Below are 72,089 nucleotides of genomic sequence, written 5' to 3' on the forward strand. Positions count from 1 at the left end.
TAACCTCAAAGAAAACTTTTATTGGAAGAAATAGACAATGAGAAAACAGTACACAGTGGTCTCTGGTTCACTGTATGTATTTTTCCCTGCTTCACAGGAATGGTGAAGTGTTCTTGCCTTGGTAATGCAGCGAGTTCCTTGGTTAGCCAATCTGGCAAATCCTAGATGTGCTCTCTGGAAACGTCTCCCTTGTCCATTGTCCTCTTAGCTCATCTGAGATAGATATTGGCATGTATGCCCTTTTTGGGATCTGTACTTCTTTGGAGCCCATTACTTTTTTGTGCAAATTTGAGGGGCCTGGAAATTACCTCGGGGATTGAGTAATCACAGGCTGTTTTCAGCCAGGCTTGGGTTTCTTGGACTGAACCAAATTCCTTAAAAACCTGAAGGCGTCCTGTCTATTTGCCTTCCACCAATTCCATGAGCTGATAATCAAAGCCAGAGTCTTTGTCTAGTCATCTCTGAGTCTGGGAATTCTGGTCTCTCAGCAAGCTTCGGTGCTCTGCCTTCCAAGATAACCAGGGCTGTGTACTTGGCCAAAATTCTGCCATCCATCGACTGTCTTGCAGTGCAAAAAGCAGCCAGCCCATGGGTGCCGCCCTACAGAGATACCTGCCACTTCATGGTGAACGAGCAAATTGCCGGCATCCTGCCTGTGAGTTTCCATAGAAGGCATGGGAAAAGTCAGTTGGTCAGAAGTGGCTGAAGCTGGGGCAGCAGGGCCAAGAGGTGGTGGGCTCATCGTGATGGCTGAGCACTTGAATAAGCCACAGTCCCCTGTTGTGGAGCAGCAACAAGGCCAACAGGCATGAGAGCTGTTTACACTCTGAATAAGGCTCCAGTTTCTGAATATCTTTCTGGGCTCCATAAAACCTAGTTGTGTGGCCAGGTTGGTGGGTTTCAGAAGTGAGAGCAGGGTGACCTCTCTATATAGGAAGTCCCGTATAAGAACCCTTTTTCCTGGCCTAGCCAATACCTCTCCAAGTGAGCATCCCAGTCATGCACCCCTGCTGTCTGTACACAGCATACCTGCTTCCTAGGGGGTACTTGTCAGGCACTCTAAGTCCCCTGCTTTTAGAAATGGACAGAATAAAATCCCCCTCTTAGATTCGTAAGTAGATTTTTCTGGCAGAATAACGAGCCCCTCTTGCCATTAATCTTAATAAGCTTTGGGGCTAACAAAATCCATTTTCCCAAGGTCGGAATTATTCTTAAGTGGACTTTGGGAAACATTTTAACCTTTTCGTCACTCAGGCTAAAGAATTAAAACACATTTCTGGAATTTTTTTCTGGGGTTACTAGGAAGCCAGAGCGAGGCGTGGCTGCCTTTGTGTATTTTTCTTTAGAAAAACCTTGAAGTCAGGGGACCCAGGCCCTTCTCAGCTCCGGTTTGTGTTTGTATTTCCACGTAGAGTGCACATTCCTGGTGGAAATTTCTAGGAAAAAGAAGAAAAAGTGGCATAATGATAGACTAAAGCAAGGAAAATGTTTTTATGAAGCAAACAAGCCAAAAATGAAAAAATGGGAACAACTCTGACCCTGGTATACCACCCTACTCATAACCCAGGCAGCGGGGTTACCAGCTTCGCATTACATTCTCAGACTGAATTCATCTAATGTAAAACAGTGCATGGGAACCGAACTCCCCGTTTTCTCTCAGGTATGGTGACATAGTAGGAGATGTCACTTTGAATACTCCCAAATGAGAAAGAAAGATGACAGATTTGGCTGCTGCATGGTTCAAAGATGCAGGAAATGGATACAATACGTGGTGTCATTTAGATTCAAAACAAGGGCACTTGAGTGTTCAGTGTTACTTGCAATAAATATATTAGATTTAAGCCTCAGTTTGAACCTAACCATAACTGGATTCTTAACTATCTAGTTTAAATGACTGGTAACATGAAGCATTTCATAATTTCTGGTCCATTAGTTGTGATCAGGTCCTAATTAACATTCCAGGACCTGGTTTTAGCCAACCTATGTGGAAAATTTGAAGTGGGAACACATATTTGGGGCCCTGCCTCTAGTATGGTGTGTATCATGTTGTGGTTTGTGCTACATTTTTTTTGCAGGGGTGCAGAATTGGACCAGTGGAGATTATCTATAGAGTTATGAGTTGCTTAATGTTGGGGATATGTTCTAAGAAATATATCGTTACGTAATTCTGTTGTGTGAACATCATAGAGGGTACTACCCAAACCTACACAGTGTAGCCCACTGCATACCTAGGCTATATGGTATAGTCTATGGCTCCAAGGCTACAAACCTGTACGGCATGTTACTGTACTGAATATTGTAAGCAATTCTAATGCAGTGGTAAGTATTTGTGTATCTAAACATACCTAAACATAGAAAAGGTACAGTAAAGTTATGGTATAAAAGATATAAAACGGTACACCTGTACAGGGCACTTACCATGAACGAAGCTTGCAGGACTGGAAGTTGCTCTGGGTGAGTCAGTGAGTGAGCGGTGAGTGAATGTGAAGGCCTAGGACTTTACTATACACTACTATGGACTTTATAAACACTGTACACTTAGGCTACACTCAATTTAGGAAAACGTATTTTCTTTCTTCAATAACAAATTAACCTTAGCTTACTGTAACTTTTTAACTTTATAAACTTTTTACTCTTTTAACTTTTTAACCCTTTTGTAATAACTGCTTAAAACACAAACACCGCTGGGCACATGGCTCACACCTGTAATCCTAGCAATTTGGGAGGCTGAGGCGGGTAGATCACCTGAGGTCAGGAGTTTGAGACCAGTCTGGCTATTATGGTGAAACCCCGTCTCTACTAAAAATACAAAAATTAGCTAGGCATGGTGGCTCACACCTGTAGTCCCAGCTACTCGGGAGGCTGAGGCATGAGAATCACTTGAACCCGGAGGCAGAGGTTGCAGTGAGCTGAGATATTACCACTGCACTCCAGCCTGGGCAACAGAGTGACCCCCTGTCTCAAACAAACAAACAAATAAACAAGCAAACAAACACAAACACATCACATTATACAGCTGTACAAAATATTTCCTTTCTTTATATCCATATTTTATAAGCTTTTTTCTATTCAATTTTTAAAATTTTTAACATTTTTCTTACTTTTAAAACTTTTTTGTTAAAAACCAAGACATAAATACACACCTTAGCCAAAAAAGGGTCAGGATCATCAGTATCATTGTCTTCCACCTCCACATCTTGTCCCACTGAAAAGTCTTCAGGGAGAGTAACACGCCTGGAGCTGTCATCTCCTGTGACAACAGTGCCTTCCTGTGGAATCCCTTCTGAAGGACCTGCCTCAGGCTCTCCTTGAGAAGGTATCACTCTTTTCAGGAATATGTCCATGGTGGTTTATTTTTCTCACCATAAATTTGTGCGAGTAATGCATTGTGCTACAGTGTTACAATAGCTACATTACTAGGCAATAAGAATTTTTAAGCTCAATTTTAATCTAAAGGACCATTGTCATTTATGGGGTCAATTGTTGACCAAAATGCCATTATGTGGCACATACTGTATTTTCTTTCTTTGGTATTAACTGAGCAGTATTTACTTCCTGGTCTAAAGATACTCTCTGTGTGTAATGTAAGGAAAATCCCTTCTTTATGGCGGTAAGATTCTCATCTATTGATCAGTTAAGGCTAAAAGCTAAACTCAACTTCTCCACTTCACTTCTTTATCTGAGTGAGAACTGAAACTCTCCGCTGCCCATATTATGCAGCCTTGTCTGGAAAATCCACACCATGTACCCCTTGCTCCTCTAATAGGAATCCAACCTGCTTCCTTGTAGCCCACTGTCCTTCTCAGGGAAAGCTTATAGATTTTTCTTAGACTCAAACTCATCAAGAGGTGATGTGCCTAAATAACTTGAAGGAGAAACATAAAAAAAAATAGCCGGGCATGGTGGCGGGCACCTGTAGTCCCAGAAAAAAAAAAATTCCAATACTCCATCCAGAAGGATCTGACAGACAGGGTCATCCCAGCTAGTGTTTCATGGAGCAACAGTGATTAGAGTGAGAAATGCTCAGTCTGGGAAGAGATGAGAATGGCCAGAGGCTGATATTGCCTCAGGACTTATAGCCCTGCCAGGCTGTAGGAAGTGATCTTAGTGTATAAACAAGAGCAAACATATACCAGAGACAGCTAGTTGCTTATCCCAATATGTCCAATAGTGCTTTTTTTGTGGTATAAAATGGAATAGAGTTGCCAGGATATAGCTCATCCCTGGATGTGGTTTGACAATCTACAAATACTTTTAGTCTCAGCAGGGTAGCTGTCCATGTTCTTATGTATGTATTTGCATGTTTGTGTGGCTCTTGCATTTGTCACTGGAAAAATTCCTTATGGATTAATGTGTCTCTGGTTCTGTACCCATGCTACTTTGGAAAAAAATAGAGATGAAGAGCCTTGCTTAGCTGGCGGAGACTTCTTCCTTCAAGGAATGGGGACAAATGTTCTTGATGCCTGGGTAGCTACTTACTGGCTCCAATAGGAAGAAGAGATGGAGGATATAGGCATAGGGCTGGAGGCAGGCATTTACATGGTTAAACAAGACTTTCTGAATGGAATTCGTATAATAAACAGATTTCCAACTTCCATGCCACCAAAAGTCTAGATGGGTGATATTTGGAAAGTAGGAGGTTTCTCCCCCATTTTTGTCAGTATCAGCTTTAGTCAGATATATATATCTTACTTTTATCAAAGTAGGTAACTGATATAGCTGCATTTAGACAAGTGCATCTAGAGAGACAAGAACTTCCACCTATTTCTACCTACTGTAATATTAATAATGATCATATATAATTATTGCTATCTTCCAGATAAAGTTTATTAGGACGTTATAATATGTTTTGCACACACATCCCAGAAATATAGTTCCTCTTTATTTGGCCCTCAGTATCCGTGCAATTTAAATTATCTGTAGACTGCTAACTTCTCATGTGACACACAGTAGATGAATGGGGAGAAGAGACCACAGAGCTTCAGGTAGAAGAAAAAAAGCATTTCTTTCCTTCCTTTCTTCACCGTCTGATGACTTATACGACTGTATAAACAAGAGCAAACATACACCAGAGACAGCTAGCTGCTTATCCCACTATCTATTCTCCCTTCCTCCTTCATAAAAGAGCCTGATAGTTAGCTAGTTCTGTAGTTTGAAGGTTTTTCCCTCAAACCTCATGTTGAAATTTGATCCCCAGTGTCAGAGGTGGGGCCTAATGGGAGGTGTTTGTCATGGGGGTGGACCCCTCATGAATAGATTAGTGCCCTCCCTGGAGATTGAGGGTGACGATTTCTCACTCTACTAGTTCCTGGGAGAACTGGTTGCTAAAAGAAGTCTGGTACCTTCCCCCACTCTCTACTTTCTCTCTCTCCATTTGATATCTTCACAGGCCAGCCCCCTTTCACCTTCTGCCATGAGTGGAAGGAGCCTGTGGCCCTCACCAGATGCAGATGCCCAAACCTGAACTTTTCCAGACATCATTACTATGTGCCAAATAAACCTCTCTTCTTTGTAAATTACCCCGTCTCAGGAGGTATTCCTTTATAGCAACACAAAAATGGACTAAGGAAGCTAGACATGTTGCCTTTAAGATAAAAGGCATATTTTCAAGCCTCTTGTGTTGCTAGGTATGGCCCTCCATTAGTTTCTAGCCAGCAAGATATAAGCAAAGTACTGTGTGGGACTTCTAGGAAGCATCCTTAAAAGTGAGATAATGTGCTTTTATTTTCATTTCTTTTTCCATCCTACTACCTAGAGCTCATATGGTATGGATGAAGTGCCAGCAAACATTTTGGAACATGAGGACAGTGGAGAGGGCAACTGGAAGAAGCCTGGGTCCTTGATGTAGGTTGGTTCTGGTTGACACATTTCCCATTTTCTCTTATAAGAGAGAAAAATAATCTTGTTTAAGCCACTGTGTCTGTATTACATGTAGCCAAATCAAATGTTAGCTGTTATACTGTGAACAAGGAAAGAGTGGGTGAATTGAGTTCTGGTTCTTGGCACCCAGTGTCTGACTACAGTAATGACATTTCCCTGGAGCAAATTTTTTTTCCCTGGGCAACATACCAGCTTTAGATGAGGCAGTCACTCACTCTTCAGACAAGGGTCAAAGCAGCAAACAGCAAGGTTTGTTGGGTTGATGTCTTAGTCTGTTTTGTGTTGCTATAAAGGAATATCTGAGGGTGAGTAATTTAATATAAAGAAAAGAAGTTCGTTTGGCTTATAGTTCTGCCAAAGCTACAAACTTCTTGTTGGGAATATTTACACCATGGGAATTGACAAATGCTAAAAATCAGTTGTTGTCATTGTTGTTTTTATCAGAGATCCTGCTTATCCACAGACCACTGGCTAACACTGGACTATTGTCCTAAAATTTTTTTCTTTTTCTTTTTCTTTTCTTTTTTTCTTTTTTTTAAAAAATTATACTTTAAGTTCTAGGGTACATGTGCACAATGTGCAGGTTTGTTACATATGTATACATGTGCCAATTTTTTTTCTTTCTCATTGAACTATCAGAGAACATTCTAGGGTATAATAATTACATACAGAATTTGAGGTTAATGGGTTACAAAATGCTTTTCCTGATATTATATCGTTTAATTATTGCAACAACCTGTGAAATAGGCAACACAGTTTTTGTCATCCCCCTTGTATAAGAGAGGAGCCAAGATTTAGATTTATACCAAGTGAATTAGGAGCAAAATTGAGATTAAAAGCCAGTGCTGTTGTTTCTTATTCCTGCTAATTTCACTGGAATTAACTCATTTTCCAGTTAATTTGGAAGAGGAAAAGGAGAAGGAGGAGGAGGAGGAGGAGGAAGAGGAGGAGGAGGAGGAGGAGGAAAAATCTATTCCAAAGGAAAAGACAAATCAAATTTTTTCGTCTTCAGTTTTTTTTTCTAAAATACGCCTATTTGAAAAATAGCATATAAAGAGTCAATGTAAGAGTTTAGAAAATGGTACAGTATTTTTCTTTGAATGCTAGTACCAGATGTAGTTATCTGTTAAGCTGTGGTGTGAGCAAGTGCGCTATCGAGGAAAGAGTATGAGTTTTGGAATCAAATGCCAGCTGCCAGACCTGGCATTCTCAAGTTACTGCTGTGTGAACTTAGGCGAATCACCTAACCTTTGCATGCATCAGTTGTTTTCACCTGCTACATGGGTCTAATAATGAACTCTTAGGGATACTGTGAGGATTAAATGAGATAACTATGTAAAGCAATCAGGACAATGCCTGGCACACAGTGAATGTTTATGAAAAGTCATAGCTCTCTTTACTTTTAGATTTTGAGTACTACCTATCATAAAGCAAATCATGGGCTGTGATTCATGCCTACTTTTTTCTCAGAATAAGCCAAAGTGTCTGTAATCTAAAACCATATATATTATAAGTGTTCTGAAGGGTCTTGTGGGTGTCCAAATCCAGAACTCATATTACAAGTTTGGGGGAGACTGAGAGTTTGGAGAATTTTGTGAGAAAGGACAGCAGTTTTTAATTTTGCTGTCTGTCTCTAGTACATTCCATGCTGGCTTTTGAGACCAAAACCAAATCTGGCAGCAGCAGGCAATCATAGAATTTTCATGTAATTCAATAATTTATCACAAAGAATATTCATTTATAAACAATGACTTGTTTTGGAATGATAGCAGCTGTCAGTTTGGAGGCCTTGTTTCTCCCCGCTGGGACAGGAGTCTGGCTTCCCCCTTTGTTAAATCATGCAGGGTCGCTGAGTTTGGAATCTGAGGCTGAGTGCACTTTACAATGTGTTTATGTTTTGGTATGTGCATTATTTCATTTTTACTTTGCGGTCATGAAACCCATGTTGCCAGATGCCAAAGGAGTCTCTGAATAGCCCCCTATATGTGGAGAGGAAATAGTCAAACTGAGAGCAATGATTGCACCTGAAAACCTTGAACCAGAAGATGTAGAAACGTAATCCTCTTCCATGACAGACACACAAATGCCCTGGTGCTTCTCTGTGTCATCACTTAGATTTGCTTCAGCAAAAAAGAATCCTGGATCCTTTGCTCTTTGGAAAATTTATTGCCAGTATGATTTGTACATCAGAAAGTTGTGATTATTTCTCTCTAGTGTCTTGGGAAATTCAGTGTTTTGAGTTCCAGAGAAGATCAAACTGCCTGCTGGGAATAAAGTATTCAGCATCCTATGAAACCATTTGATACCTTGCACCACTTTCACAACTTTCATGTCACTAGCAGCCAAAGGTCCCTGGTTTTTCTTACAGCTCCCCAAACTTTCATGAGCGCCTGGAAAGCTGTTTGTAAATCAAGAGAGGAACTTGCCCAAGTCCTGGAGGTCTTCCATGTCCAGCATCCATTTCCATTGCCTGATGTGGCATTTACACTCACACGTTGGTCTTTGGAAGTTCAATCAAGTACACTCTCAATGGCCACTTACTAACTGTAGTCAACTGAGGACCTATGACATGATCTACTGGGGGGTTGATTGGAGGTTGTATTGTGTCCCCCTGCCAAAAAACCAACAACATTTGTTGAAGTTCTGACTCAGGACCTATGGATATAACCTTATTTGAAAATAGGATCTGGATCTTTGAAGATGTAATCAAGCTAAGATGAGGTTATTAAGGTGGGCTGTAATCAATGTGACTTGTGTCCTCACAGGAAGAGAGAAATTTGGACAAAAACACACAAAGAGAATGTTATGTGATGACAGGGGCTGAGATTAGAGTGATGTAGCTGCAAGAAATGCCAAGGGTTGATGGCCACCGTGAGAAGCTAGAAAGAGGATGCATGTTTCAGAGAGAGCATGGCCCCCCAGACACCTTAATTTCAGACTTCCATTCTCCAGAACTGTAAGGCAATATTTTTCTGTTGTTTTAAGCCACCCCACTTCGAGTACCAAAATCTCTGTTAGTTTTCTAGGGCTGTAGTAACAAAGTGCCACAAACTTGGTGACTTAAGTTCTTCCTGGGTGGCTTTCATATGTCATGAGAATCAGAAAAGCCCAATGGAATTCTGCAAATCATGTCCTCCCATCCTTTTAATACAACTCCTCTGTCTGCTGTTCTTCCCCTAGCATCTTATAATGCTCTTCACAACTCTGTCTGCTGGCACTCTGAGTGTGACATCACCATTCCAGGCAGAGGTGCTCGGGCTCCTGGCTTCCTTGCCCTGTGTCTGATTTCATCACTCATTGGCCCTTTGCCACGGAGTAGCAATCACTTAACGAGATGAATAACTTCCCAGTGGGATGACTTCTCTATGAGATTCCTTCCAAGGGTCACGTTGCCTTAACACAGACATCATCTTAAGACTTTTCTTAGGAAGCACAAACAGTCTCTTAAACACCAGGATGGACTAGAGGGGAAGATAGTATCAGTAGCCCCCTTGAGGTCCTTTAAAGAACAGGGGTGGTACTGTGTTTTAATTTCCATTTTACAAATGAAGAGATAAGTCAAGAAAGAAAGAGCCACTTAACTAGATTATCTCTCTTAGTAGTAATTCTTCAATCCATTGCTGTTTTTCCAAAAATAGACTTTGTCTTAGGAGAAGGGATTTTCGCTTGCAGTAGAGAGACCATGTGTGGTTTCTAGTAAGCAGACCCCCTTAATAGAGGTCTTTGCTTTTGTTAAGGGACTAGATCTTATACACTGAGAAATATGTTGAAAATGAGTTGTAAATTTGTAATGATATTAAGTCAGATCCTCTCACCCATTTCTTTCCTCTAAGTTGAAGAGCCTTGAGTCACCTTCATTTAGTCTGCCTGTGACCTATGAATGGTCTGGCACAGTGAGGCATGTGGTAAATTTCCACTCCTGTTTCTTCTTTAAATATACACTTCTAGCTGTTTTCCCCACTCTTGAAGTTATATTCAACTTAATTATAAATTGTTAGATTAAAGTAAACAATACGGGGCATTTTAGAATGAGGAAAAGGAGAGGAGAGTTGGCGGTGGTGGGGAGAGAGAGAGAGAGAATGAATAAAGAGCATCTGGAAACCTGGAAGAAAGTGGTACATTTGAAACCTGATAAGCTGCTGCTGGTATTACCAGACCTCATGGTTTATAACAGCCATGCAACATTTATGGCTAAAGACATGTGCACTTCTTACACAGGCACAGCACACCCACACTCCAGGGCAAACCGGGGACATGGCACTTGGGACTTGAGCCTGTGGTTGGCTAAGCCCTATGCCTGCACTAAGCTCTGTGTGTGGGGACATGATTGTGTTGACATCACCAGTGGACCCATTTTAAGCAGCTGCCCAATCCATATCTGTAGGATATCTGGGAAGCATGACAGATTGAAATGAAAGCACAAGAAAGGACTGAGGAACTCCTGAAGCCCTCAGATGGATCACATCGTAGGGGGAAGCAGATGGACCAGGTGCTTTCTCAGTAATTATAACAGCTACTCAAGCCACCAATTATGGATGTTTCCTAAGCATTTCGCATTGTGCTAGGAATCTGACATGCATTATCTCATTTAATTCTTACAACAACCCTATGAGATGTGTTTTATTAATTCCTTTTGATAGATGAAGGAGCTTAGTCTTAGAGCTTAGCACACTGTCTGATGCATAGTTGGCCCTTAATAAATACATGTTGACAACATGATGAGGAGTAACAGTAATGCGCTTAGGTTTACATAGTTAGCAATTGATGGAGCCACATTTACATCCACTCTGCGTGGTATTTTCAATTATGCAAACCAATGTACTCTGAATGGAATTTTAGATTGAAATAACAGAACTGGAGCTTGATTTGCTCAAGCAAAAGTCAGAAATCCAAGAGTAGTAGCACTGAAATACTTTTTTTGGCAGAGTAAAGGATGGAGGGCTGGTGTTGACTATGGTAATAGATCAGGGCAGTCAGGGTAGGGCTGTGAACAAGGCAGAAAGGCTTTTTAGGTCATAGTTTGCAAGGACAGACTTGGGCTTGTATTGGGGTTCTTGGGTGTAGGTGAGGTAAGGGTGGAGAGGTTCTGGAATCTTACAGGATATGAGCATAAGGAATGAATTAGTTGAGTAAGGACAACTCTGGACCAGCCAATGCCAAGGGATCAGTGATAACAATCTTGATTTCTTTCTCTTTTGCTTGGAAGAAACTGCTATGTCTACATGCTAATGTATGGTTCTGCAGCCCCAGGTCCTGTTTTAGAATCACAAGGGCATTTAGGGCAACAGGAGTTTGATTCCAAAGAGGTTATATCACACTGGGCAATCTGAAGATGACCACTTCAGAGATCGGAAACAGTCTGTGTCATCATCAGCAAACATGGCCCTCCAAGAAGCAACTGTGGCTTGAGTCAATGGAAAAAATATTGTGAGCAGGAAAATGTGAGCCATGTGCCTGTGCCCTGCCCAGTTGCCTTCCCCATCTGAGGAATGGTCTGCCCTTTGAAATACTAGGAGTGAGGCATTTGCACGCAGGGGCTTGAATGGTTTGTGACATGGGAATGTAGAGTTGGCCAATTCTCCAGGAAGGGAGCTAAGTTTAGAGAAGCTTTCAGGCCTGGTTGTTACTTCATTGTGTAACTGCTGCCTCGTGGGAAGGGAATGAGCCCATAGGAGCAGAATGCCTTTCAGATGTGGTCCCCCTAGGTCAAACAAAGCTCTCTGGAGCCTCCACAACCCAAAAAGGCAATGGAATGGAGCTTCAAAATTAGTTATTTCTTATTCATGGGTTATACCAATGTATCATCTAAATTGATAAAGGGAATATACCCAATCTATTGGACAATGTTGATGGCCTATCCAGCATCCATTCTCTCCTTTCTTCACAGTGACATCTCAGTTTTGTTCATAGGATTTAGGGAAAGTTACCCCATCTCTAACTTCAGTGGTAAGACTCAATTAATTGAAAGCAGCTAAAGAATCTAATCCACTTGTTAGTGAATGCTTCAGGAATGGGCATATGACCCAATTCTGGTCTAAGAATGGGTTACTGGAGACTTCAGGCAAGTTCTTCCTTGTCCTTAGGAGAGTAGAACAGAAGTCAGCTTTTTCTTTCAAAGGATGTGAATAAGGACGGGTGATCCCCTACCTCTTGCTGTTGGCTGCCATCTTATGGCCAGAAGGGAAGTCAGATTCAGATAAAACAAATTAATGGAAGAGAGCAGAGACTTACAGAGAAATGGAGGCCTGAATTTACCATGAGAATAACCTGTCTACCTCTGAACTTCCAGCTATTTAGCCAATATAATTCCTTGATATTTTAGCTAGTTTGAGTTGGATTTCTGCTACCAGCAGTTGAAACCTTTTGAACTGATAAACTCTAGAACTGGTAATAACATGAGAGAGAGAAGAAAGTGGTAGTAGTTAAGGTGAAGTATTGGTATGACAGGGAAGACTGGGAAAGTGAAAGAAAAGGCAAAATTTACCCGAAATAGCTGGTTGGGACATTTGGGACTAATACTCAATCTTACCCTGTATTTTTGTTTATTAATGGTTGTAGGTAAAAGGAGGAATGGCAGGTGTCAAGGTTTCTTTTGCCCAGTGGATTATGGCAAAAGATTGTCAAAATCTAAAAGCACAGCCTCTGTCTCAATGTCAGGTGGGTAGTAAAGAACAGAGGTGATGAGTGCATGTTGGAAGAAGAAACAGATGAAATCGCCCTGCCCATTGGCCTGGAAAAATTGTGTGGTCTCCTTCCTCATCTGAATGCATTGTATACCCTCAGTCTGCAAGGCAGATTTACATAGCTATCCAGAGACTGGAAGGTTTTAAAATGCCACTGCAGGGAGCTATTATTTATATCCTTGGCAGTAAGTGTTTTTGATTCTAAGTAGGAGTTTGAGGAGCACCGAGGTTCTCAGCGATCCATAACAATTGTCACATTTGATCTTTTGGTCCACATTATGACCATAGCATGTATTTAGGAGATACTGGCTGGTGGCTAGTATGGGGATAGGGTTTAGGGAACCCACAGGTCATGCCTATAGTAAGTAGTCTCAGTACACAGATTGAACATGAAGTCATGACGTTGGCCTCATTAGCAATCCATCTAGTGCCATTTGCAGCATGGCTGATGCTTTTCCTAATCTTATCTCAGACACAGCTGTGCCAATGGTTCATAGAACCAGTAACTCACTTTCTACACTAAACAACCAACCAATTAATCAACTGTACACATGAACACACACACACACACACACACACACACACACACAGAGAGAGAGAGAGAGAAGCAGGAAGGGAGAGAGAAAGGATAATTTATTAATGCCAGCACTGTTTCCTAATTCTGCCTTACTACAAGATCACACTGCACAGGAATGCCACTTTGGCCAGTAAAACCCTTAAAGATCCTTTTCTGAGTGTAAGCTTGCTTTATATAATAACAAGGGCTAAAAATCAAATCCCTCTACATTAAAAAGTGAGAAAGAGCCTCACAATTCCAACTATGACATGTACTGAGACCTTGAATGTAGAGGTTCACAACTATTTCTGCTGTAACATAAGTGATAGATGATGCTCATATGCAGGACACATTCCCATTGCATCCCTATGCACTATCTTACAGGTCCTCAAAGTAACATGAACCCTGTCACTTCTAACTCAATAAAGCATATCAGAGAATGTGGTGGTTTAAAGTGGCATTATTATAGGGCTTACCTTGAAGCTACCACTAAGTTTTATTTAGAAGCCGAGGCGGGCGGATCACGAGGTCAGGAGATCGAGACCATCCTGGCTAACACCGTGAAACCCCGTCTCTACTAAAAAAAAAAATACAAAAAATTAGCCGGGTGTGGTGGCGGGCGCCTGTAGTCCCAGCTACTCGGGAGGCTGAGGCAGGAGAATGGCGTGAACCCGGGGGGCGGAGCTTGCAGTGAGCCGAGATCGTGCCACTGCACTCCAGCCTGGGGCACAGAGCAAGACTCCGTCTCAAAAAAAAAAAAAAAAAAAGAAGTGAATTATTCACAAACTTTAGTACTTTAACTGTTATTAACTACAGATCACTCGCAACATATCCCACAACACTCAAGTAGACTCAGACCTCTTGTACTTCCAGAATAAAATTTATTCTCCTTATTTAACCCAGTATCTGTTTACTAAGTTAGGAGATAGTGTTAAGCTTGATTTTGAGGAATCTTTTTTTCCACACTCAACTTGTGAGCCCGAATATTTCATGTCACTCCACAAATGTAACTTTGTGTCAAATTTTCTGTATAGCTCACCACTCAATAAAAATAATGAATAGGTTAATCTGAGTCTATAAAAATAAGATTTATTAAAGAAAACTGGATTGGAAGAAACAATTGATTTCATGATGGTGAATATTGTCAGAAGTAGCAGAATGCTGAATAACTAAGGTTTCAATGAACTTTTTAAAAAGCAAGTTGTGGGTTTGATAGAGTTTAGATGTAGATGGCCCTATCTAGCTCTTGTGGAACAGGTAGAAAAAACATTCATCATTTGACATGCCAACTCTTGTCTGGGCTGTGAGGGCAGCCTTAGGTGGCCCAGGTCTTTTTTTGTGACTTCTAGTTTGGGAGAAGCTCTGGGTGGATTGGCATGATGCCAGTATCCAACACAGCTGCAATAATAGCGATGGTTTCTCTCACTTGTCCATGCTGAGAGTGGGCTTGACCTAGTGGTCTCCTGTATACCCTCTTCCCAACTGAGAATAAAGCTGCCTGAAGTGAAGAATCCTGGGAGAACTCCCAGAACTTTAGTTCTTCCTCCTGTTTTTGAGAGGCCTTGCTTCTCATTTTTCTGCTCCTGGTTGACAGATGGATAAAACCCAGCACAGTGGAAGTCATAGGAGGAATTCAATTCAGTCTCACACTAAGTCAGCCAGTTGATCTGACTACAGAGAAGTGAAGCCTACCCCTAGTCTGAGTTAATGTCACAAAATGTGTTTAATCACCACCAGTCAATGCACACACACATACATTCATAAACAAACACACTCACACTCAATCAAGTCACACTCATAGCAATAACAGCTCAATCAAGTCAGCACTGTGGACGAGTGGAGACATTTTGCCAAGCCCATAGTGGACTGAAGCACCAAGGGATTTGGAATTTGGACCCTCCCACTGCACCCCTTCAATGCTAGGGAGTGGAGCATGTAATTTCTTGGCTAAACAAGACTTCTTAATATTCAGGGAAGAAGGGTTCAACATGGTATTATACAACCAATGCAGAGCCTGTGGGACATGATAGCCCTGACAAGTGGAGATTTGGTCAGTTACATGTAAATGAATCAGAAACAGATGGATAATATTTTTGTTAAAATACACATGGGTTTCAAAATTAAGAGGGTGAAGAAGGGTTGTGGAGACAGCTTTGGCAAAAATGTCTTGTGCTCTTCCGGGCCCTAAGGAACCGTTCAGTGAACCTAGAGTACAGCCAAGGTCAATGTTCTATCATTAATGGATAGCATACAGCCCATGACCACACACAGGCCAGGAAATAGGAAGAATCCTAACACATGTTGGCATTTATCAGCAAGATTTTCAGTTTGTGATAAGAAATAAAAAGGCTCATATTATGTCATGGAATGGCATGACATGCATTCCGTAAGCCAGCAGTTGACTTGGTCTTGGAATGTGAAAAAGATGAAGGTATTTTCTATATCTCACCCCCTTCCTCTATCACAATATTTTTACACAGTATTAAGAAGCAATGCGTCCAGATTCTAATTTGCTCTTCTTTTTATTTTTTTTTGCTACATTTCTTTACTAATTGAAAACGGACAACAAAAATACCCCCTACCACAAATATCTAGAAGAAAATGGAGACATTTGGACAGACTGAAAAAGTTTTATGAGCTCTAATAAGGCTAATCAAGGCTCTGGAAAGAATTTTGTTTCATGGTGGACTCAACAAAACAATGAACTGGGTCCTTCAAACAATGAGCTGATTGGCCACAGCAGAAGGCCTGGGGGCTGGGGCCCTGATGAACTGCTGGTCAATTTGGGTGTTGCAACCACTTTCCATGGTGACGCAATCACGGTGGAACTTAGGCACCATCTGTTGCTTGGCCTTCAGGCTGCTGTCAATCTCCCATCACTGCAAGTCCTAAATAAGCCTCCCCTGAAGTTCTCAAAGTGGAATTTATCCCTCAGTGAATTTGTTTTCTGAGCAGTTCACTCTACAGTGGAGGCATGTTCCCCACCTCATTTCTTTATGGCAGTGTTACACAGTCCAGGCTGAGGACTGCGGTGGGGGAGTGAAGAGTACACAGGGAGGGCTACTCTGTAGGGATAGCAAAGGAGAAAGTAGAGTTGATAGACAAAGGGGCAGTTCCCTCTGGGTTAGTGCCAACGTCAAATTCCTCTGTGCTGGGAAGAAGGGGAGTGCAATCCCTTTCCCTCACCTATCCTTCATCCCCTCAAGTGAGCTCCTAGGGAATAAGAAGGTTCTACCAGCCAGTAGGTTCTGAGGACTGGCTGAGCCTGGAGGCCTCCTTTCTCAAGACAAAGCTGCTCTGAAGTGGGTAGGCTTTACCTTTGCCTGGGCAGGTGCCACTGCTGTGGTGCCTCCACAGAGGCCTGGGAGGAGCTGAATTCCATCTTCAGTTCCCCGCACCTCCTTTCCTAACCTGCTTCCTCTTATTTTCCCCAAGTTGCTTCCATGAGTTTTTCCTTCCCCTGACAAGCTACGGATTTCCCCAGCTTCTCAGGGACAAATATTATAAACTCATCAGGCATGGGGACTCTATCTGATCTGGTTTTATAACCTTAGTTTCAGTACAGTGCCTAGCACATAGTAGGCCCACCACAAATGTTTGGAAACTTCTAAGACCTCGGATGTCCCAACACCTGAAGCTTGGTGCATCGGCTGTGATGGGGGCATGAAAGCCCATTGACCTTCTCCTTCCCTTCATCCTCCTGCAGGTGTGTGTTTTCATATGCTCTCACTCTTGTGTGTGGCAGAACCACACACACGCATTTTCTAAGTCAGTTCCTCCTTACACTCTCAACCCCACAAGTGTGTGAACTTGAAGCATCAAAATTTAGCTATGCCATGTCCCATTCCTTCTATTCTGGAAAAGCAAAAAACTTAAAATTCCTTCCTGCTAATGTGGCCTGAGTGTTAATGAATTATTTAGATAACATATTTCTGTTACAGATAATGCCCTAATTCAAGGAGTGACTCCAGTGGAGGGAACTCCAGGCACCACACTGGTATGTCCAGGCCAGCTTTCCGCAGCCTGCCTTTGGTAGGGAAGTGGTATGAAGCATCAGAAGGGCATGGTTTCAGATAGATCTGGGTTTGTTCCCAGGTTCTCCCACTTACTGGCTGTCAAATATAGGCAATTTACAGAACTTCCCAGAGCCCACTGGAAACCAATACTCATCCTTGGGGTTATCGCAAGGATGAAACAAAAATGATGTATGTAAACCTAGCACAGTGCCAGGCACACAGTAAACCCAAATTCCTTTCTTTCAGTTATTCATTTGCCTCAACAGTAAATCATTACTAAAAGCCTACCCTTGCCAGGCACTCTGATTGCACTGCAAAGATGCGGCATTTCCCGTTGGCATTAGAGGTCTGGGATTCTCCACTTCTCAGACAGCCCCTAACTTACCTGAGTAATCTCTTGTAACCAGATGCTGTTTGGCTTCTGAAGTTGGGTGAGTTCTCTGTACAGATACACATATTTCTGTGATGAGTCCCCGTCTGCACACCAGGGATCTCGGAGACTCTACCGATGAGGAGAGGGTTTAGGGGCTCACCTCTCCCCCTGCGATTGCTGGCTACGCATCTTCGCAGCTGTGGGTCCAGCTTCCCAGGGGAGGGAAGCAGAACACCCTGAGCTTCCTTTTCCCAAGAGAAAGAGCCTCACACTTGTCTCTCCCCTCAGCATCCTCAGGCACCAGCCCGGAATTGCCTTAGGAGCTTGGGAGCTGGAGAGGGCGGAGCAGAGGCCATGAAGCTGGTCTCAGAGCCTGTCCCCTGGAGTGTGGATCTCTGCTGACCGGCCCGCTGCCGCGCTAATAAATATCAAACCCTTCAACAGGAAAATAAATTATCCCCAACTGCTAGGCAAAACAGTCTTGATAAATTGTCGTTTTAGCCAACAGTGTTTAAAGTAAAATCAGTAAAGTGTGAGTAATGATGGCTGAGTCAAAAGTCCTGTACTAAACACAATGGTCCGAGGAGAGCGGGGGCAGCGTTCAGAGAAAAGTGAATGCAAGTTTAACTAAAACAACTCTTGTTCAGAGAGAAAAAAAAAAAACATTAAAAAAGGACTTGGGATTTATTATCCTATTAGCTTTTTTTCTGTAGGAATAGCTCTCAGGGTGTCCTGGGCATAAAGTCAAAATTTCCATTTACCAGAGATGTTTAGAAAACATGCTCTTAAAAGTGAACTACCAAGTTTTTGACTGGACAACGTAAATAAGGTTAAATTCTTTCAGTATAGTGAAGAATCCTGAAAGAGCTACAGTTCTTTTTTTTTTTTTTTTTTTTTTTTTTTTTTTTTTTTTTTTTTTTTTTTTTTTTTTTTGAGGCGGAGTCTCGCTCTGTCGCCCAGGCTGGAGTGCAGTGGCCGGATCTCAGCTCACTGCAAGCTCCGCCTCCCGGGTTCCCGCCATTCTCCGGCCTCAGCCTCCCGAGTAGCTGGGACTACAGGCGCCGCCACCACGCCCGGCTAATTTTTTGTATTTTTAGTAGAGACGGGGTTTCACTGTGTTAGCCAGGATGGTCTCGATCTCCTGACCTCGTGATCCGCCCGTCTCGGCCTCCCAAAGTGCTGGGATTACAGGCTTGAGCCACCGCGCCCGGCCAAAGAGCTACAGTTCTTAAAGGAGCTGTCTGGGAAGGATTTCTGGGTGAGGAAAATCTAGAGGATTTTTTTCTTAAAAAAAAAAAAAAAGATAAAAAGCACAATGATCAGGTACTTATGTGACCCTGTATTTCAATATTTATACATTATTTTATCTATGTACAGTCTAACCTCACTAATTCTGACTGAATTAGAAAAGAATCTGAATGATGAGAAGTTGAGGGTGATACATTAAATGAATGGGCTTTAATGTTTTAGAAGAATGATAAATAACCATAGATAACACATATTATTAAGAACTTAATGTGTTCTAGGACTTCTGCAGAACATTTTACATGACTTCAACATTAAGTAACTTTCCTAGGGTCACATAAGTGACAAGTGGTGTAGCCAGGATTCAAACTCAGTTCTGCTTGTTTCCAAATCTGCACTCTTAACCATTATACATTTGGCCTCTGTGATCAACATATACATTTCATTTTTTTTATAATCTAGCACATAGGACTACTAAAAATAATAAGCAAATATGCCAAATGGGTATCCTATGGTTCATATTTTAACATAACAGAAATTTTATTAGTAATGTAAATATTGTCATATTAATGGTTGATCAGCAAGGGTTGATCAGCAATGGCTAAAGTGCCTGTTGCTTAAACTGGTTTATTTTCAAGGACACAATGACCTTGCACTGTCAATTATGTCATAGATACTATTAAATTTAGTTAGTTAAGGATTTGAGGCAGCTTAGTACACATACACAGTAGAGAAAGGACACATCCCCTTCTGATCTGAAGTCAGTCCCTCCACCTGGACTCTTGAGTGCATCCCCTCCAACTTTCTCAAAGGGGACTGTCATCCATAGGTCACTAAGTGTCTTTTCTTCATCTTTGCCTTTTCTCTCGGTAGCGGTCAATGATTGCTTTTTGTTTGTCCAACATCCTTTCATTTTGGGAACATTTCTCCTCCACTCCATGTGAATAAGGTGGAGCTGCCAATCAAAAGACTCTGTCTTCTCTGCCACAGGAGTGGACACATGATACGGGCTGGCCAGTAAGTGCATCCTATATCTACGGACACCATGATGATCCCCAGGTGGCCATAGATTCCACACATGACTGGAGTCTTTTTAACAAAGATTTGCATAAATGTTTGTAGTGAGAGAGAAGAGAGGTCTCTTTCTTTCAGATATTGTGACTTCAAAGCCTGTAAATCTACAGCTGATTATAGCTATCTGTAAATATACGTGGATAGATTCTAATAATAAGGCCAATGCAGAGGGAATCAGGCTGAGAAATTGGAGAGGGGGAGCCCTGAAAATATTTTTTGAACAATGCCTTAGATTGAATGAACTCTTCTTTTCTGATGACCATAGGTGATAATTTAATGAACTGTTATTCTAGATTATTATCCCAGCATACTAATTAAATTTTCACAGCCTTCATCCCAATGAGATCAGTTTTCCAATCCTAAAGTCCCTCCATTTCTGTGGGGGCCTGTGTAAGTCACTCTTTGCTACCAATTTCTATAGTAGTTCAGGTTCTTAGTTATAAAAGTTTTAGCAGAACTTGATTTACTGTTCAGGTTTTTAGTTGCTAAATTTAGCAGAAGGCATTTATGGAAAGGCTTTTGGATAGTCCACAAAATTGATCAAAAGTTAAAACGCTAAACTAGACAATGGGCAAGGATCAAGAGAAACGTGGCCACAAAGAGCAACCAACGCCTTCTTCCAGGAAGAGTCTAACTGGGGAGTACTCACCAGCATTGTGGTTGGGCATTTGTTGCCTCTGTCAATCCTCTGTAGTTGGACGAATATCTTCTAATTATCCCTGCTTTATTATGTCAACTCTTGTCAGAATCAAAGTCCTGGAGGGCAGCATCCTGTTGTTTCAGCCTAAGTGACACACTGACTCCCATTCCTATTGAGTAATTTTGTGTTTATTTTCATGAGGGATGTTGGTATATAATTTTCTTTCATTGCAATGTTTTTATTGCTGGCCTCATAAAAGGAGTTGGAGAATATTCTTTCCTTTTCTATTCTCTGAAAGAATTAATGTAACTGATATTACTAGTTCCAAATGTGTGGTAGAATTTACCAGTTAAGCTATTTGGGCTTGAACATATCATTCTGGAAAGGCTTTTAAATAACAAATCCAATTATTTAAATGATAGAAGACTCTTCAGATTTTTTATTTCTTTTTGTGTCAGTTTTGGTAATCAGTGTCATTCAAGAAATCTGTCTGTTTTGCCCAATTTTTGAGTTAATTGGCATAAAGTTCACAATATTTCTTTATTATCCTTAAATATCTGGATGATATCTATGAGTCCCTCTTTTTCCGGTCTATCTGTCTAGAGGCTTATCAATTATTAGTCTTTTCAAAGAGGCAGCTTTTGGTTACATTAATATTTCTTTATTGTTTTTCTGTTTTCTGTTTCATTAATTTCTGTTCTTATCTTTATTTAGCTTATTTTAGATTTCACTGGCTTTTCTTCTACTTTCATAAGGTAGAAGTTTACATCATTAATTTGAGATTTTTCTTTTCTAAGATAAGCACTAAATATTATAAATTTCCCTTCCAAGGACTGTTTTACTTTATCCTGCAAATTTTGATGTGTTTTCATTTTGACTCATTTCAAAATAATTTATCTTGTGCTTTCTTCTTTAACCCATCAATTATTTAGTAGTGTGTTATTAAGATCCAAGTATTTGGGGATTTTTCATATACCTTTCTGTTATTGATTTCTTTTTTTATTTCTCTGTGGTCAGAGAATATGCATTTTATAATTTCAAGTATTTTAACTTCATTGATGTTTGCTTTGTAGTATAGAATATGATCTATTTAAGTTAATATTTGCTGCACACTCAAAAATGTGTTTTAGGCTGTTATTGGATGAAATGTTCTATAAATATCAATTAGGTTGAGTTGTTTGATAACAATGTTTACATCTTATACATCCTTACTGATTTTCTGTCTACCTGTTTTATCAATTACTGGGAGAAAATTGTTTAAATTTCCAGCTACAATTAAGGACTTGTCTACTTCTACTTTCAATTCTATTAGATTTTAGTTAATAAATTTTGAAGTTCTGTAATTAGGTATACTTATTTAATGTTACCATATAGTCTTGTTTTTATCATTATAAAATATCCATCTTTTCCGTTGTAAGTTTTTTTGTCTTAAAGTCTACTTTGTCTGATATCAATATAGTCACTCTAGCTTTGTGTTTGCATGATATCTTTTCCTCCAGTTTTTTTTAAAAACAATAAAACTATTTGCAGATGACATGGTTTTGAATGTAGTTGACAACAATAACAGCAGCAGCAACAACAAAAGCCCCCAATAGAACTAATAAAACTAATAACCAAATACAGAAAGATTGCTGGTTTAAGAAACAAAATTCAATTGTGTTTTTATATGTGAGAAATGAACAATCTGAGAATGAATTTAAGAATATGATTTCATTCATTGTATAATCAAAGATAATAAAATACTTAGAAATAACTTTAATAAAAGAAGTACATGACTTGTAATTGAAAACTACAAAATATTGCTGAGAAAACAATGAAGATTTAAATAAATGGAGAGACATTTCATGTTCATGAATTAGAAGCCTTGATACTGCAAAGATAGCATTTTTCCTCAAATTGATTTACATATTTAGCACAACCCTTATTAAAATCTTAGCAGATTCCTTTGAAGAAGCTGACAAAGTGATCCAAAAATTTACATGAGAATGCAAGGGACCCAGATTAGCTAAACAATTTTGGAAAGAACAGAGGTAGAGGACTTATGCTACCCAACTCCAAAACCAGCTAGAAAGCCACAGCAAAGTACAACATTGGCCCAAGCAAAAACATGTAAGTCAATGGAACGGAACAGTCCAAAAATAAACTCTTAACTTTATGATCAATTGATTTCTTTCAACAAAGTTTCCAAAGTCCTCCTTTAAATGGTGTAATAGATAGTGTTTTCAACAATGTTGGATATCCACATGCAAGAAACAAGCAAAAAAACCACATACCTTTACCTCACACCATACAGAAAAATTAACCCCAAATAGACCACACATCTTTTCACTTTTGACCTGTGTTTTAAAATTTAAAATGTTCTTGCTTTTTAATCCAATCTAACAGTCTATAGTTTTTTAATGGGTCAATTAGACTTAATTTGTTTAAGATAATCATTGATTGCTTAGGTTTAAATCTACCACCCTGCTTTTTCTTTTCTGTTTATCCTTTTGTTCTTTGTTGTCTTCCCCCTCTTTTCCTACCTCCTTTAGATTAAGCTTGTTTTAAGCTTTTATGTTATATCTAATATTTGCTTGTTAGCTACACTTTGAGTATGTGATTGTTTTCTTTAGTAGTATAGTAACAGTCAATTAAGAAGATGAAAAACAAGAAAAATTGTTTTATATATACCCATATATTAATATTTTGTTAGTATTCAATTACTCATTTCTTTGTATAGTTCTACATTTCTTTCTGGTATTATTTTCCTTTTGTTTTTGCCTGAAGAATTTCCTTTGATATTTTTTGTAGTTTAGATCTGATAGTGATTAATTCTCTTTGCTGTTTCTTGTCTGAGAAATTTTTAGTTTGTCTTCACTTTTGAAAGATATTTTCACTGAATAAAGAATTCTAGGCTGACTATTTTTTCTTTCTGGACCCTAAAGATGTTAATCATTTTTAGAGTCCATATTAACATCTAAAGATGTTAATCATTTTAATAGTTTTCTATTTTGCATAGTTTCTGATAAGAAGTTGTCTGTCATTCTTATCTTTGTGTCTTCTTTTCTACTATCTGCTTTTAAGATATTCTCCTTAATTTACTTTTAATAATTTGATTATAATGTGCTTTGGTGTGGTTTCTTTGTTTCTTTTGCTTGGATTTTTCTTCAACTTCTTAGATCTGTGAGACTATAATTTTAATCAAGTTTGGAATAGTTTTAGCTGTTCTTTTAAAATATTTCTGTTTCCTTCCCCTTTGGGGCTTCAATTATGTGTGTCTTAGATAACTTGATAACATCCCCAAGGATATTGGTGTTCTGTTTACTTTTTCATTGTTTATTTCTCTCTTTACATTTAAAAAATAATTTCTATTACTATGTATTCAAGCACATTGAATTTTCCTTCTGTAGTGTTTTTTATCCAATGTATTTTTAGTTCCAGATATTTTAATTTTTATCTCTAGAAACTCTTTTTTATATATTCCATTATTTTTTATTATGGTCATTTAACAATGTATTCTGTTTTGAGGCCCTCATCGGTTAATTCCATCATGTCTTTAATTTCTTTGTATGTTTCTATGATTGAGATTTTTTTCCTGGTTACAGATTATATTTTCCTGCTTCATTTAATTTTCCCTCACACAAAGACAGACCATGTGAGTCAAAGACTCAAGTGGACCTGCTTTTATATCTTCGGAATGCTCTCTCTTTGAAAAATCTCTCAATTCTCCAGCATTCTGTCCTACAAATTCTAACTGCCTTGGCCTCCCAAAAGTCAATCTTTGTCTGGCCAGCTTAGCAAAAACATTGAGCTCTGTTCAGACTACCCATTTCGGTACTGTGTCCTGGAGACTGCCTCTGGACTGTAAGTTGGTATAATTGTAAGGCATACTTTTTTTTTTTTTTTTCCCAGAATTACTGCACTGGCTGTGGTCCTATGTATGAAAATTGTTTTTCATATATTTTGTCCAGTTGTATGCTCACTTAAGATAGAAGAAATCTATTCTTTGTTGCTGCATCTTGTCTGGACATACAAGTGACCACATAAGTTCATATTATATTACAGTATATTATATTATATTATATTGAATTTCTTCCTAAAATATTAATTTTCCAAGGAAGAATTACTGGGTCAATGGTTGTAAATTTTTTTAAAACTCTTCCTATATGTATGTGTATGTAGCTATAGATATGTAGATATCTAGTTTATCTATCCAGATTATCTATTTGTCCTTGTCTGAGTTTTGGTAGATTGTGTTTTAAGAAATTGACCAATTTCAACTAAGTTATCAAATTTGGGGGCATACAGTTATTCATAATATTCCTTTACTGTCTTTTCAGTGTCCATAAGATCAGTAATGAGGATCTTTTCTATTTCTTATATTATTAATTAATGTTTTCTCTTTTTCTCTTAGACTGGTTAGAGATTTATCAATTTTATTGATTCTTTCAAAGAATCAGCTTTTGGTTTCATTGATTTTCTCTACTGATCTCCTATTTTAAATTCCATTGCTTTCCGCTGTGATTTGTATTTCTTTTCATCTGTTTACTTTGGATTTGGTTTGCTTTTCCTGTTCTAGTTTCATAAGATGGACATTTAGATTATTGATTTTAGATCTTTATTCTTTTATAATATATGCATTCAGTGCTACAAATTTCACTTTAAACATTGCTTTTTTTTTTTTGCATCCACCAAATTTTTATGATTAGCATTTTTATTTTTATTTGGTTCCGAATATTCTCAAATTCCTCTTAGGACTTGCTGTTTGGCCCCTGTGTTATAGAGAAGTGTGTTGTTTCATCTTCAATTATTTTGGTATCTTCCAGCTATCTTTCTGTTATTGATTTCTCATTTAATTCTATTATAGTCAGAAAGCATACTTTCCATCTCTTTTCGTCTTGGATACCCTCTGTTACTTTCAGGCAAAACTAGCCATGTGAGGTATTGCTCAATCCCTCTGCCCTAAACATGGCTACTATCACAGGAGACATTCATTCTTTTTACTACTAACTAGCTTCTGGGATTGGGGGAAAATATGCAGAGGTCATTTAGCCTTGCTATAGTCATGCCTGTATCCCAATGAATTCAATACTCATTTGCCCCACGCTTCTTCCTAATCTCAGCTTTCTCCTCGGATGTGAACTATCATGCTCCTCTCATCATTTGATATAATCCTCTTCTGAGAATTCTTGCACATATTCTGAGTGATCTTTTCTCTGTATAGTAAATCCCATCTGTTTCTCAAGGATATTGCACTGATAGTTTTCTCTCTTATATTTGAGCACTCAGAATATGTTATTAATTGTTGTGTAATAGAGCAGCTCAACACTTAGTAGCTTAGAGCCTTAACACTTACTTAGTTCATGGGTCAGCAGTTTGGGCTGGCTTAGCTGGGTGACTGGGCCAATTATGGCTGACTAAACTCACTCAAACATTTGCTGGCAGCTGCTTGGTTAGCTGGGGGTTGTCTGGTCTGAGATGGTTCAGCTGCAATGGCTTGTCTCTGCCCTACGTGATGTCCTACCATCCAGCAGGCCAAGTTGTACTTGCTTACATGGCAACAGTAACAGAGGTTCCAGGAGAAAAAGTAGAAGTATGCATTTAAGGCATCATGAGGCCCAAGCTTAGAACTTGCACAATATGACTTTCACGGCATTCTATTGATCAAAGCAAGTTTCAAAGTAAGTTCAGATTCAAATAGTGGAGAAATAGATTCCACTTGTTGATGAGAAGAACTGCAAAAAGTTCTGGCCATTTTTACAATCTAGCACATTTTGTTATATAAATATTTATCTTGTCTATAACTTTTAAGTCTCGTTATCCTGGTTGTGGTGGTGGTGGTGGTGGCGGCAGTGAGCTCTGTTAACACTTTTGCATGGACTCAGTTCATCATTTTCTATTTAGCTCTTTAATTCCATTTGCAATTTATTCTGGTATATGCTGTAAGACATATTGCTAATGTATTTCCCTCTAAAATGTATATATGTATGTATCTGAATTTTAAATTATTTATTAAAAATTATTTTATGATTATTTTAGAAAGCTTAATTTATCAACTATTGAATTTTTATAGATAACAGGGTCTATTTCTGGACGCTTGTTTCATTGAATAGTTTTTGTTTTCCTTAAACACCTCTCTGTTTGAATTATTATTTATTTATAAGTTTTAGTAACTAATAGAAGGAAATATCCCTATTGTGCATTTTTTCAGATTTTTTTTTGTCATCCTCACATGTAGATTTTTCCTTGTGAACTATCAGTGTTTTCTAAATTCCATAACTATATTGATACCGCGTTCAACTGAAAAATAATATGGGTGGAAAAGTTAAGTTTTCTAATTTTTAAGAATACTGTGAACCTAGATGTTAAATTTCTTTATATATTTAAAATTTTAAAACTACAGCAATATTTACACTTTCAAAATACACTTTCTAAATTTCTTTCATTAAATTTACTTGTTTTATTGTTTCATTCCTATTGTAAATGAAATCTGAATCTGACTTTTTTTAGAAATGATATATAATTTAAATAGTTATTGCCAGCACAAAGAAGTGATACTGATTTTTCAGAATTTATCCTGAACTTTCACTGTTCTACATAAATTCTTTCATGACTTTAGGTGGTTTTCACGTGATTCTTTTGGATTTTTTGTCAGGTATACAAAATCATGTCATCTTTAGTTATTAATTTGTCTCTTTCTAATACATATTTTTCTTATTTGTCCTAAAATTTTGCATTATTAAAAATCTCTAGCTGGGCACGGTGGCTCACACCTGTAATCCCAGCACTTTGGGAGGCCGAGGTGGGCGGATCACAAGGTCAGGAGTTTGAGACGAGCAGCCTGGCCAACATAGTTAAACCTTGTGAAACTCCTCTCTACTAAAAATACAGAAAATTAGCCAGGCCTGGTGGCAGGTGCCTGTAGTCCCAGCTACTTGGGAGGCTAAGGCAGGAGAATCGCTTGAACCCGGGAGGCGGAGGCTGTGGTAAGCCGAGATCATACCACTGCACTCCAGCCTGGGCAACAAGAGTGAAATTCCGTCTCAAGAAAAAAAAAAAATCTCTAATACATTTTAAAATAAAAAGGATAGTGGTAGGCTTCTTTGTTTTGCTTTTGAATTTAATTAGTACACCATTGAGAATAAAATGAATTAATTACAGCATCTGCTGAACAAATAAATTTGATTGTATAGATTTTTTTATGTGGATATTTTTATTAGATCTTAAAATATTAAATCATAATTCTATTTCTGAAATAAGTAGTTGGTATGATGTTTGTTCTTTTAAATGTTTGCTAATTATATTTCAGTTTAAATATTAATTAAAATTTAGAGATTTTTGTATATTTATAAAAATAAAAATATCCAAATACAATATGACTTTTTGTTTATTCTTCCATTTTTAACATTTTTTTGCTGTCTGTTTTTTTTATTATTGATTTTAAGGTGCATTCAAATCTTTTTTTTCCAGAAAGTGTTATGTTTTTATAAATAACTTACATCTGCCCTCACAACATAAGGATCTCCTTCTCTTATATGCAAAAGCTCATTAATAATATTTGCCCACATTACATTTTAGACTATTGACTCTCTGTGCTTTATGTGCATCTCTAAGTTCATTCATGGATTTAAATAATTAAATAGGATATCTTGATGAGCTTTCTACATAATTTTATGTTCTTTATTTTGCTAATTCTCTATCTTCTTATTTTATATTTTTTAAAGTTGAACTTCTATGTTTTTTCATTTATATTATGATTTTTAATGGACTGTAATGTTTTCTTTTCAGATTAGAATAATTTGAAAGTTTAATGTCCTACACTTACCATTACTTATGAATAATTTTAAACACCCCATAGCATCCTTAATTGGAGTAGTCATTAATTTATTACTATAAAATTAGCCACAATGGATCGAGACCATCCTGGCCAACATGGTGAAACCCCACCTCTACTAAAATACAAAAAATTAACAGGGCGTGGTGGCGCTCGCCTCTAGTCCCAGCTACTTGGAAGGCTGAGGCAGGGGAGTCACTTGAACTTAGGAGGTGGAGGTTGCAGTGAGGTGAGATCGTGTCACTGCACTCCAGCCTGCAGCGTGGTGACAGAGAAAGACTCCATCTTTAAAAAAAAAAAAAAAAAAAATTAGCCACAATCACTTCTGGCACGTTTTCTACTCTAATATTACTTTACATCTGTACATTTAAACATAATTACTGTGGTATCTTGTCTATGGAGGATAAGACATTTTTGTGCTTTGTGGGTTCCCCTTTCTTCTATTCATTATTTTCTTAATCTGAAGCACTTATCCCTTCATTATTTTTTATTTATTTTGTCCTACTTTTATTTAAATTATTAATTCCATTAGTTAAATATTTCAGCAATATCAATCTGCTTTTTTTCCCAATTTGCTCTTATTCTGTTAATATCAACTCACTATCTTTTTCTACTAACATTTGCTTATTTTTAAAAGAAAAAAGAGAAACTTGACTTTACTGGATACCGGGCTGCGTTTATACATCAGCTTTCCCCTCCAAAGACTCCTTCTTATGCTCCTGTCCCAGGGTTTGGTGAGCTGGTTAACACCCCATGTGGTCTCTGCAGAGAAGATGTTCCGGAGGCTTTCTAAAAGATAGACCATTTGAAAATTTTTGTCTTTCCTACAACTCACAGCTTGGCTGTGTATATCATTCTTAAATTGGACTTTTTTCCTTAAAAATTCTGAAGCTCTAATTCTATTATCTTGGGATAGCAGTTAAGCAACCTGAAGAAATTCTAATTTTGGCTCATTTAAAATGGTGAAATCTTTATTCTCAAAGTTGAAGCATTTTACTAGTTACTAACTTCCAGAGTTAGTTTCTGTTTATTTATTGAACACGAGACAGTGATTATTCTTTTAATTAATTTATAGTTATTTTAATCATTTTTTTAAAAAATTCTGGATCTTAAAAAATTATACCTTGATTATTAATTTTGCCCTTCAGGTACTTTTATAGTTTGCATTTTGGATTTCTGTTCTTCATCTTCCATATCTTTCATGTTTATTGGTATTCTTTTGTTCTTAATATTAATTATATGTATTGAGCTTCCAAGAATGTATACATATTTACAAAATCTTTAAGTGTTACTCCTTGGGATTTGTATCAGAGCAGACTTGACCTTGCTTCTTTTTAAAGCTTTGTTCTTTTACTTTTGACTTAGAAAACTGTATTTTAAAAATACTTTTAGTACTCTTCGCTCCTTCTTTTATATGTTTGTTTCTGAGGATGCAGAAAATTTAAACACATAGGAACTGTTAGTGACTTGTGGGAAAGTGATATTTTGATTCCAGTGTTGTTCTTTTTCAGCAATATTTCCAAGTTAAACTTTCTCAGTATTCATATCAAAGTCTGGGTTCCTCCTACCAGGAATGTAACAGGTGCAACATGCCACTTTCACAATTAGACTCTGTACACTCCCCATCCCTTCAGCTGCCATAAAGATCCTGGATTTGCAATTTACTGATACTAATCAAAGAACTTAGAGAAAGTGTGAGTATTGGCAGAGCATGGTTTATTTAGAAGGGCATCTATAGTACACATTCTAAATGGAGACAGGGGTGTGCTTCCTATCTGACAACAATCAAGACATGCAGGGCAGCCAGTGCAAGCCAGTTCCCTTCTAGCAGCAGGCTGAACTATGTGAACTCTGACTACTGTTGCTGGAAAGCTCCAGGAAGGGGTCAGGCTTGGCATGCCAGCTGAAAGCCTCAATTCTCAGAGCTAGACAGTGAAATGGGCAGCTTCTTAAGAGGTCTAGAGGGAGGCAAGACTCAAAGCCCAGAATTGCCGAACTTGCATTCGTTCAGGCTTTCTCTTGACACATGATGAGGCGCTGCAGAAGGCTGAAGTTGTCTCAGGTAACAAATTTCAGCAAGCGCCCTTTGGAAGGGCCAAAGCCCTATCATTATATAGAGATATTTTTCAAGAGAATTTTTTCAGCCGTGCTATCTAGACCTGCTGCATCAGCCTCATCTGAGAAATTGTTAGACATGCAGATTCTTTTTTGTTGTTCGTTAATTTTTCTTAACTTTTATTTTAAGTTCAAGGGTACAAGTACAGGTTTATTACGTAGGTAAACTTGTGTCATGGGGGTTTGTTGTACAGATTATTTCATCCTTCCCACTCCTCCCACCCTCCACCCTCTGAAAGGCCTCAGTGTGTGCTGTTCTCCTCTGTGCATCCATCTGTTCTCATTATAAATGCAGATTCCTGAGCCCTGCTTCAGACCTACTGAAGGAGAAACTCTCAGGGTGGAGTCTAATCATCTGTGCCTTAACAAATATCCCTGGTGATTTTGATTGAGAATCACTATTTTACAGACTGGCACCTACAGGATAGAAGTACTAGGTTAACTGAAGAAATTAGGCTGGATGTTATCCACTTTGGAACTAAACAACTGCATTATTGTGGCAAAAAAAATTATATGCTTTATTTTCTTTTGAAGCCATTATAGCCATGCAGATTGATTCTTTTAGATAATTTCAATAACATTTCCTAATTCAATTAGCAATAACATATTGCTAATTCAATAACATTTGCTAAAACAAGTATCTATTAAACATCTGCCGATACGTGAATTATATCTCAGTAAAGCTGTTAAAAAAATGCAGCAGCAAGGAATGGTGCCTCACACCTGTAATCACAGGACTTTGGGAGGCCGAGGTGGGAGGATCACTTGAGCCAGGAGTTTGAGACCAATCTGGGCAACATAGTGAGACTCTGTTTCTACAAATAAAATAAAACAAAATAAAAAAAATAGCTGGTCATGGTGGCACATCACTGTAGTCCCAGCTACTTGGGAGGCTGAGGTGGGAGGATTGCTAGAGCCTGGGAGGTTAAGGCTGCAGTAAGCCATGATTGCACTACTGCGCTCCAGTCTGGGTGACAGTGAAATCCGAAAGAAAAAAAAAAAAAGAAAGAAAGAAAGAAAGAAAGAAAAGAGAAATGAAAAGGAAAAGAAATGCATTGACCATTTAAGACCTGCGAACTCTACCTGATTGTGTTCCTGGCAGGGCCCAGAAAACATTCAGTTCACTAAGGCAATAAGAGATGTACTGGTAAGAGTTTGTGCTTTTCTAATACTTGCTGCTATGGTGGCAATGAAGTGGACTCCATGTGGAGATGACCACTGAGAAGGAGGCTGGGGTGAAACAAATGGTCGAAGGCCCCAGGTATAAGTGAAGCTGGGAGGAAATGAAGTAGTGATTACTAGGTAGAGATACAACACTACCTATGTAATGTGTCTATGTCAAAGAATATAATTTAAGGTGCCATTCTAAAGCAAAGCACAGTATGACTTATGACTGGCATGCATAGGAAAAACATGTGGGATGAAAGTTACTGAATGGAAAAAGGCCAATATTTATCTCTGAATGTGAATGACTAAGTGATGTATTAAAGGAACAAAACATTCCCAAGCTTCTTCCTGAGAGCTTACCATATTATGGATTATTTACGTAACTTATTTATTTAATCATCTTAACAGCCTAAACATGATGTATTGCTTCTGTTTTAAAGATAAGGAAATTATAGCATACACAGATGACTTTAACTTGCCTTGCCCTGATTATACACCTAACAATGGCAGAGCAGAAATGAAATCCAGAAATATCTGGCTGTGATGCACATCTGCTGAGTAGCTGCTGCATGCACTGGGGGAGAGAGAGCATCCTGTTTCAAATGTGGGTTCTCCCAAGAAACAGAGTCAACAGAATCAATACCTATATCATCTCTATCCTCTCTCTACACACACACACACGTATACGTATATGTATGTGTGTGTGTGTGTGTGTGTGTATGGAATTGGCTCACCCAATTATGGAGGCTGGCAAGTTTCAGATCTGGAGGTTGAATCAGCAAGCTAGAGACCTGGGGGAGCCAATGGTCTATCTCCAGTCTGAGTCTGAAGGTTGAAAACCAGGAGACCTGATGGTGCAGTTCCTGTCCAAAGGCTGTTAAGCTCAAGACCCAGGAACTGATGGGTCTTGAAGGCTCAGGAATTAATGGGAACTGAAGTTGAAGGTTCAGTTTGAGTCCGAAGTCATTAAAAAAAGCCAGTGTCCCAGTTAGAAGGTCATCAGGCAGGAAGAATTCTCTCTCACTCAGAGGGTCAGTCTTTTTGTTCTATTCAGGCCTTAGACTGACTGGATGTGGCCCACCCACAAAACGGGGGTACAATATGCTTTACTTTTTGACCAATTCTGATATTAACATTAGCCAAAAACACCCACACAGAATTGCCTAGAATAATGTTTAGCTAAATGTCTGGGTACCTTGTGGCCCAGACACATAAAATTAACCACTGCACACACCTCATGTTACTCAATCCTGACAATTGCCTATGATTGCTATTTTACAACTGAGACACGGAGGATGGTCAACTCAATGGTCTTCCTGTGGTCACTCTGCTAGTCACTAGGAGAGCTGAGATTCACACTCAGTACTCCCTGGAGCTAATGTGAGCTGTTTCCCTTGTATGCCACGCTTCTTTCAACAGTTTCTGTTCCATTGTGGGGAGAGGCTGTTGAGAAGGCAATGAGGACGTGTGTTCAGCGCTGTTTTGGGAGGACTAATTAGCAGAGAGTATGGGATGGATTTGAGCTTTTTCAAGTGTAGGGAAGGAGTGGAAGACTAATGTTTATTCTAGAGTCTCATTTAACACCTCTAGGTCTTTAACAACAGGCAGAGTTCATTGATGAGAATTTGAAGCATAATCCTAGAGTTCAAATGTACTAAGCCTTTCTTTAACTTATTCCCAAATGTGTTTTAAATAATTTCTCTTTTCTAATTACTATATCCTGGATTTCTGTAGTGTGTTGGGTTATTTAGTTTTGTTTAGTTATTGAATTACTCTCATGCTTCTTTTCCAAACACTTAAGATTAAATAGATACTACTATTCACCTTTCACAGATTGGAAAATTAATTTATACTCGAATGGTTCTTCATACTTACTATTGAAAGGTAGTAGAACACAGCAGTTAAGAGTTGAACTCTAAAGTCAGACCCCAGCTTCACCACCTACCGGCTGTGTGTCTTTAGGCAAATTACTCAACCTTTCTGTGGCTCAATTTCTTCATCTGTAATGGGTTGTAATACAGGAGTGATTGCATAAGAAGCACTTAGAAGAGTGCCTGGCACATATTAAGGTTTCTAAGTGTTAGCATTTTTATCATCACTGTGTGGTAGGCACTGTTTTAGGTGCCAGACATAGAGCAGTGACTAAAACAAACAAGGTTATTTTGTCCTTCGCTTTTGTGAAACTCACATTCCATTGAGGAAGACATACATCCATCTTTACGGTTTCTCAGATAGATAATTTTAGCTGAGCCAGGCGCAGTGGCTCATGTCTGTAATCCCAGCACTTTGGGAGGTGGAGGCAGGTGGATCACCTGAGGTCAGGAGTTCGAGACCAGCCTGGTCAACATGGTGAAACCCCCATCTCTACTAAAAATACAAAAATTAGCCGGGCGTGGTGGCAGGTGCCTGTAATCCCAGCTACTTGGGAGGCTGAGGCAGGAGAATCGCTTGAACCTAGGAGGCAGAGGTTGCAGTGAGCCAAGATCATGCCATTGCACTCCAGCCTGGATGATAAGAGCGAAACTCCGTCTCAAAAAAAAACCCCAATTTTAGTTAAAAATATTATTTTTACAATCAAAGAAACACACATAAACACATAAACCCAAAACATGCCTAACCTCAGTAATAATCAAGAAACTAAAAACAATTAAAAATATTTTTCTTATCAGTTTGGCAAGAGGAAAACGATAGTGCTGGTGAGATTGTGGGGAAGGAGGGTCTATGGTGCTGAGTACCACGGCTTTTCTAGAGGGCATCTTCGATTGCCCATCTTTCCCTCATACTCTGCACTTGATCCATCTGCAAGTCTGTGGTCTCTGCTTTGAAATACATATTCAGAAATGTCCCCGCTATCTCCTTGCCCCAGAGCAAATGCTTTCATCCTTGTCTGAACTATTGCAACACACACCTAACTGAACATCAACTTCCATCGTCCATTCTCCACCCAGCAACCAGAATGGTGTTCTTAGTGTGGAATGTCAATCATATCACTCTGCTGTGCAAAGAGCTTCAGACTGTGGTTAGAACCTTGCAGTCTAGCTCCTGCTGACCTTCCCCACATTCCTCCTCTGGCCCATTCCATTCCAACCACCTTGGCCTGACAAGTCTTCAACTGGGCCAAGCTTGAGTTCTTCCTGTTTTTTCTCTCTGCCTGGAACACCCACAGAAGTGGTCTCTGCTCACATGTCATGCTCTCAGACAGACCCTAACCATGCTCTGCAAAATATTGAGGCCCTGTCACTTTACTTTTCTCTGAAGCACTCATAACTCTCTGCAATCACATTGTGAATTTACTTTTTCATTGTGAATTGTCTGCCTCATCCACAAGTGTAAGCTGCATGTGGACAAAGGCCTGGTATGAGTAGTTCACAGTGCCCAGGATACCATTTATCTCAATAAATATTTGTTGAGCAAACGAATGACGTTATGGACTGAATATTTGTGTGCCCCCCAAATTTCATATGTTTTATCTTATTTATTTACATTATTATTACTTTGCTTTTTTAGAGATGGGCCCTCGCTGTATTGTCCAGGCTGGACTCAAACTCCCAGGCCCAGGCAATTCTCCCACCTCAGTCTGTGGAGTAGCTGGGATTACAGGCATGTGTCACCACGCTCCAAAATTCGTATGTTGAAACCTGATTCCCACTGTGATGGTTTTGGGTAAGGCCTGTGGGAGACGATTAGGTTGTGAGGGCAAAGCACTCATGAATGGGATTAGTGCTCTTACAATGGTCCAAGGAGACCAGCATTCTGTCTTTTCATCATGTGAGGACACAGCGAGAAGACATTGTCTATGAACAACGAAATGGGCCCTCACCATACACCGAATCTGCCAGCACCTTTATTTTGGATTTTCCAGACTCCAGAACTGTGAGGGACAGATTTTTATTCTTTATAAGTCATTTAGTCTATGGTATTTTGTTATAGCAGCCTACAATGTTCGTTGTAGCATCATGCTAGTACCAAACTTAACCCAACAATAGGAGATTGAGTCACAAATACCCTACATTTATTTGTTAAATACTCTGAAACTATTAAAAATATGTGGTAAAATATTATCTAATGCCATGAGGAAATATTCACAATATACGATTGACTTAAAATATTGTAAGACACAATGTTCCATAACAGTCCCTTTTGAAAAGAATGTACTATCTTTTCAATGGCAACTGTCTCTTGAACTGTTGGCCTTTTCGCACCTGAATAATAATAAAACCCACATTTAAAAACATGTTGAGGTGGATACTTGTGATCTTGTAGTAGATCAAGACTGCTTCATGCCTTGGCTCCAAAAGAGACAGCTGAGTCTAGTAGTCAGTACTTTCTGCCTTTCTCCCAAGTAGAGGATGCTGTGCGACCTCTAATAGGTTATTCAGATAATCAAGACAGTAACAGTATCACTGCATTTTTAACTTTCAAAAGTTCATATTCTGAATTGCCTGTGCTTTTAGAAATTTTAATATTGAGGTTCCTTGTCAGCAAGTTGCAGACTTGGGTGACTTTGGCCATTTCAGTGAGTTGCTCAACATAATGCCCTCTATCCCATGAGTGACAGCTTCTTCTTTGACCAACAGTAAAAGAGTTGAGCAGAAAGTGAGTAATCTTTTACTAAGCCAGTTAGAAAATGCATGGATTATCATGCTTTGTAGGGACAGAAGAGGGAAAGAATGAATAATTCAATGTAGGAAAGGAAGGGAAGCAGCTGCTTGTCCTCCCAAAATAAGAAAATAAAGATCATTTACCTTAAACTAATCAGAAATTCAGCCCAACTACACTGATATTGAATTAACTTAAAATGAAACCACATTTCTTTCTTTCTTTGCCCAAACCCATTCTTATGTTAACCTGCAAGTGTTTTGGCTGGGATCCCAGTGGATTCCTATGAAGAATGCATTTTGTCTTCCAATTTAAGTTTGCCCTCTTGATGCTGCAGAGTGATACTGCCTTGGAAGTAGCTATAAATCCAGGATGAACTTGTAAAATTTGCAGCTAGTATGAACAAGTGATGTTGCCATTTCTCATGAGATCATCTCTTCCTGGTATACAGTAGTTTCATTTTGAAAGAAATATGTAAATATCTGTATTTTGAAAATACGCTTTATGCTACATTATGGCATAATTTTTGTTGCATGCTTTTTTTGTACATGAACTGTAATATGAATCTTTTTCTCAAAGAGAAGACTACAGTTTTGTAACAGAGTTTACTTTTGAAATCAAAATCCTTAGATTAAAAAAAAACCTTATGCATATATCTAAGCTTTTAAAAATGCATGATTCTGTGCACATAATGATGCAGTAAGAATTCAGAGTTCTCAAATTTGAATAGTTTGTGGAATTGGGCAAACCCCAGGAAAAGGGATTCACAGTTTTTGGATAATCCTTGCCACAAAGAATGCCACTGCTGTGAAGTGTGAAAATGAAAACCATTCAAGAAAAGAAACCCAGTATACATTTCTCCTTGCCATTCTGCTTCTGACAGAGACAAGGAAAGAACTGAAACTCTGTCTTATACTGAGTTTCATGTGAAAATGCCTAGCCATTGGAGGGCTATACAAAATGTTTCAAGAGCAGGTCACAAGTGAATTGAAAAGACCCTCAAAAGGCATATTGCTTAGAACTGATAGGGAACCACTATATGGAACCGTATGATTAACTTCAGGAAACGGAAGTCTGAAATGAATTTCATTCTCTTTAGTGATGTTCTGGGTTGTGGGAAAGCCTTCGAAAGAGAGCATAGATCTTCCAAGAAGACCTGGCTTCTGACATGGCACAGGCGGAATCCTCTTCCTGTAGATTTTTTGGACTATCTGGCTCTCTCATGCTTAGGAACTCCGGGATGTTAGCAGCTTTCCTCTGAGGTGGGAGGCTCCCCTGGAGGCCATCTGTACCTGAGGACCCACCCCTTGCAAGGGCTCTGTTTGCTGACTCAGTAAGATCTGGCCATCTGCACTCCCTGCTAGGCAGATGTTCCTTTCAGGATTCAGCTCATGCAGCAGATGAAGATGCAGAATGCATATGTGAGCACACATGGAATTCCTCATTCTCCAGTTCTGGGGAAGCCCTTCAGAGAACAGGAGCTTGTCTCTCAAGTCCCACCAGCAGATGCCTCTGCTGTGTCTGAAGGCCAGAGCATCTTACAGGCTTGTGCCTGTGGCCAACTTGGGTCTTGATCTAATTTGACCCTCTCATTAGTTCTTGATGAAGGAGTCAATGCTTTGCACTGGGCATGTTGTTCTGCTTTTAAAGATGTTTTCCCAAATAGGGCCAAGGAAAAATAAGACATATTTGGAAGCTATTTTTAAATACATCTAACTGAAAAAGACATCGTTTCCTTCATTTTCAAGTGACCACATATGCAGTCTCTTCCATAAATTTTGCCACAAAATGTTCTCAACAAAATAACCCTGTGCAGCCTTAGTTTTAAGCAGAATTTCTGCTAGCTTCTTGCTTTGTGACCCTGGGTAAGTCTAAAATGTAAATCTGGTTATAGGGTTCCTCTGCATAACACTGGTCCTGCCTCCTGATTCCCCACAGTTCCCTGCATGGCTACCAAGGCCCTTTGTGATTCAGTCCCCCTCCCCTCCATTCCCTCTCCCTGGCAGTCTTGGTCATACATGCCTTGAGCTGTTCCTGCAGCTGGCCGTGTTCCCTCTCACTCCTGGGTCATGTTGCCTGCAGATGAGCTGCTCTTTCTCCTTCCTTCCCCTCCTTACATTCAGCGAACTACTACCAGTTCTCTAGGTCTTTGCTTAGATGTTGTCCCTTTCTGATTCCTCTGGCATGGGTTCAGTGCCCTTTGTATGTTCTCGTACTGCATCCGATGACCCTGTGGTAGCTCTTTGTTCTTCTGTATTGTAATTGCCTGTTTTCTTGAACATTATCCTCCCTCTGAAGTCCGTCTAAAATAGACTTTAAGCTCCTAAGAACTAACTATAGACTAGACTACCAATAAGTGTGGGACTTACTGACCCGCCTGTACCATTGGAGCTGGGCCAGATTCCTGTGGGTCTATCCCAAATGTGACAGTCATCAGAGCTGGTCTAGTGTTCAGGCTCTTTCCTTCCAGGCCCATGATGGGATTGTATCTCCCTGTCCACTAGATGTTAGGTATGGCTGTGCTGTATGACTTCTTTTGATGGATGGGAGGTGAACAGAAGTGTGGGACCTTCACAGCTAGTTTCTATTTCCGCACATTTCCTTTGCCTCTCTAATTGGCAATGTTCCAGATAAGTGTACTCCATTAGCTAGAGCCTTGAAGTGAGCGTGATCATGATGTGGAGCAAAGCTCCCAGCCAGCTGTTAAAGGATGTGTAATCTAAACAAAAGATGAATCTCTATTGTTTCCAGCTACTCAGATTTTGGAGTTATTTATTACTGAAACATCACCTACCCTATTCTGACTGAAAAACCAAAATGATGGATAGATTTTTTCTGTGATGTCAACTCTTGATTGCCAATGGCTACTTAGAGCATTGAACTGTGAAGTGTACATTTGGGTTCAGAGGGAAAGGATGCTATGATTTATTAATGTCTCTGTCAGCATAACATGGGAAATCAGAGCCTATTTGCCTATCTTGATTTATTCTGTGCTAATGATGAGTATATTTCATACCAGGTGTCTTCTCTCTTCCTGATGACCTATCCGCTTGACTCCTTGTTGCCTGCTATATGCATCAGCATAACTAGTGTTAGAATTTCAACATAGCATGAAACTGAGTTAGTAATGTCCTAGCGGTCATAGGGTAAGTTAGGGAACTGAGACTAGTACTCTGACTTCCAATCAAATATCCTTTCCCAACTGGGTTGTTGTTTATTAACAGGTAAGCATATGAGATTCTCTATTTGAAAAAAATGTTCTTTTTATTCTGAAAAAAATATAAAGTGGTGATTTAAATCTGTCTTTTGTCTATGTCTCTAATAATTTACTAGCCATCATAACATTCTTTTCTAGTTTATTTTTATTACACTATGATGACACTTTTGGGTAACTTAAGTCATTTTTTAGTACTTTAATTCATATGAGACTATAACCATGAATAAAAATATTTATTTTTTAAATAAAATTTATACATTGCCCCCTTCATTTGACATTTATGCACTTAGACAAGTATAACATTTCTTTGGCTAATATTTCCTAGGTGTGTCCATGCTGGGTAGTATTGAGTCATTCAATGATCACTACTTCATGCTTGGTGCTCTGTTTGTTCTTCCTCAGTGTTTTGGCTGGCACTTCCCTCTTCCCACTTCTTAAATCATCCTCTAAATCCAATCATCAAGCACACCCTACTATTCCTGTCCTCTTAATTTCTTCCAGCGCTGTTCCACCTTCTCCGTCACCATCTTTGTTGCCACACAACAGTGCCAGTGTAAGTTGTCTCATCTCTGGCCACACTGTTGAGGGAATATCCTCACTGGACTCCTTGCTTCATGACCTATCCCTTAGGTAACTATTGTTTATTGAGTCCTTACATGGTGCAAAGCATCAAGCCAAAGATTACGTATATTGTCTCTCTTAATCCTTACAATAACCATATTGTGTTCAGGCCTCACAAAACCTGGATCCCCTCTGTTGTACCTCAGTCAGAATTTGCTTAGAGTAGATCATGTGACTCCAAGCATCTGGAGAAACTGTAAGTAGGAGGGGAAAGGCCAAAGTGAGGGTCCTCATTTATCTTATCTCTCAACGAGAGAAGAAATTGCTTTGAGTCTCTTCAGAGAATGCTTTAACCCAAAGTCTGTTTCCTCCAGGGGGTTCTTAGGAGGCACTTTTTGAATGTGACTTTCTAATCCTGTGTCCAAACCATAGGCAAGCACAGGCTTCCCATCTGTGCACGTTTAACACTCACAGGTGTGTCAGCCGAGGGGCTTTCCCTTTCCCAGTAGCCCTCAGCCCACCACTCAGCCCTCCAGATCCTCTGGTGGGAGGTGCTTACCCCTCTCTAGCCCAAGTCAGCTATCTCCTCCACCCCAGGCCCTGAACCAATATCCTGTGATGCTGTGGGGAAGACAGACATCTTGGGATGGAGAGATTGATGAATTCTGGCCTACATGGATGGGTTCTTCCTTTCAGAAGCTTTGTGATCCTCCCATTCTATAACTGAGTCCCCAACAATTAAAAAAGAAAGACATCAGCTCAATTTATATTATTACTGTTACCTATGTAGTGTATTTTTCTATTTAGCCTCATCTGTGTTAAATGCTTCCCACTAGAGTGAAGCTTTAATACTCTAGAATGTTTATACCTCCAAAAAATAGTAAATTCAGCACAAAGGCACAACAATAAGGCTCCCCTCAAAGCTTTAGGAAAACTTATTTTGGGTGAGATCAATCTCCTGAGAAAATTAATTTTTCCTAAGCAATAATTTGAACATAGTGGCTGAGATATTTAATTAACCCAAGTATAATGTTAAGAATGCAAATGACTTGACCAACAAGCACATAAAAAGTGCTCAACATCATTAATCTTTAGAGAAATGCAAATCAAAACCACAATGAGAGACCATCTCACACAAGTCAGAATCGCTATTATTAAAAAGTCAGAAAACAACAGCTGCTGGCAAGGTTGTATAGAAAGGGAATGCTTACACTGCTGGTGGGAATGGAAATTAGTTCCACCACTGTGGAAAGCAGTTTGGTGATTTCTCAAAGAACTTAAAACAGAATTTCTATTCGACCCAGCAATCTCATTATTGGGTATAGACCTAGAGAAATATAAATTGTTTTACCACAAAGGCACATGCACATGTATGTTCATCATGGCACTATTCACAATAGCAAAGACATGGAATCAACCTAAATGTCTGTCAATGGTAGATTGGATAAAGAAGATGTGGTACATATACACCATGGAATGCTATGCAGCCATAAAAAAGAACGAGATCATGTCCTTTGCAGCAACATGGATGGAGCTAGAGGCCATTATTCTAAGCAAACTAATGCAGGAACAAAAATCCAAATACCACTTGTTCTCATTTATAAGTGAGAGCTTTGCATTGAGTACATATGGACACAAAGAAGGGAACAATAGACACCAAGGGTGGAGGGTGGGAGGAAGGTAATGATGGAAAAACTACCTCTTGGGCACAATGCTTATTGCCTGAGTAACAAAACAATCTGTACACCAAACCCTCATGATGCTCAATTTATCTATATAATGTTCCTGTACACGTACCCCTGAACCTAAAGTAAAAGTTAAAAAAAGAATGTATATGACTATATTAACATGTCTAACATTGAGACCTGGTCAGTTGGATCTTCCCAGTGAACACAAGGGGATTGTCTGCATAAAGTCTAGAAAATGAGAAGCTAAAGAAATAAAATTTTTTTCAGAGCCTCTCTATCACTTTCTAGAGAAGATGACACTCTGGCTAGTCTTTGGGGCCATTTCCATCAACTCAGGAAGGATATAGAGAGAGTGCTGAGTGGTTGGATGGATGAATAAATTAAGCCCACTCCTCTTCGTCTAACTGCGTGTTTATCAAGGAAATTTTCTGATTATAATCTTGTTTTCTCCATAGATTCTCCTGCTGAGAGAATTCTGACTATAGAACACTGGCAATTAAAGTTTGGGGCAGTTATACTGTGCATAACACTAGTATAGAGTGTCTATGGTGACCCTAGATGGTCCTAGTAGACCTCCAAGGTGGTAGGACCTAGTAGACACGAGGGTCTCTAGAGGAGCTCTATATCTCCTTTGCTGTAAATGTAAGAGAGTTAAATTTTAGTTTGTTTTAAATCTGTTGAAATTATGGTTAGTTGGGATTTGCTTCATAGGTATAACTATATTCATGTTCTTCTAAACGTTCTTTTCTTGTCCATTTATTCAATTATTATTTTTGAGACAGTCTCGCTCATTTGCCCAAGCTGGAGTGGAGTGGCATGATCTTGACTCACTGCAACCTCTGCTTCCTGGGTTCAAGTGATTCTCGTGCCTCAGCCTCCCAAGTAGCCTCCCAAGTAAGATTTCAGGCATGAGCCACCACACCCACATAATTTTTGTTTTTTTTTTTTTTTTTTTTTTTTTTTTTTTTTTTTGTAGTAGAGCCTGGGTTTCACCATGTTGGCCAGTCTTGTCTGGAACTTGTGACCTCGGGTGCTCTGCCTGCCTCGGCCTCCCGAATTGCTGGGATTACAGGTGTGAGCCACCGTGCCAAGCCCATTTATTAAATTATTTATGTAACAAATTGATTACCACTATGTTCCAGGCATATTATGAGACACTGGGAATACAACCATGAATAGTGCACAGTCCCTGCCCATCAAGGGCTCTCAGTTCAGTTGGAAAGAGCATATTTTAAATAATCATAGAATGTGATATGTACTGTAAAAGAGTTACAGAAAAATAACTGGTGTAGGAATGCTTAATTGTGCTCATAGCAAAGTCAGACAAGGCTTCCCATACGAGGTAACATGGGAGCAGAGTCTTCACTTCAGGAGTTTGCCAGGCTGATAGGATAATCATAAATTCTCCAGGCAGAGTGAAGAATATCTTCAAATAAGCAGTTCAGTCAGGACCACTTGAGTGTGGGTTAGGAAATGAGGAAGGGGAAGATAGATGAAGCTAGAAAAATAGGTAGGTGTCAGGTGAAGGGTTTTGTATGTTAAGAAATTTATATTTTGTCCTGTATGCTAGAAGACAAGTTCTTGAAACAGTTTTCAGGGAATTTCATGTATTGCATCATCTCTGTCTGATTATAGAGGATAAATTGGGTGGCATCAGGAAGACCAATTGGCAAACTCTTACCAGGGTCTGGTTGAGGGCTGAGGATTTGAATTGAGGCAGTAAAAATAAGAATGGATAGTTAAAGCCAGTTTTGAAGAAAATTAAGGCAGATGAAATGTCAGAGGGCTGGGCATAAGTCCCAAATTTCTGATATGAGGGGAGGGGCTGCCAGGAACCTCAATAAAGCATAAAGGAGAAAGAGCAAGATACTTTTATGGAGAGATGCAAGATTTGTTTTGTGTTGACTTTGATCTATTCAGGTCAAATTTGAAGCTCAAGAAAGATATCCAGGCTGGAAATAAATGCTTGAGGATTAATGAATGGGCAGTAAGTGAAGCCATAGGCAGGATGCCATTGCCCAAGAGGATCTTGTAAATTGAGAGAAAAATAGGGCCAGAGCCAGGCCCCAAAAGAACTTTCACATACAAGGGTTGACCTGAAGAGTGAGGGAAGCTGAGAAGAAGGGGTCAATGGAAGATATGTTTTGGAATATTCTCATGTTAATTACCTTGTTTATAATTATCAGGACCATTCTTCCTTGCCTTTTTCTCTCTCCCCATTCTCCTCTTCCTGTCATCATTTCCTCCACCACTTTTCTTTTTCCTCTTTCTCTTTTTCCCTCCTCCCTTTTCCCCCCTGCTTTCTTCTTTTTTATTCTTCTTTATTCTTTCCAACTCTTGACTGCTCCAAAATAAAATCTCTGATGAAGGATTTTTTCCTGGCAAAGTTTTTTCATACCCAATCTCAGAATCTTAATATAGACAAAGCACCATTTACTTACTTTGCAATAGCTACCCAACAGCTGATAGTAAGAAAAACTAATACTAGTACTCTAATTATTCTCATTTTAAACAGGAAGAAACAGGCTCAGAGAGGTTACCTGGCTTGCCAAAAGTCATACAACCAGATGTGCTAGTCAAGAGTCAAAACTATATCCATGAGCTCAAATCCTAGGTCATGTTGCCCTTCCCTCTTCCCTGTTACTTGCTCTTCTTGCCAATTCTAGTTTCATGATGCTCCATCTCTTTGTAACTCAGCATCATTTTGAATCCTCTGAGTCTTAAGTCCTACCCAGAAGAAAAGACCCGTTCCCAGGCTCCTTTCAGTGGCTTCAATAATTTTCAAACTTTTCCTCAAGACACCTGTAGTTTTGCAAATATAGCTTCAGTTCCTGTTTCCTGTCTTCTGCCCAGTTTTGAAGTCTGCTCCTGAAGGTTGATTTTGCTACGAAAGAAGGTGACCTCACTCCTGATACATGATAGTGATGATTATTATGATAATAATAATAATACTAGCAAACACTTGCACTTATCATACGGCAGGTATTTACAAGTTCATTTTCACCTCCCAGCTGCCCTGAGGATGGTCTCCAGGGCTTTCTCCACTCATAACAAAAACTCCTTTGCATCTAGACTTGACCCTGGTTGGCTTTCCAAGAGTCTCATGTGGTGCTGCCTTCTTACTTTGGGGGGTCCATGACTAAGTGCCATCTTTTCCTCTGGTAGCATCTAAGTCCTTCTCTCTGGCTAGGCCCTCCTGCATAACCCCCAAGCATGTGGTCTCTATTTCCTAGCACTTTTACTCCCTTTCTTTCTGATTTCTACTGCTTTTGAAAATAAACACTCCCAAATCTGCCTTTCCAAGTTGCTGACAATGCTGCAAATAGGGTATTAATGTGCCTCACGGCTGTAAACAGAGTTATAAGCAGACGTGGCCTCTCTCCTGGCATAGACTACTGGGCAGGTAGAACTTCTCCAGTAAAATGAGCATTCTTGTTTTCCAAAGACAACATTTTTAGGCTAGTTGAATTTTATTTTTTTGCTTGGTTTCTCTGTCTGTAATAAATCAGGTAACATCCCAGTTTTCTCATGACCTTGGTGGGCTAGAGGAATAAATCTTGCCTTTCAACTTCAGGTTCCTACCTCCAAAACTAGAATGTTCTATCTCAGAGAGACACAAAAGTGGGCTGGGGTTTGCATACCACAGGGTTAACATGCTGAATTTTCCTGTAGCAAGAGCTTTATTCCATGGAAGAAATAAAACCCCTGTTTATGGTGTAGAACAGAAAATTCACGTTATTTTTAAGATAAAATGAGACTTCAGATTTCCCGCTTTATAGGCTTGATTCCCAGAGGTTTTATCCCTCTCTTTCAAGGTCAGAGGTACTTTGGTGGAAATTTTTGTGAGGCTCTGGTCTGGAATGTTGATGAGCTGAGACAGGTGAAAGGGGCTGGTAGACAAGTGAAAGAGGCTGAGACAGGAGAAAGGTGCTCAATAAATTCTCGTCTCTTCCTACCTCTTCCCATTTGTCTTCTCTCCTTCCTTCTCTATCTCCTTTCTTTTCTTCCTTTCTCAGGTTCTAGCTTTTATTTTCTGTCCCAGCGAAATGCCCTTTTTAGGGGGTACAGTTTGTCACTGGCATTTTCTAAGCATCAATGTGTTTGGGAATTGTATAATTGTCATAAACCCTTAGAATGCAGGAGCTCACAGTGACCACAGAAGTTTACCCCTTTCACTTGCTAGGTAAGGAAATCAATCAAGGTCACATAGCAGGTTGGAAGCAGAGCCAGACGACACCTCAGGGCCCTTGACTCAGGGTTCTGAGCAAAGTCAAAGGGGCTCTAAATCAAGACACTAGCTTCATTTCATGAACAGGCTGTGAGATTTGCAGATCATCTGTTGTTGATGCTGCTATAAGAACAAGATTATGGTGATGAGAGGAGGTATCTGCTTCAGACTAGTAACAGCACAGCTCTCTGGAAATACCAGGGCTGGAGGCCCTTGCCGAACTACAGCAAGCAATGCCCGTGAGGCCCAGGGATCCAGATTCAGCCAAAACCAGGGCCAGCTGCTCTGGGGGAAGGAACACTTTCTTTTTTCCTTGCCTATCCGGGGAGCTGGGCATGTCCTGAGGCAGGACACTGTTACCACAGCTGCTTTCCTGAGATGGAGGACATCATGAGTGCCTTCACATTCCTGTATCCTTGTTCTCCTTGAAAACTAGTTAAGTAATTTTTCTCAATGATTATCTGGTAGATTGATAAGTGAAAGCTATTTTTAAAAATTTTATAAGCAAATGCAGATCTCTTCCTACAGATAAACTATTGTTACATGGACCATAGACCCAGAAGGATTCAGAAAACATGCGTGAGCCAGATAATTTTGCATCCTATCTTTTCTTCAACAAATATATTTGAGAACCACTCTAAGACAAGTTTCGCTAGGGGAGCTTGGAAGACACAAAAGAAAGACGTGATTCCTGCACTCAAGAATCTGACTGTCTACTGGGGGATTATTTTCGTTTTCTATTGCTGCTGTTAACAAATTACCACAAATATAGTGACTTAAATGACACAGTTATTTTTTTATCTTACAATTCTGGAGGTCCGAAGTCCAAATGGATCTCACTGACCTACAGTGAAGATGCAGGTAGGGTTGTCTTCCTTCTAGACTCTTTCGGGGAGAATCTGCTTCTTGCCTTTTCTTGCTTCTAAAGGCTGTCCACATTCCTTGGCTTGGGGCCCTCCTCCTCCATCTTCAAAGGCAGCACTAGCCAGTAAAGTCTTTCTCCAATGGCCTTATCCTTAGTTCTTACTTTTCTGCTTCCCCCTTACACGTCTAAGTACCCTCGTGATTACACTGAGCTCACCTTGGATTATCACCAAGATAATCCCCTCTCTTAAAGTCAGCTGATTAGCAACCTTAAATACCCTTACCATGTAGTCCAACATATCCACAGGTTCTGGGGATTAGGATCTAACATCTTTGGGAGGCCATCATTCTGCTCACCATGGAGATGCAGACATAGTCACAGATGATAATTAAACACCAGGATTTGGGCTGTGAAGGCAGCATATAGGAGGAGCACCTAACTCTGTATGGGGAATTATGTGATGGCAGGGCAAAAGTCAGAGAGGTCTTCCTGGAGAAGGTGACATATGAGTTCAGATTTTTAGCTTGTGTGAGAGTCTGGCCAAGGAAGGGGAAAGGCATTCAAAGAAAAGAGAAAAAGGTACAATAGAAGCAAGGGTACTGGGACATGAAAGGGGATGAAACTGTGGCTGGAATGTGGGGTCTGGTAAGAAGAGTAGTGAGTGATCAGTAAGGTTGGAAAAAGTCATGTGTTGGAAGGGTCCCAGTAGGAAACAGATGGCACTCTTAAAGGGGGTAATCAAAAGGCCTTTTTACAATGGCTTCTTCAGGGTGGTGCCTTCCTATAGCCAAAGCTCTCACCATTTCTCAGTAACTCTTCCTTCCCATGGCCCCCAGGCCTAGGTAGGGTAACACTTCTGGTTGTTGCTAGTCCTGAGGGACTTGAGCATCCCTTTGACTTACCAGTCAAATATTGTTTATTATTTTAACAATAATAAACTGGGTTTATTTAATCCAGTCCAAATATTGTAAAAGGGCCCTTTAACCAAATGTTGTAAAAACTGTGGAATGCTATGCAGTGAATATGTACCACATTTTCGTTATCCAATCTGCCAGTGATGGACATTTAGGTTGATTCCACATCTTTGCTATTGTGAATGGTGCTGTGATTAACATATGTGTGCATGTGTCTTTATGGTAGAAAGATTTATATTTCTTTGGTATATACCCAACAATGTGATTGCTGGGTCAAATAGAAATTCTGTTGTAAGTTCTTTGAGAAATTGCCAAACTGCTTTCCCCAATGGCTGAACTAATTTACATTCCTATCAGCAGTGTATAAGCATTCCCTTTCTACATGACCTAACCAGCATCTGTTGTTTTTTGACTCTTTAATAATAGACATTCTGACTGGTGTGAGATGATATCTCATTGTGGTTTTGATTTGCATTTCTCTAATGATTAGTAATGATGAGCATTTTTTCATATGCTTGTTGGTTGGATGTATGTCTTTTTTTTGAAAAGTGTCTGTTCATGTCCTTTGCCCACTTTTTAATGAGGTTGTTTTTGGTTGTAAATTTGCTTAAGTTCCTCATAGATTCTGGATATTAGAAGGCCTTTGTTGGATGCATAGTTAGCAAAAATTTTCTCCCATTCTGTAGGTTGTCTGTTTACACTCTTGAGAGTTTCTTTTGCTGTGCGGAAGTTCTTTCTTTAATCCAGTCCCATTTGTCAATTTTTGTTTTTGCTGCAATTGGTTTTGGTGTCTTCATCATGAAATATTTGCCAGGTCCTATATCCAAAATGGTATTTTCTATGTTATCTTTGAGAATTTTTATAGTTTTAGGTTTTACATTTAAGTATTTAATCCATCTTAAGTTGATTTTTGTATATGGTGTAAGGAAGGGGTCCAGTTTCAATGTTCTGCATATGGCTAGCCAGTTATTCCAGCACCAATCATTGAATAGGCAGTCCTTTCCCCATTGCTTGTTTTTGTTGATTTTGTGGAAGATCAGATGGTTGTAGGTGTGTGGCATTATTTCTGGGCTATCTATTCTGTTCCATTGGTGAATCTTTATTGGAGTCATAAGTGAAGGCTTCTGGGTTCGCTATTTGGAGAATGGTCTTTATGGAAGTATTATGCTCCAGCAACTCTGCATAAGCAGACAATTGTACCTGAAAATAAACACGCATGAATATGGTTTCCTTCTGTACTCTAAGCAGGCTGCACTGCTGTTTTACTTTCTCTCTTTCAGGTTTGATTAACTTAATGCTCAGTTGGAGGCATAAAATACAAGATGAGCCTTTCCTCAATCAGGGCCTTCTCTTACCTCATCACTCTCCAATAAGGGCGGGGGAGTTGGCTCAGATGTACAGCTTGAACAGATACAACACTGAACTGAAGGGTATGATGCCTTTCCTTATGGGAATATGAATTGTATGCCTCCAGAATTCATATCATAATCCCAATCCCTAGTGCCTTAGAATGTAACTGTATATGGAGAAAGATTTGCCTTTAAGGAAGTATTAAGGTTAAATGAGATAATACAGGTGAGCCCTAAACCAACATGATTGGTGTCCTTATAAGAAAAGGTGAGTAGGACACAGACATACGCAGAGGAAAGACCTTGTGAAGACACAAAGGAAGATGACCACCTACAAGTCAAGGAGCGAGGCTTCAAGAAACCAGCCTTGCTAACATCTTGATCTTCAACTTCCAGACGCCAGAACTAAGAGGAAATAAATTTCCGTTGTTTATGTCACCCAGTCTGTGGTGCTTTGTTATGAAGTTTTGGAAAACTAATGTACTCCCTTAGTTAAAAGAGAACAGCCAGGGGAAGACTTTTTAGAAGGGACTCCCCCAGCCCCATCCCAGCATGAGTAGAGGGTGATTCCAAGCTGTTTGCCTGGAGAGGCATGCCGGTGGAGGAAGCTCTGAGAGCTGTGTGTACTAGAAACTCACAGGGGCCCTTCAGAGTGGCCAGTGAAGGCTGAAGACAGATGGTGCTGGGGTCCTTTCATGTGGTCTTCCCTGGGGCTTTGCAAGCAGTTCCAACTTGTTCCTTGTAGGCTGACGCTAAATTCCATTCATTAGCAAGTTTCCCAATGGCCTAATTTTATTGGTTCCTCAGGAGTTCCTCTCTTGCTTTTCGGGCCTCCAGTCATCTAAAATGTTGTGTCTTCAGCAAATTCACTCACCTCATTATGCGTGATCCCTCTTCTAGGCCATTTAGCCCTTCTCCCAGCTCCTAATAAATAAATACTGATTCTAAGACCAAAGCCCAAGAGGCCATACATTTAATTGCTTTCCATGCTGAGAGAGAATCATTTATTAGCGCTGTGCAAAGCACTGTGTTTGAAAACTCCAAACCACATGAAACGCCGCAAGTTTTGAGCCAGAGCCTAACGGAGAAACAGCCAAGTTTCATCCGAACTTTGTTAGGCCTCATGACCTTTCACAAAACCTCAAAGCAAACATAATTCAGCCCCTGGATAGGCTCAAACTCTGAGTTGAGTGCTGTCATTTGTTTGGTTTTGTAGCAGCTGCTTATATCACAAATCCCCACTTCTGGTTAAAAAAAAAAATCTACAAGATGGCTTCAACCCAGTGTGATATTCTATTTTATTTTTGTTTTGTAATATGCCTATTGATTGTGAAACTCATGACTCCTTTGGAAAGCTAACTCTACAGAACAACTTGTGGGTTTAGAACTGCCAGGTGAATTGGGACCAAGAGAGTAAAATGGAATTTAGTGAGAAACCAATTGTAGTGAATCTGACTGGAAGGATGAGAGAAGGAGATGGGGGTAGCAGTCAGGAGGTCAGAGGAAAATAGTTTTATTTTATTTTCAAGAAGAAATATTTTGGGCTGATGCCTTGTCTGGACCTAGTAAGTGTTTGGTAAGAATTTGACTGACTTTTTCAGCACATGCAATCTATAGTTTCCCTGTGTCCTAAACTTAATTCAGAGATCCCTGTGAAGGACACGGCAGCCATTTATAGATCACCATGTATCCATCTGGGCCTGCTGGGATGCTGTCTGCCTGAGTTAGAATGGCTTGACAGTGAAGGCTGTTTGGAGAAGGAGGCCAGCCCATGCCTCATCTTGTTATACTTGGACTGAAAAAAAAGCAGGAATTGACAGACAGAGTGGGTTTGGACTTCAAATCAGACATGTCACTGGTTTGAGACAGGTGCCCAGGGTAGAGGCAGACCCAAAAGTGGGTAACAGAAATGTAGTTAATATTGCGGACTAAACACATTCCTCAGACATTCTGGTGGTAGTTCAGGCAAACAGAGATGACCAGAAGAAAAGTAAGGTCTTCCTCAGGCAGGGGCAGCCTCATGACCACCAGCCCTTTGAGGGTCAGCTCAGGTTAGTCTGGTAGCGGGTGGCTTACCCAAGCATGAGACTAAAGTTTGAGGGCAGGATTCTGATCATTGTGTGTTCAAAGCTGGTTTGAGGTAGGAGGGGATACTCATGGTGTGGTGCTGGGGTAACAGGATGAAGAGTAGATTTCTTTGAGTTTCAGAGTGGGAAATTAGTTCTAACAGCTGGCAGATGCCCACCTGTTAAATGGTGTCTAAAAATCAGATAAACTGATGCTGACTCATCTACGAATTAGATCAGAACTACTTAAAGACTTCTCATATCCCTTTTATCTCCCTCTCTACCCTCCTTTACCATAGATGTGGATGGAAAAGGTTTTGGAGCGGGGGATCAGTGGAAGAAAATAAGGTCACAGTAGAAGGGGATCTAGATCAGGTGGGGCCTTGTAGGTCACTGTGAGAACTTTCGAGGCAAGGAAGGCTCCAGCAATTTAAGTCACCATCTGCTCTTCTCTGCTTCTATGTCCCAGGTCCAAGACAAGTCCAAGCAGGAACAAGATAAAATTTGACTTTGTTTTCTACATTTCAGGTGATACATGAACCAAATCCAAGTTATTTACATTAGCATCATTTATGTAGGTATTGATCTTATTTTCAATAGCAACTTCTTGCATTTGGTCACATTAGTGGTTTTATAATCTTACATCCATCTCACAGAAAGGAACAAAGGAATAAATAATATTTTGACCCTGCTGTTTTGACCCCACTGTTTTGGACTTCCTTATTGATTCCATAAATATTTTATCTCTGTGTTTATATATACAAATATTTTAATAAGAATTACACCAAATTAATACTTTTTAAGGATGAATCTTTGTTAATTCAATCATTTGATAACATTTTTGAAAACAGTTAAGCCATTTTTATAAAATAATTACTTTAATATTAATTATTATTAGGATCAATTATTTTCTAGTGTGATTTATTTACTTCAACTCAACTTTTACCTAGTTATATATTCTGTGATTATGAGTTTTCTTTTGCAGAAATTATTTCTACCAATTCATTTCTCAGGTCAAATTATATAAATATATAAAGATTTGATCTACTTTTAACTAAAAAACATTTTAAATCATGTGCAATTTTATATACTATAGATTTTGTTTTAAAAATTTATTTCAACCAAGTCTGTTTCCCACTTTTAATTTTTCAGGTTTTCATCTATAACAAATTTTACCACCTACAGTTTTAGCCAGTGTTAGTTTCACCAGCATTTAATGATCTATGTTGATTATTTCTTCCAGTAACACTCAGTAAGAATTAGATAAAGAGCTGCTGGTTGGGAAATTTTTAACAATGCAGTGGCAAAAAGAACAATCACAGGAACTGGATATAGGACAGTCTAAACATTGGGGTCAAAATGTCATGTGCTTGGTCCTCCCTGCCTCTCACCAGTCCACCATGATGTTCAAGCCCAGAAACCCTTTGTGCACACAATGACGCCTTTTAGGAAGATCTCTTTGTTAGCTGTTTGACATGTGCCAATTTCACCAATAGGGAGTGGTGGTGGAGGAGCTGGGAAGGAAAGAATCTAAGAGACAAATGACAATGCTTTATTATGACTAAATTCCAGAACAAAGCAAAAATTTTTATATTCCTTTGACAATAAATTTTGGCCCAAGATTATTGTTCCCAGGTTACAACTTTGCTGGATTTGTGTTTTTTAATTCACAAAATTTTATGAGATGTTTAAAAAGTTAACAGAGAAGGAAAGAGACTTATGAGTACTTGAAAAGTTGAAAATTTGCAGGATTGAAACGAAGAAGACTGATGTTAAGTGTGGAAAACAGGCACTGTAGATTGTATTGGAAGAACAGGAATGTGGGGTCAGAAGACCTGGTTTCCAGCCTCAGTGTGTCTTCTTTCTGGCGTGGGGGATATAGGGTCATTTACTTGGTCTTCTGGAGTCTCAGTTTTCTCATCTGTAAAACTCTAAACACCTCATAGAGTAGTTGTGAAATTTATGAAACATACAAATGCTCTGGCTAATGTGGAGGGAGAAGTAAATGGTAGTTATTACTGAGTTGTGGTCACGAGCTTGGGGAATTAATCTCTTTTTTTTCAGAGGAAAACTTCTTGCCCTGTCCCTTCCTCTCCTTGCCTCCCCTCATCTTTAAGTCCTCTCCCCCTTGTTTTTCTCCTCCTTTGGATGACCACACCCAATAGTCTTAGGGTGGGGTCTGACTACAAAAGAAAGATCAACTTTATGAATTTAGGGTGGTAGCTCTGGGTTACACGGTATCAGATGACCTAGAGACTGAGTTCATTCATGTGGACAATCAATAGACCAATCAATTAATCATACATATGTAATGAAGCCTCAATAAAATTCTGGACACAGAAGCTCAGGTGAGCCTCCTGGGATGGCAGAACTCTGGGGGATTTTGCTAGACTCTACCTTATACATCTCTTCCTTTGACTGACTTCAATGTATCTTTTCCCTATAATCAATGTAACCATGAAAATAATGGGTTTCATGGAGTTTGTGAGTCTTCTATTAAGTTATCGAAACTCAGGGTGGTTTCAGAAAACTCTTGGACTTAGTTGGTGTCAGAGAGAGGGTAGTCTTGTGTGGGCTCTTCCCTCTAACTTTGTCATTGGACCCTAATTCTTCATCTTTGGGGTCAGAAGTCTTGGGCAGCATTGGCAATCTGGAGGATCATACCCTTCACCTGACAGTTTGGCTAACTCCAGGTACCATTCCTGATGTTTCTTAACTCTCCCTTAAAATTCTGAAAAAACTTGATTCATTGCATCATCTTTTTCACCACTAGTGATTTCTAGAAGAGGAGCAAGAAAATAAACAATTTTCAGGTACTTGCTTGTTTTGAGCTATGGGTGAAATGCAGTAGAAATGCGGTTTTAAGTTCCTTCAGTGAAACCTAAAGAAAAGTTTACCTATATTATTCATATGGCTCATTCACTCAACAAACACTTGCATGGCTCTTACCATTCGTCAGGCACTGTTCTAAATGCTACATATGTATTAATTCATTTGATGATGACAACCGTTAAGGCAGACTCAATTATTAGTATTATTCTTATCATTGTACAAGTGAGCTTCTCAATTTTACTTTTTTCAGTTTAGGCCTACATGCTAACTTTCCCCTTATGAAAAATGAGGATTTCACTTTCTTTCACATGCAAACGCGACCTCTTTTACATGCAAACACACACTTTATATTTTCCAAACCTCCCTATGTATATGTAGTAAAATTCTAATGAGATCAGTAATAAGTAGTTACATTATTATGTCCATGAAAAAGCTATTCATAGCAGAGCCAGGGACAGTGAGGACACTCATCCTTAGCTGCCTAGCATTCATTTTTCCCTGGCATTTTAAGTCCCTTCTTTCTTCGTTTGTTTTTCTTTGTTTGCTTAGTCTTTACGTTCTGATTATTTATTCAATCCCAAACTTTCCTTCAGCAATATAAATCTCTTCTCAGCATATTTAAGCATATGAAGTATTTTGTGACTTTCATCTTCTTGAAGAAATCTTTCTGAGAGCCCTTTGTTGTGCTCTAAAATGGACGAGTTGGTCTCTAGGTCAGCTGCACGGCTATTGTCTTTGTGTTTCTCTTCATCCTCTTAAATATTTCTACTTTTGTATGGATCTCATTCCTGGATCCCATGCCTTCCTCTTTCACGACTTGCTCCGTCATTCTAGGGAAGCATTGTTTCAGTCATAGTCCAGTCGAGAAGCAGAAAGCACATCAAATTATTTTAACAGGGAAGATATTATATAGTGAATTGCAAGTAAACTAAAAAAGGCAAAATGTAAGGTATTACAGAGAGAGTACAGGAAACAGATGCTACTAATAGGACTGAGAAAATAAAGGAACAATTAGGAAGGCTCAGAGAGGGGTTCCTGCCAAGCTGAGATCCAGAACCCTGGGGAAAGGAGTATTGCTCAGCCAGTATTTGTGGCTCTGGAGCTTAGAGGGGAGACATTGCTGGGATTCATGCCTCTGAGCAGTGGGCACCAATTAAAGCTTTTATCTCTGAAACGATAATGGATAAAACCTGCTAACTGGAAGTAACTGTTCTACCCAGGTGAGAACCGTTAAGTTTGGATGAAACTTACAGAAACAAGAAGCCAACAGGAACACATCCCTTCTTCCTCCTCCAGCCTTGTGGCCTCTCTCGCTGGCGCCCCCTATTGGCAGAGACTAGCATGGAGCCCGCTGCAAAAGGAGAAATGATGGTTGCAGAGTCCAGCCCAGCATCCGAGGAAGGAGGAAGGGGAAGTTAAAGCTGGGAGACATTTGCTCAGTAACCCTCACGGGTTCCTGAAAAAGAGTGCATTGTGGGAGTGTTTTATTTTGATTTTGTTTTGATAGTTTCATGCTTGAACATTTTACCCCTCCGTGTGGTTGGGGCATGGGATTCTAGATTGTGTGTTATTTTTGTTACTATTTTCTAAGTTTATTCTCCCCCCATTTCCTATCTGCTTGTCGTCTTGTTCCAATTGCTGCAAGATTTCCTCAACTTTCATTTTCAAAACTTTTATTGAGTGTGTGTAATTTCTGCTCTCATAGTTTAATTTCCAAGAGTATTTGTTGTTCTCTTTAATGTTCTTTTTTTATAGTGCCTTGTTCTTTTTCCATGAATCTAATAGCTTCTCTGTTTTCTGTAAGTCTTTTAGTAGTTTTTATTGAAGTTTTCTTTTTGTCTCCCTAATGTCTCCACAACTTTGCCTTTAGCTGTTTAACCTAATTAGTATAGTATTCTAATTTGAAATACATGTCATGTCTATAATTTTGTACATTTTTAAATAACCATTATTAGTCCTTCCTTCCTTCCTTCCTTCCTTCCTTCCTTCCTTCCTTCCTTCCTTCCTTCCTTCCTTCCTTCCTCCCTTCCTCCCTTCCTCCCTCCCTTCCCCCACCACCCCCGTCTCTCTCCCTGTCTTTCTCTTTCTTTCTTTCATCAGTCTTGAATTTCTTTCAAAAGCCCGAGCTTAGTGTGAACTTAGCACTCATATTTTGGTTGGCAAACACACGCGGGAACCTGCTTGCAATATGAACTCATGTAGTTCTCTCATGAGCAAATGATTCAGGGGTCACGCTGTGTATGTAATCACCCATCCCCCAACCCCTAAGGTAATAACATCCATTAAAGCTGCTATAATATTTTATTAATTTTTGTAATGTTTCCTATCTTGAGCTCAAATACTTTTTTCCCCCTGGCTGAAAGCCAATGTAAGAGATGTGACCAAAATGTGGCTTGTCATAAAAAGAGCTAATTCTCATTAAGGGACTTACTTCACACACTGATCATCTCTGCTATGTCAGTCTGTACTTTGTAAGACCCGAGAGAAAATATTAGGAGTATGTTGTGTGCTGTCTAGCACCTGATTATTGCACTAATAATGTTCCAAGTATGTCATTTATCACAGCAGTAATTAACAACAACAACGAAACCCTTATATGCCACTGAGTTCCCTGAATTCTACTAAGTAATCACAGAATAATCATGGCTTTTCCTCCCAGACACGGCCCTTAGAGATCGTTTAATTCAATCTCTCCTTTTATGTTTGAGGAAACAGTATGGGAGGAGTCAATGATGCACTCCTGGCCTCGTGGCTGAGGCCTTGTGTGCTATGACTGACCACCCCTGGCAGGCACATTGCTTTCCCGAAGGCAGTGTGGGTTTCCCAGGGTTAGCTGCTGGCTTGCACACCTGCAGTTAGGACCTGTGGGCAGCCTCTGATGCAAAGAACATGTCACATATGGATTGTCCTTTTCCTTTGTAAGAAAAGTTCTTGGAACTGAATTTTGATGTGCCAATGTGAACCCCCACACGTTTGCAGTACTGGCTGATAGGGTTAACAGACTTCACTCCTAGAAGATTCTAACTCTTCAAAATGAACTGCATTCAAGCCAATGTGTTCCATATTAGCTGAATTTTTAAATAATAGCAGACCAAGCACTTTCTTGAGCCTCAGCCTAACCTGGGCTTGTTTCTTACTGCCTGTCTTCAATTGTACACTATGGGGCAATGCTAATGTAGGAACATGACCAGAGCTGCAGCTCTGCTGGAGACTCTAGAGGCCACAACCCATGCAGCCCTACTTGTCTTACTTCACTTAACAACCAGAGATGAAGAACCTGGCAAAAGAAGATCTCCTATAAGAATTGCCCTTGTGGCTGGGCACAGTGGCTCATGCCTGTAATCCCAGCACTTTGGGAGGCCGAGGTGGGTGGATCATGCCTGTAATCCCAGCACTTTGGGAGGCCGAGGTGGGTGGATCACCTGAGATCAGGAATTTGAGACCAGCCTGGCCAACATGGCGAAACCCCATCTCTACTAAAAATACAAAAATTAGCTGGGCATGGTGGCATGTGCCTGTAATCCCAGCTACTTGGGAGGCTGAGGCAGGAGAATCGCTTGAGCCTGGGAGGCGGAGGTTGCAGTAAGTTGAGACCACGCCACTGCACTCCTGCCTGGGTGACAGAGTGAGGCTCCGTCTCAAAAAAAAAAAAAAAAAAAAAAAAAAAGGAATTGCCCTTGTCTGTCATCTGTGGCTTCTTGTTCTGGGTCTTATACATAAGAACTTTCTGGACAGAGGAAGCAACCAACAAACTTCAGGGAATATCTTCCCAGCCTGATTCCTAGATGTGCTCTGCTACCTTATCTCAAACACATAGTGGGCAACAGGGCTTGGCTCCTGAGTTCAAGTTTTGTAATTGGCGATGGACTTCTGTTTGTGTCCTACGTGTTGCTGTGACTGTCCATTTTTGTGGAATGACCATGCCTCAATACCTAATTCCGTGGTTTCCTCTTCTGTATATAACTAGAAAGGAGAAGACGCTAAAACAAATACAGCAAGACTGATTGTTTTGACCAAATTGGCAATTAATTAACTCCATGTGCTAGAAGTTGCAGTCAACGTCTGCAGCAAGAGCAGCATCTTCTGGATGAATAGAAGAAATTCAAAGAAAGGATGAAGAAGAGGTCTGAGATCTTGGTTCATAAGAGGTGGGTGGATCACCTGAGGTCAGGAATTTGAGACCAGCCTGGCCAACATGGTGAAACCCCATCTCTACTAAAAATACAAAAATTAGCTGGGCGTAATTACATAGCACCTTTTTGCTATGTAAACAGGGACTGATGTTCATTTCTAGGTTTTCTGCAAGCAGCTCTCAAAGAGTAAGAGCTAACTGGTGCCTGTGTATGGAAGAGCAAGAAAACTTTAATTACATCTATTTTTAAATGGGAGATGGAGATGGAAATTAGCACCTGCTATGTTTCAGAAGAAGGGAAACAAAGAGCCACCCCTATTTGGTTCATGTGTATTCCTTCTGAGAGAATTTCATTTCCAGCAGGAGTTACTTTGACTATGAAAGAATCCACTGGAGAAGACTCCTTGAGGGTGACATTGAAATGCAATTGAGAATGGAGGCTGGAAAGACAAGCTAGGGATGTTGTAGAGTGGCTATGCCAAAGCTGGTATGTGGCTAATCATGAATAATAGTGAGACTACCACTCTTTCTTTTTTTTTTTTTTTTTTTTCAGATGGAGTCTCGCTGTGTCCCCCAGGCTGGAGTGCAGTGGCCGGATCTCAGCTCACTGCAAGCTCCGCCTCCCGGGTTTACGCCATTCTCCTGCCTCAGCCTCCCGAGTAGCTGGGACTACAGGCGCCCGCCACCTCGCCCGGCGAGTTTTTTGTATTTTTTAGTAGAGACGGGTTTCACCGTGTTAGCCAGGATGGTCTCGATCTCCTGACCTCGTGATCCACCCGTCTCGGCCTCCCAAAGTGCTGGGATTACAGGCTTGAGCCACTGCGCCCGGCCAAGAGTACCACTCTTTCTTCCTACTGCCTTCATTAGTTTCTGCCAGTTTCTGGTGTGTCTCCTGGGAAAATTTCTGTTTTTATTCACAATCCTAATTGCTTGAGATACTGAAACCATGAATGCGCGTGCGTGCACACGCACACACATCCATCCCATCCCATCTCACCCCATCTCCCTTTCTGGTCATGGGGACACTCGTTCTCATGGCTTCTGCCTTTGGGGCAGGAACAGTGATTTCCTAGCTTTCTGGTGAGCCCTCCATGTGCTATGTGGTAGCCATGTGCCCACTGTGCAGTGTAGCAGCTGTGGAATGATGTGCACAATTTTTCTTGGGGCCATGACTTGTTTTTCTTTCATTTATTTTGCTTCCTATATTTTTTCTTAAATGAACAAAATCTTGGCATATGGCCTATCTAAAAAAAAAAAAAAAGGCTGTTCTGGTTTCCATTTCTAAGAGAATTTTGGCAGTAGAAGGCACAACCGCTGGATATTTTACTGCAGTTATCAAGCATTGTGCATGTGGGAACAGTCCTATGTAGATAAACTCTCAGAGCAATCCCTGTTTGTAAGAGGCCATTTTGAATAGAAGGATTTTTTTTAACCCCAAGTGGGGTAAAAAAGAAAACTACAAGAAATAGACGAAAGACAAGATTCAATGACCAAGAGAAATAATATAGCTTTCTGTTTCATAAAAATAAAGACTGGTAACTCATTTGTAGTCAGACCTGATAAACCTGATTTTATAAGTCAGGAATTCATTGTTTGCAAATCTAGATATCAAACTAAAACCATTTTAACCAAGAATGAGAATTTGTTCTCAAGATTCTTGATCCTCAAGGGAAATCCAAGGAAGAGTTAAAGACGTTAGCTATAGAAGTAGTAGGGTAGGCTGGGTGCAGTGGCTCAAGCCTGTAATCCCAGCACTTTGGGAAGCCGAGGAGGGCAGATCACGTGGTCAGCAGATCGAGACCATCCTGGCTAACACAGTGAAACCCCGTCTCTACTGAAAATACAAAAATTACCTGTGCATGATGGCAGGCGCCTGTAATCCCAGCTACTTGGAGGCTGAGGCAGGAGAATCGCTTGAACTGGGGAGGCGGAGGTTGCAGTGAGCCGAGATCACGCCACTGCGCTCCAGCCTGGTGACAGAGCAAGATTCCATTTCAAACAAACAACAACAACAACAAACAAGAAGGAGCAGGGTTGCAGATGAGCCTCCTTTTTTTTTTTTTTTTTTCTAACGGAGTCTCGCTCTGTCGCCAGGCTGGAGTACAGTAGCTTGATCTCTGGCTCGCTGCAACCTCTGCCTCCCGGGTTCAAACCACTCTCCTGCCTCAGCCTCCCGAGTAGCTGGGATTACAGGCACATGCCACCACACCCAGCTAATTTTTGTATTTTTAGTAGAGACAGGGTTTCCCCATGTTGGCCAGGATGCTCTTGATCTGCTGACCGCGTGATCTACCCGTCTCGGCCTCCCAAAGTGCTGGGATTACAGGCGTGAGCCACCGCACCTGGTCTTGCACCTCCATTTTAACTGGAAAGCTCTCCTACTGTCATCTGACTTTCTCCACATGGTAGAAACTATGACTTGAGTTTCTCCCTTCACCACTGAGAAAAGACTGATCTAATTCAGTTCCAAGTCCAAGTATTCAGTGTGGAACTTACTGGCAGGGCTTGGGATAGGTGCTCACCCCTGGAAAGTCAGCTGTCGCTGGAGAGATGGGACTCTGGATTGGTCTAGCTTGGATCTGGTGCCCGGTTCTGGGTCGATCAGCCGAGTGGAGGGTGAGGGTCATACCATGCTCGCATGGAGTTTCACATGTTAACTATTGTGGATTGAGGAGGTACTGAGAGGAAAATGCCATAGGTGTCATCTGCATAGCTCAGCACTATTCAGAGAAACGCCTTTTGCACACTTGTTTTCCTTACAACTTTGCTGATTATCGAAAAATAATACGTTGCTTCAACTTAGTGTAGAATGGAACCGACGTTTGTGTTTGTGTCTGGGGGATACTTTTGGCTCTGGGAGGTTAGGCGCGAACTCTCCCCAGAGTGAGCTCTGATGGCATTAAATATTGGCCTTTGTAAGAACCAAATACAAATGGATGCTAGCCAACATCATAGTTTAAAAAGTATTGTGTTTCTTCTAATTAAAGGCTCTTAGGCAGCAGCTGGGCTAAGGAAATGCTTGAATCAAAGATCAGCATCTTACAGCATGCTAATTTTCAGTGAACTGTGAGCTGGGATCCATTGCCACACACCTCTTCCTGCCACTTGAGGCATTCTCTACACACTGCATTCCCCTTATGACTCTGTAAAAACAAAGATTGCTATATTGATATAAACATTGGAAAGCTTCTCATCCCTAACATATAGATTACCAGGGTGACTGGTTAAATAATTCCCTACTGGCTTTATTATGAAAAAACTAAAAAAATGCAAGATTTCAATAACATCAACAGGAGTACTAGTCAAGGGTTTTGTAATATGTAGAGAGAATTTGCATCAACCCAGTCACATATAGAATCCTAAAAGATATAGCAAGATTAGGAAGAAATGCAGCTGGGGATGTCCAACCACCTCCATTGTTTACATACAGTAATAAAGTCACACATCTGAGGAGGTGATAGACATTCAGAGCACATGAACCAACAAGGGGAAAAAAATCAGCAAATGGCTTGTGAAAATAGGAAATATAAGAAAGAACAAAGAGCTCATGTAGGATACCAAGGAAAACTTGTGTTAGAAAAAACAGTTAACTGAAAGAATACAAAATAAATCTTTGAAAGCATCTGTTTTGTGTTCTTGATAAAATTCTCAAAACATGTTCTTTATCAAATAAAAGGAAAGAGAAGATGATGAGACAATAGACTAAGATTAAAAGTAAGTTGTTTAAGATGTAGGAAGAGATTAAAAAGGCTCAATGAGGTAAAGAAAGGTAATGAAGAAATGTAAATACTTCACACCTTTGTTTGTTTGTTTGTTTGTTTGTTTTTGAGACAGGGTCTCACTCTGTTACCTAAGCTGGAGTACGGTAGTGCAATCAGAATTCACAGCAGCCTCCACCTCCTGGGCTTAGGCAATCCTCCCACCTCAGGCTCCCCCCACCCGTCGAATAGCTGGGACTACAGGTGCATGACACCACATCTGGCTAATTTTTCATATTTTTTGTAGAGATGGGGTATCACTATGTTGCCCAGGCTAGACTCAAATTCCTGGGCTCAAGTGATCTTCCCACCTTGGCCTCCCAAAGTTCTGGGATTACAGGTGTGAGCCACTGCACCTGGCTGCTTCATACCTTTTAAAGTTGAGATCATAAGTTTAAATAGTTGCAAAGGATCTTTCTAGTGTATTATGAACATTAATATTTCAAGACAAAAATATATGATCACTACTTAAAATGTGTCCAGTGTCATCTAAATATTTTGCTTATTTTCATAATGACCACTATCTACTTTAAAAAGTACATGAACAAGCTCATCTTTAACAGCTGAAAATTTAAAATAGTTTTTTAGATTTTTCAGTTTGATTTTCCTTTCCCTGTAGGATATATTTTAAGCATGGATTTTTAAAATATTGATTATCATATTTTCAACAGCAGAAATATGATATACATTTAAATTTAAAATTGATACATTTAAACATTTAAACTTGAAAAAGTTTTCTGACAAAACTTGAGATCTTCCCTCTTAGAAGATTTCAAGTATACAGTATATTATTATTAACTACAGTCACCATGCTATACATTATATCTCCAGTAATCATTCATCTTAGAGCTGAAGATTACCCTTTGACCATTATCTCCTCTTTTCCCCATGCCAAAACTCCCAAATTATGTGAAGTGATGAATATGTTAATTAGTTTTACTGTGGTAATCATTTCACAATACATACATATATAAAAACACATTGTACACACTAAATATATATAATTTTTGCTAGTTATACCTCAATAAAGGTAGAAAATATTTTTTCTGTGACTATAGGCTCTAAGTGTTAAACAATTTTTTTCTAGTTTGAGATATAATTACAATTATTGTTACTGACTGATTAAAATGATGTAACTACATCACCTTTTTTTTTTTTTTTTTTGAGACAAAGTCTCGCTCTGACCTAAGCTGGAGTAAAGTGGCACAATCATGGCTCACTGTAGCATTGACCCGGACTTAAGTGATCTCACCACTTTAGCCTCCCGAATAGCTGGGACTACAGGTGCACACACTCTGCTAATTTTTGTGGTTTTAGTAGAGATGGGATTTTGCTGTGTTTCCCAGGCTTGTCTCAAGCTCCTAAGCTCAAGTGATCCACCCACCTCGGCCTCCCAAAGTGCTGGGATTATAGGTATGAGTCACTGCACCTGGCTATCACACATTTTGATAAATAATAGTTAACTGTAAGAAGTATGATTTTTATTGGAAATGCTATTCTTAATGAGATGTTTAGGTCTATTTATCTTTTGGTCAGTCAGTTCACAGATCCTGAGTGAATATTACTACTAGAATGAAACATGATCTCGTATCCACTCTATTCTTATTTTTTATTTTTATGAATGCAAATGCAATGAAATTTTGTTTACATAAATAGGACTAGAAAGATTTTTGTTATAGCCAATATTATATATTCTTTGACTTATGACTTATGTACCAAAAGTCACATAGCTACCAAACATCAAAAATTATTTTAATTATCTAACAGCTAATAAATCTATAAAGTCTTGCTATAATTTTGTCGAAAGGAAAGGATTAGGAGCCACATGTCATGTAACAATGTGTGCTAGCCAGTCATTAGAGTCCTTCATTTTTATCAACATCTATTCCAACATTCCAAATGGTTCCTTTGTTTGGTGCCCTGGAAGTTTTTAAACCCTGGGCCAGTGCACCTGGGTCAGTTCCTGTTGTTACATAAGAAACCATCCCCAAACTCAGAGGTAAACAACCATTTCTTTTTTTATTATTTACAGATTCTGTGGTTAAGAATTGGTCAGGTCATAGTGAGGATGCTTATCTCCTCTCCTTGATGTGTGCGGAATCAGCTGAGAAAAATCAAAGGCTTGTGTGACCCTAAGCTGGGGACCAGAATTGTCTAGAAGCTTCTCATCTTAGTCTATTTGTGCTGCTATAACAGAACACCACAGACTGGGTTTAAAGCACAGAAATTTATTTCTCATGGTTGTAGAGGTTGAAACGTCTAAGATCAAGGTGCCAGCAGATTGTCTGTCTTGTGGGGGCCTTCTTTCTGTGTCCTCATATGGTGGAAGCATAGAAGATAGCAAAATCACTCCCTCTCACCCTTTTATAGAAGCCCTAATCCAATCTATGAGGGCTCAGCCCTTATGAGTTAATCACCTCTTAAAGATCTCACCTCTTAATACTACTACATTGTTGATTAAATTTTAACATATGAATTTTGGAGGGGACACTATCATTCAAGTTCCCAGTATCTGTACTGAAATTACTTGAAGTCTGGACTTAGCTGAAACTGTCCATCCAAAGGCCCACACATAGCCTTTCCATGTGGCTTGAGCTACACCACTGCAGCCTTGGTACAGTCAGACTTCGTAGGGAGTTCAGAGCTCCAGTACAAATTTTCCTGTAAGCCAAACAAAAACTGCATTGCCTTTTATGACTTACTCTTGGAAGTCATATAGCATCCCTTCTACTGTCCTCTATTAGTTAAAACAGCTATCATCTAGCCCAAATCTAAGGGGACTCCACTTTTTGATGGAAGAAATGTCAAAGGACTAGCATCCACTTTTTAAAAACCACTACATCACCTTATTAAGATTTAGATTGAGTGAGAGAGTTCTTTTCTAAAGTGGTTGTCTTAGTTCATTTGTGTTGGTATAAAGGAATACTTGAGGCTGAGTAATTTATACAGAAAAGAAGTGTATTTGGCTCACGGTTCTGCAGACTGTACTAGAAACATGGTGCTGACATCTGCATCTGGTGAGGGCCTTAAGCTGCTTCCACTCACGGTGGAAGGCAAAGGGAAGCCCATCCCATGGTGAAAGCAGGGAGAAGGAGAGAGAGAGAGGGGAGGGGGAGAGAGAGAGAGACAGAGAGAGAGAGAGAGAAAAGCAGAAGGAGGAGGAGGAGAAGGAGGAGCCATGCTCTTTTCAACAACCAATTTTCGTAGGAACTAAGGCTGGGAACTCCCTCACTCTTGTGACCGTGGCACTAGGCCATTCATGAAGGATCTGTCCCCACAATCCAAACACCTCCCACCGGCTCCATCTCCAACACTGGAGATAGAATTTCAACATGATGTTTGCAAGGCCAAATATCCAAACTATAGCAGTAGCAGAAGAGTAATTGTGAAAGGGGAAGTACAAAAGAAGAAACTTTTGATGTCTTGACAGCATGTCTTTTGCTAGGCAGATCAATTTTATGAAAACTTACATATAGAAGCTGAGAATCTGGAAATTAATTCCTTTACATCTATGCCCACATACAAATTGGAAAGCCTTTCTATACCATCAGGACTGTGTGTATGTCAGTTTGAAGATCACTGTTGCAGGATTCAGTTTTGGCAAAGCTGATTTAGATATATTTTGATAAAACTTTAAAATTATACAAATAAAAAATTATACAAAGATCATCAAATGAACAATAACAACAACAAGACTTATAAACAATAACAACACAAAAATACCTTAAATAAATACATGAAGAAACCTGATACAGAATTTCTTTTTTGCAATACTGAGAACTAGGGAACAGAGGAATACGTTGTACAGAACTTTAAAGGAAATGGTTGAGATTCAAGAGTTCTATACTCGTTACATTTTCAAATGTGAAAGAAATTTCAGGATAAGAAAGAGCTCAGGAAATAGATCATTGATGTATGTTCCTGGAATAAACGAACAGCTGAAAACACTAATTAGCTGCACTTCAGCTAGTCCGGAGAGTATAAGTTAATAACATCTTAAGAATTAGGAAAGACGGCTTTGGTGGTGACTGCATAGCTCTGGGACATTCCTGAATCCCCACATTAAAAAAACAGAGCATGTTGATAGCAAAACAAAATTCATGGATATCATTTTAAAAACTACGTGATAAGGTATCTCCACAAACTAGATGTAAATGAAAAGTGACAAATCACCATAGCTACAAGTTTGTGTGTTCCATCAGTGCTAGAGAAAGCAGAGGGACCTGTGAGTGAGAGAATGCATAGCCCAAGTTATTTCCTGGGGATCACAGTCAGCTGATTTGAGAAAGTTGATAGATCTGAGCAAACTTTTGACTTTATAGTAGTTTGTGAGTGCATGGGACTCCCTATAAGGCCTAAAGTGACTGAAACAGTACACCTCCATGAAATCTCAAAACTGACCCACCAGGGCTTCATACCAAAGAAACTTATGGAAGAAGTATAGAGGCAGCAGAGCCAGGAATTTTTGAAAATAAGCCACTATATTTTAAAATACTACACAAAAACAATGTAAGAGGTTGTCCAATGTAAAGTTAAAAGAGATCTCTGAGCCAAGCCTCTTTCTAAAAGTTAAGAAAAGCTAAATTCACATAAAAATAAGCAACAGAAAATTACTGAGGCCAAATCTCTTGCAGGGGTATTATAGGAAAAAAGAGATTAAGAAGTAGAATAACATCCTTGCAGACAATGAAATCATGCCAGAAAACATGTTCATAAACCTGTAATGATGAAACTGTAATAGATTATTCCAAAACCAATGGAAAAGATGAAGAAAATTATACTATACGTGAAAGAACATGAACCCGAATTAGAAAACCTAAGAAATGAGATGACATAACTCAATAAATAATTAAACAAGCCAGAAAAAAACATTTTAGAAATGACTAAACTAGAAGAAAAGCAAGAATGGATAAATATGACAAATACCTGAAGTGAAATAGAACACATAAAAGAGAAGATATCAGAATCAAGAGAAGAAAAAGACAAAAAAGGGATTGATAGAAAGTGACAAATATTGAAGACAGAAAAAGGAGATCCAAAATATTGATATAGCAGCCACCACAGAATAGGGAAGCAAATGAACAGAATGACTAACGAGGACTATAATTCAAGGATACTTCACTGAAATAAAATAGTACTTGAAATACTGTCCTGAAAGAGTACATTGTATATCTAAGAAGAATGATCAATGCCAAGATATATTCTAGCAAGTTTACCGGACATTAAAGAAAAAAAATGTTTTTGATGTCTAGGTAAAAATAATAACTTATAAGAAAATATAAATTATCCTCAGACTTTTGACATTAATGTTTTCATAAGAAGAAAATGAAATAACATATTTCAGATAGTTGAGGAAAAAAACATGAGCCAAGAATTTTATGTCCAGTAAAATTTTCTTTCAAATATAAATATAAACTGTTGTAAACTTTTAAGAACTCAAGAAATATTGTTCCCATGAGATTTGATAAATAATCTACTGAAAACACAGGCTTTAGACAAGCAAAATGATGGGTAAGACAACAACCTAAAGACACGTGGTAAGTATTAAACATATAATTATTTGCAAAAATAAGACTGTATGAGGTTTAAAAGGAAGTGGTTATAACACATAATGGTTAAAAGATCTGAAAATATAGATACAACCCAACCATAAAATTGTGAGAAAGAATGGCAAGAACAAGAGCAAATCAAAATATAATTGGTGGTAGCAGTATTAAGTTGCCATTCTAAGACAGTTGTATGTGAAGAGTGGATAAAGCAAGCGAGTAAATATGAGGTATTCTATTTCTATCATCTTTTGTGTATTTGAGAGCCAGAATTCTCACAGTGAAATAAAAGGGATACAGATATAACATAGAAGAGGTAAAGCAAAAACACTGCAGTTCTAAATCTGAATGGAAAATATCAGTAAATAGCAGTATAAAATTGCAAAGTATTTTATTTTAATAAATGGATAAATATATATATGATTAAATATAAAATTATATATTATAAAATATATTTAAAAAGAAAGCAAGCTGTAAAAGCTTATTAGGATCGCATCAAAAGCAAAAACCAAAACCCTCATAACCAATTGGAAGAGGATCCCACTAGTCAAAGATAGAATATTTTGCATTTTATTAAAGATAAAAACTGGAATAGATCAAAACTCATCTAATAGTCTTAAATCCATGGGATATTTTAAAACAAACCAATTGGTCATTTTCTGAGGATAACAGGGAATTAATATGTTAAGTTGAAAACTGGGCGAATAAACAAAAGAATCCTGCTCTTTTGTGTATGATCTGTACCATGGTGTAACCAAATGGTAGATGAGAGGAAACTTAAAATTATTTCACTAATAAATGAAAACAAAATGATAGAATTTAATGTTACCATGCTTCAACCTACAATTCTGATCACCAGTGGCTACTAACATCATGAAAACAGAGAAATCATACATGATATGCCTCCTATTATCTTGCCAATGGGGTAATGGGATTGGCAAAATAATAGGAGGCACATAATGTCTCTGGATCCAGCTGTCCATTTGCAGGAAACTCAAAGGACCAAAAACATGTTGAACTGCACCAAGAGTATGTGCTGTGCAAAAACAGGCCATAGGAAACTCTACAGGTTAAAATCTTTGGTTCTTCAATGCTTGATTTATAAGGAAAAGAAAGGAATAGAGGGAAAGTGAAGGCCAAAAAAGACTTAAAAGATAAGTGATAGGCAAGACTAAAGGATGTGCACTCAGGGATAAAACAAACCCTAAAGGCACGCAGGAAGGGATTATGAGGAAAGTCTGGACAGAGTTCATTTTTAGGGTAAGGGTAGGGACTGTGATTGGGATAGGACTCATGGAGGACTTCCTGGGAAAGGCAAGTTTCTATTTCAATCTTTACTTTACTTTTTAAATAATTAAAAAGTATTAATTATTGACACTTAGAAAAATATAGGCTGAATGTATTTTAAAAATATAAAAGTAACCATCAGAAAAATTAAAAATTGCATGTTTTCTTTCCAATTCATTAAAAAACCAAAACCAACCAAACAAGCAAATAAAACTACACAGCACTTACACTAAAATATGGGAAAGAAAGAAAAGAACAGGGATAATTAAAAAGAGAGAACATGAGATTACGGATGACCAAACATAACAGCTTTTACTTAAATTTGCTGATATTTATGTTAATAAACAAAGATGATCATTTTTAGATTAATATGCAAAACTGTATTTCATGCTCTTTTTAAGAAACACACTGTATTAGTCAGAATTCTCCAAGAAAACAAGACCAACAGGATGTGTGTGTGTGTGAGAGTGTGTGTGTGTATCAACATCTATATCTCTTCTCTCTCTTACACTCTCTTGATGTTGTAGTTCAAGTCTGAAGCCTGCTAGTAGAGTTCTGTCTTGCTCAAGGGAATTCAGTCTTATTTTATTAAGGCCTTCAATTGATTGGATGAGGCCCACTCACTTCATGGAGGGCAATCTGCTGTATTTAAAGTAAACCAATTTAAATGTTAAACTCACCCAAAAAATACCCTCAGAATGATCCAGAATAATGTTTGACCAAATATCTGGGTGTCATGGCCCAGCCAAGCTGACAAATAAAATTGATGATCACACACACCTAAAAGCAAAATGACAGAGAACAGTTAAATGTAACAGAAGGGGAAATATTTATTGGGCAATAACAAACCAAAAACTGATTTGACAATATCTACTTTAGACAACATTAATTAGCTGCAAAAACATCAAATGAATGCAAGTTATTTTATGTTGTTGATAAGCTGTAAAATAAACAAGACAGGTGTTATAGTCATGAAGCAGTTTTGCACTTAATAACAATATTGAAATATAACAAAAATAACACATAAAAGTAAATCAAATAACAATAAGCTTATATATACTAGTAGAAATCACCAGAAGTGCAATAATAGTGGATGAATTTAATATGCCATTTTTAGTATTTGATGGTTTAAGTAAACTAAAAATAAGGGACATTAAATGTTACTAAGGTTACCTTTTTAATAAAACATTAATGTTTTTATTACTAACAGTATTAAGAGAAGAGCTATTCATTGATAACACACCATCGAAAACATACCTTTCTTTTTGACACTTATGGATCATTTACAAAAGCGGATCTCATAACTGACCTCAAAACAGGCCATAATGAAAATCCCAATACACACCAAAAATAAAACAACTTGGGGTTGAGTTACATTCTTTGTCTACAAGGCAGCCAAACTAGAAACTAACAGCATAAATTTAAACAACATAAACAGAGGAAATCCTATACATTTGAAAAAAAAAATACTTTCCTAAATACTCTTGGTCAATTTACAAATTAACAGTAATGTGAACAGTTTATAGCAAAATTTAAAGGATGCAATGAAAGCTACATTCATACCTCCTGTCATTCCCTCCTATTTTTCATCATTAAAACAAATGTTATTCAGGAATCTTATGAATGGAAGCAAATCCGACCTTAACGAGTTGGAACAAAAAGGAACACCTATTGGTTCACCAATGGGAAGTATGGATGGATGTCGCTGGTGCTCAGTTGTCCCAGGATTCTTTCTCTCTCCTCCTGTTCCTGCTTCCATCTGTGTGTCAGGTGCACTCTCTCCTACTGCAGACTGAATTTCTCCGTGGAGTGGCATCAAGGTTCTTATTTACACCATCACAGAGGAAAAGGTCCCCCCACTCCGCCTCCCCATTTCTTTCAGCTCCAGTTTGAATAATCCTGGGGCAGAACTCTGATTGGCCTAGCATAATCAGATTCCTACATCTTGACCAATACCAATCACTGGGCCGGAGAGGCAGGTGCAATCTACCTCCTATTCAGAACATGTGTTAGAGAGAGGGTGAAGCACCTAAGAAAGTGGGTATTCTTTATGTGAGAAGGGAGAGCACTTTGACCAACAGAAGTAAAAGGCCCACTATGAAGAAGAGGAGTGAATGTGTATTCAACTAAAGAATCTAGTAAAATAAAAACAAATTGAAAAGCAGAAGAAAGAAAAAGAGAAGAAATAAAAAGAGATATAAAGAAAGTATAGGGCAAAACATAAGAAAATAAAGGGATGGAAAATGTGTATGTCAGGCAATTAATGACCCCTCAAAAGATATTAATGTTGCAATATTAATATCTTTAATATTGCTAATATTAATATTACTTAAAGTGAAATTTAAGGCAAAAAATATTATGAGAGATGAAGTTATTATTTAATAATAAAAGGAACAGTTTAACTAATAATATGTTAAATTCTGAATCTGTGTATATGTAAACATTTAGCTTCAGTGTGGAAAAAACTTATGAGGAGAAATTGACTACTCCACAATTATAAAGGAAGATTACTCTAGTTCTCTCCTTTAAAAAAAAAAAAAAAAAAAAAAAAAGACAGGCTGGATGTGGTGGCTCACGCCTGTAATCCCAGCTACTCAGGAGGCTAAGGCAGGAAAATCGCTTGAATCCAGGAGGCAGAGGTTTCAGTGAGCCAAGATTGCGCCACTGCACTCCAGCCTGGGTGATAAGAGTGAAACTTCATCTGAAAAAAAAAATAATAAATAAAAAAAAGACTGAAAATTGATGAACTAAGCATTCAATCCAAAATTTAGAAAAAGAACAAGAGAAAAAATCCAAAGAAAGTAAATTAAGAAAATAATTTTTGAAAAGGGTAAAAAGTCATTAAATAGAAAACCAACACCAGTTTGAAAATCTTAATACAATGACAAACTGCTGACAAAATTAATCAAGAAAAAAGGACAAATATACAAATAAACAATATTAGGAAGAAATAAGCACTAAAATTACAGAAGACTAGAGATTTTAAAAGCCACAAGGGAAGTTTATGCCAATAAATTTGGTAATTTTAAGGACAATTTTTTCTAGAACATAAATGACCAAAATTGAATCAAGATAAATTAAACAACCTAAATACACTTACAATCATTAAGTAATGCAAATCAATATAAAAATTCACCCATAGTATCATTTATTTGTTATTTACTATACAATAAATATTTATTATTGTATTACAGTTTTCAGAGGAACAAAACCAATAGGATGTGTGTATGTGTGCGTGTGTGCATGCGTGTGTGTATGTATATACAAAGATTTATTATGAAGCTGAGAAGTCCCCAGATCTGCAGTCAGCAAGCTGCAGACCCAAGGGAACCAATGGCATAAGTTCTAGTCTGAAAGCTGAAGCCTGCCAGTGCTTTCTGTCTGAGTCTGAAGGCAAGAAAAAAACCAATGTCTTAGTTCAAGCAGTCAAATAGAAGGGGTTTCCTTTTGCTCAGTCTTTTTGTTCTATTCGGGACTTCAATCAA

Source organism: Macaca nemestrina, chromosome 8 (assembly GCF_043159975.1).
Source record: "Macaca nemestrina isolate mMacNem1 chromosome 8, mMacNem.hap1, whole genome shotgun sequence".
Classification (NCBI taxonomy): domain Eukaryota; kingdom Metazoa; phylum Chordata; class Mammalia; order Primates; family Cercopithecidae; genus Macaca; species Macaca nemestrina.